Source organism: Ammospiza nelsoni, chromosome 11 (genome assembly GCF_027579445.1).
Source record: "Ammospiza nelsoni isolate bAmmNel1 chromosome 11, bAmmNel1.pri, whole genome shotgun sequence".
NCBI lineage: Eukaryota > Metazoa > Chordata > Aves > Passeriformes > Passerellidae > Ammospiza > Ammospiza nelsoni.
In genome coordinates, this window is record NC_080643.1 from 2,138,279 (window position 1) to 2,210,367 (window position 72,089).

Consider the following 72,089-nt stretch of genomic DNA (forward strand, 5'->3'; position numbering starts at 1 on the left):
CTTTCCCAGCGCGGGTGACTGTTTGTGATGACAATTTGGGGACGATCAGGGGGAATTTGGGTTTTTTTGCACCCTGAGGCTCCAGCTTGGGAGCAGATGGAGCCAAACCTCTCCTCGTGAGCACAACTTCCACCCCCAGGGTTCTGTAAAAACCTCACTCAGTGAAAACCACACATTCAGAGGAGGGGCTGGGTTGGGAAGGACCTTCAGGACCTCCAGGACCCTCCAGTGCCACCTTCCTTGTCCCAGACAATTCCCTGGCTGCTCCCAGCCCTGTCCCTTTGCCCTCAGGGGCTCTCCCAGCACCACCACCAGGATTTTGTGCCTCATCCTCCCCAGCATCTCTGGGATTTCCTCCCTGAGGGGCAAAACCTTCACCTCCCTTCCCACCCCTCCTTGACATCCTCACCCTGAGACAACTTTCCGTGCTTGGGGTGACCCAGATTTTATTGCCCAAGTTCAGCCATGGCACTGGCAAGCCTAAAGTCAATGATGTGGGCTCTGCTGGCACCCAAGTCCGCAAAAAAAAAAATCAAAATATTCAATTTCTCTGCTCAAATTGCTGCTGATGAGCTGCATATCTCTGGCAGTGATGGTGCTTTTTTGAGATAGCCACGTAATTATATCATAAATAAATCCTTCATTTTTCTGTATTCTCTTTCTTGACATTGACAAGAAATTATTAGAATAAGCTCTAATAAGATGATCTAAAATAACTGAAAAGGCTAAAAAAATAAATTCAAGGGCATTCTTGATATTGCTTGCTTTTATTAATATCTTGCTTTTTGGGGGATTACATTCACTGGAAAATGGTGATTTTTTTTTCCTCTGCTTTTTTGCCTAATTTCACTCTGTAAACTAATCCACAATTGAAAAAAAAAAAAAAAGGATTGACAAGAAAAGAGTAATTTCCAAAGGACAAAAGTAAGGTCACCTCTGATGGAGTGGATGGAGTGCTAAGGAAAGGGAAGAGCTTTAGAGAGGACACAGATGTGGCATGGGGTGGGAGGAGGAGGAGGAGAAAAGATGTTTATTCAGGCTTTCCTTCCCTGAGCACAGAAAGGGCAAGTGCAGGCAGCAAAATATAAGCTTATCCTGGGCATAATTTATCTTATTCCTGTATCCATGGAACTGGCCTTTATTTCAAAAGCAGCCTAATTACTGAAATTACTGCTGCTGGAGTCCTGCAGCACAGCAAAGGGAGCCATGCATCCCCAGTGTGGAGAAAGTTCCCCACATTTTCATATGAGTTTCAAATAACGATATTGATCAGGCAATTAGCAGATTAAAAACAGCAGCAAAGCCCATGGAAGGGAGCTGAGCCCCTGCCCAAAAGCAGCTGAAGCATATTTGTGTTTTCCTGGAGCTGGGAATGAAACCTGCTCACAGCTCCTGTTCCAGCAGCTTTATTTTTCAAATGGGGGAAAAAGGAAAATCCTTGAAAAGAGAAATGCTGCCCTGATGCTGCTCAAAAAGGCCGGAGGCACTTTCTACCCCATTTATTGCTCTGGATTTTCCTCAGCCCCATCTGTTTCTTTTCTGTGGAGCAATCAGGGAGAGAGGATGGCTGGGCTGGGGAGATCTGAGAGCAGGTGGGACTGGGAGATCTTCTGGGAGGCACAATGCCCTGGAAACCAGCACTGCTGCTTTGTTCACTGACTGCTAATGGAATTTGCCTGCTTTTATTTATTTCTTTATTTCAAAATAGCCAAGCTTTGGGGTCAGGCAAACAGTGTTTGTGGTTAAACACCCACCTCTGGATGCTGTCCCTCAGCTTTAGATCTTTTTTGGGGTGCCCAGAGCTGCTCCAGGCCTCGAGGTGAGTCGAGCACAGATCAGGACAACTCCTTATTTTATTATCTTTATTTATCTGTAACTGCCCTGCTGTGGCTTGTTCCCATCCATTGCAGAATCAGTGCCAGTGAGAGAGATGTGACAAGCACAGGACGCTGATGTCCCCACTTTAGCCACATTCTGGTTCAGATCTGTCTCTACACTCAAGAGTGGGGTTTTCAGTCCTGTTAAATTCTATTTCCCAAACAGTTTCTTTACCACATTTTTGAAGTGAAAACCAACTTAACAGTCCTCATCTTCTGTTCAGATTCTTACAAAATTGGCACCTTAATTACACTGACCTGATCAATTTACTCATGGAGCAGCTCTGGTGCTTTTGCCTTTCCTGGAGCTATTGGGCTGATGGTGTGGTATAAAAATTTAATGCTCTTGTTTCTTCGGTCTTAATTATGCCTAATGAGCTACTTGCTTTAATAAACAAGCAGATTCCAATATCCTGCCTATATTTTTCCCAGGAAGACAATATAAAGTTAGATGGAATTGTCTTTCTCAGTAATGGAAGGAATTTAGGAATAATCAGTAATGTGATCTATAAGTGTGCCTGTATGGGATGAGCTGGTTCCCTCCACGGGTACTGATGGAGAGGGTTGGTTTATTCATTTATTTATTAACAATTGTTTCTCCCTTAGGCAAAGCTGGTCCCAATTAAGAGCCATATTTTCAAATGATAAAAGTAAGTATTCTAATAAAGACACTAATTGGCAAGTATGTTCTTTAAAGAGAGTCATAAATTAGAATATCTCGTGGCAAGCGATGCCATTTCCATTAGCAGCTCTACAACTCAAGACACAATTTTCCTATTAACCAGGGCTGAGTTTTACAACGTGGAAAATGCTGAATGCAAACACCCTCCAGGACATCAGGGAAGCAGCTGATGAACTCACCATGGGTAGTTCAGAGGCAGCACCTCATTATTGCTCTCTCTGAATCCACAATTAAAAGCCAACAGATGAGCAAAGAAAACTCTCATAACCCAGGAAGTTATTGAGGGATCAGGCAAAAATCAAAAATCCAGAGTCGGGACTGGCAGGAAGGCTTACACAAAATGAATTTTAAAGAGAGTAAAGGATGAGACAAAAATGAGAAATTGGGGGGAAGAGGTTTTAGAGAGGGAGAGATATAACAGAGTAGAAAAATAAGCCTTCAGTCACACTCCTTCAGAAGCCAGAACAGACCCAGTGGGCTTTTTATGAGCAGATGTTGAAAAGCTCCTTTTAATTTTACATCACAAGAAACCCAGGGAACTGAAACCCCTGCAAAGAGAAAGGTGATCAGTGGCATTATTGCAGCCACTGGGGTTCCTCCAGAGCCTGAGGGCTGAGTCTGCAGGGCAGAGGGAGAGTTTGGGTCTGATCAGCATCACTGAGAGGGGTTTGGGAGCAGCCAAATCCGCTTTGAACGACGGGATTTGTTCCAGTTCACAATGCCATCACCCCCTGGCGTTTCCAGGCAGGGATCCATGGGCAGAGCCAAGCACCAGCTCTGCGGGACTGGGGCAGCTGCACAAACTGTGAGAAAACACCCAGAAAAGTGGGGATTTCCTTCATTCAGGAGCAAACCCCTGCTCTTGCTGCTCCACTTCAATATTCAAACGGCAAATAATAACTGAAATCCATTCCTCTTCATCCCTCACAGCTGCCTAAGGAAGGAGGAATTCCAGGGACACGTGCTTTGCACAGTGGGGTTTTTGCTAAGAAAACCCTTTATTTCAGTACCTCATATCCTGCCTGACAACTTTGTGCTTTCATTGCTCACTTAAGATACGAGACACACAAAGATGTAAATAAAATCAAATTTAAATAAAGGAGATGGGGGAATTTAGTGATGGGGGGAAAGGGAGAAGAGGATCTTCCCTTGACAAAGAGCTGCAATGCCTCTGTCACATTTGGTGTGAGGCATAAATGTCCCCTCTGAGTGTCCTGCACTGTGTCCCCTCCATCCCTCCATCCATCCATCCATCCATCCATCCATCCATCCATCCATCCATCCATCCATCCATCCATCATCCATCATCCATCCATCCATCATCCATCCATCATCCATCCATCCATCCATCCATCCATCCATCCATCCATCCATCCATCATCCATCCATCCATCCATCCATCCATCCATCCATCCATCCATCCATCATCCATCCATCATCCATCCATCCATCATCCATCCATCATCCATCCATCCATCCATCCATCCATCCATCCATCCATCCATCCATCATCCATCCATCCATCCATCCATCCATCCATCCATCCATCCATCATCCATCCATCATCCATCCATCCATCATCCATCCATCCATCCATCCATCCATCCATCCATCATCCATCCATCCATCCATCCATCCATCCATCCATCCATCCATCATCCAGCCATCATCCATCCATCATCCATCCATCCATCCATCCATCCATCCATCCATCCATCCATCCATCCATCCCTAAACCTTTTGTCCCAGGGCCTTTCTTGCCCAGCAGTGACTTAAGGAAAGCTGCAGGTAAGAAAAGAACAGAAAGGAATGAGCCACAAGGAGCTGCAAGCACCTTGATGTGCTTCTTTACTGGGGTACAGCTGCTTTAGGAAACACTCCAGCCTTTACAGCAAGCCCACTTCAGGCAAGATTTTATGGAGGCAAATAAAATAAGAATGGTTTCTATCCTGGATTTTGGTGGAGATGTCGTGGAGGAAGCAGATTTGCTCACCTGAGATAGAAATCTCCTGGTGTGCTGGGAGTGTGCCCAGGGCATGCAGGGGATGCCCTCATTGATGCCCCTTGGCACCCCAGGTGAGCTGGGCATCTCTGGGACGTGCAGCCGTCTGTGGAAACACCATTAAAGGCTGGCTTCAGCAACAGACACTTGGATAATCCATCAGACTGCTGGGATCTCTCTTTGGAATTCACAGCCTCACAAGGCAGGCAAAAATTAGCATTTATATACCAGAGGTCTTTGGAAATGAAAACACAACTCCGTGTTTATCTACTCAGCTGTCACATTTTCTACTCTCCCGCCTCATTTCCATATTGTCTAAGTATATATCCATATTAAAATATGTATTATTTAGCTTTATTTAATATTTCCCATTCACAAACCTCAAAGCTCTTCACAAGGCACCGTGAGTGACAAATTGCTTTGAATTTGTGGCCATATTTGATTCAAAAAATAACCCAGAAATGGAAGTTGCTGCATTTCCCTTGGCTTTCCCCATCCCTTGGCCGGCCCAGCTCTCCCCCTTGGTTCTCCGACCTTTGGGGTGTTTTGCCATTCACCTGGGGGATCCCAAAAATCTCCAAATTTTGGTTACCTGGCCTTCTCACAGTCCTTTTCCCCCCCAACACCACAGAAACACTTCCTATATCTCCATGTACATATATAGATGTATTTACAAGGAATAATCTGTAAAATGTTTGATAAATCTGGTGTTTAACGGCAGACTTGGTGGCTGCAGAGTTGCCAGCCCAGGGATCTCTCCCAGGCAGTGGAGCAGACAGTTCTATGTCATCCCTGACAGGGAGATTTTGCAGAATTTCTGTTCCACTTTGGTACAGATGAATGACCTGCAGTGCTACAGGATTTGTGATGTTCTGGCTTTAATTAACCTCCCTCACGAGCAAAGCTGAACAAGGAAGAGCACAGCCCTTTCCAGACAGGGATATTTTCACAGCCATTTAATGCACACTAATGCTCTCCATAATCTATAATTTTGTGGGTGACATGGGCACTATTCCTACAGCTGTTCTTCAGAGAAAGGATGTTTCTTGTCATTAAAGACTAATAAGTGACATTACATTTAAGTGCTTGCATTAGATCTGCTTCTTTGAATTTAATGATGGGGCAATGAGGCCTTTAATTAAACAGCCCAAAGTTTCTACTGGGAGAAACAAAAGCAAATTTATCCTCAGGTCTTCTTCCCAATGTGAAACCAAACCAGTGCCCATCTGGTGGGCAATCAATGCTTTTATCCCTAAAACCCGACCTCACACTTGGAAATGTTTCCCTTATTTCTGAAATCCCTGTAATGGGATGAAGAAACTCCTGCAGCTGGTGGATGAAAAGCTCTGATTTGTGTCTCCACAGAGCTCCTGGCAGGAATTTGTGGCACAAATTGAGGAGTTTGAAATAAACACACAAAGTTCTCTGCCATAGATCAGTGGCTTATGAGAAACAGTGTTCTGGTGTGTTTTATGGCATCCTATGAATATTTTTTATTTTAATTTCATGTGTTCAAACCCAGTAGGTACCATAGGAATTACCAGACTTGCAAAAGAGGCTAAAAATTGCCCAGGTCATCACTTTAAGGTAACCACAGCCATTGTTATTTGAAATGAAAATCAAGTTAATTGAACTCAACTGTCTTTTCTTAATAAAAATTTCCTGATTTAATACAAAATTAGCACAACTCTCTATACTCACCAACAAGAAAAATAGGACCAAATGGAAAATCTACTTTTTTAGATGACTTTAAATTTCAAACCCATTGCTCATGTCAGGTGTTATTCCTTAAAACAGCACTGCAGAATAATCCCAGATTGTCAATAATTCCTCTACACCTGTCCCTGAATAGTGCTTAGTCTGCCTCAGCGCCTGAAATTCTTGGAAAATTGTGAAGTTCTTGTTTTTGCAGCCTGAGGTTTATTTAATGGGATAACAAAGAAACAAAGCACCAGCACCAGCCAGAACCAAAGTGTATTATTGTGAAGCAAAGTGTTCACAGCTCCATCTGCTCCACCACTGAACATTAAATATTTTTCTAAAATTCAAAAGCAATTAGAAAAAAAATTATGAACTTAGATGGTGGCTAAGGCATAATTGCAGTTTTTAACATCATATTTTAAATGCATCCCTATTACTACAACAACACCCAGAGAGCTAAAAAAAGCAGGGGAATGGTAAAGACATGCTGAAAATCAGATCTAATTTGGGACAGAATTTATGCACAAACAGATCTGCATACAAGCTTATGGTTTCCACCCTGCAAATGTACAGAACCAGACTGAATTTTAATTTCTTGTGTGATGATTATTTTCATGCATCACCTTGTGGTAGTAATCTCCAGCAGAAATATATTTATTAGCCAAGTGGTTGTGGCCCATCCTGAATTAAATCCCAAGTATCCCAAAGCTCGAGGATGGGATTGCTCTGCCTGAAAAGTGATTTTCTGTAAAATCCAAGTGTGTCCTGACAGCTCTGGGGTGGTGGTGAGCATGGTGGCCTGTGCAGCTCAGCCACAAGCCCTGGCAGCCCTGAGAGGAGAAGGGGCCACAAATAAAGCCAAAATTCAAATGTCATCTATTGGGAGTAAATAGAATAAAAAATACCCGGAGGCTGGAGATGTTTGGTATTGGTTCTAAAGATGTGAATGTACAAAAGAAGGAATGACAAAATGTAATAAAGGAAGGAATGGCAGCAGTCCAACATTTGAAAGGGATCTCCAAGGGAGCTGGAGAACAGTCTTCCTCAAATCTGGAGTGATGGGATAAGGGGGAAGGGGTTCAAATTGGCAGAGAGTGGGTTCAGATGGGATTTTGGGCAGGAATTGTTCCCTGGCAGGGCAGGCAGTGCTCTGCACTGAAGTTTGATCCAGCTTTTGGCTTTAGGGGAATAAATAATGCCAGGGCATGCAGGCAGATGCCTGAGCCACAAAATCCATAAAACACATTTGGGGTGAAAGCAGATTGAAGGTGTGGAGCAGCAAAACATGCAGGATCCAATAGCCATAAAAGAGTCGACCTTCCTGTAACTCTGCCCACCTTCCCAGGCTGGATTTCTGCACTGGTGTCTAATTATGGCTCTGCATTCACCTCTCCACCCTTCCATCACCGAGGAGTCAATTGAGAGGCTGCCGTTAAACGCAAAGTCTGGCTCTCATCATCTGTACAGGTGCAGACACACATCTATCTCTCCCCAGCCTCATTCTCTGCCGCTTGTTTATCTCCTGTATCGCTTTCTTTCTGCTCTTGTTTCCCTGTTTCATTTAAAAAGTGAAATGCGTTATCCCGAGCCTTTGTCTGGGATCCGGATCAATGGAGCCCTGCTGCGCTGCAGCCTCTCCCACGCCAGCACCCAGAACACAAACAACAATCACCCTGATCCCATCTCCTCACCCCTGCCTCCACGAGAGGACACTTAGGAGGCAGCTGCACCGCAGCAATAAACATGAGGGATCAGATAGCAAACCTTCAAAGGTACATCAATAACAAATTTCAAATCACTGCTGCCCGAGCGGGCTAACAGCAACAGGAACTGCAGGGGAAGAGGGATGCTCTGAAAATATCCATCATCTTTTAGTGTCTGTGTAAATGTTTTGAAGATGGGCTGTAAAGCAGCATTAAGTTTACAATAAATTTCGAGGCTCCTAACCCATTACAAAGTGCCAAATGCCAGTGCTGATCCGCTGAGGCACGGGGCCGCAGGGTTTGGAAAGCTTTTAGGCTTCCTTCCCCGAGCACCAGCACTGCATCTCACTTTATTTCACTTTATCCCATGATTTTCACTGGCTGCCCAGTGACAGGCTGGGTTGGGAGGAGCAGGAAAGTCACAAAAACAAAACTGCAGGAGAAATGTCAGACGTGGAGTGGAGGGAGTGAAGCAATAAATATTTGTAGTTCCAAGCTCTATTAAAGAAAATGACTGAAAAATTATATTTTAAAATACTTTTGTGTGAATATCTCCTCATGGAGAGTGGGGGATAGGTGACAGAGTGGATAATTTGGCTTTCCTGAGTGATTTAGAAGTGAGGGAAATGCAGATATCCATCCCCTTGGAGAAGCTGAGCCCTCTCTTATGCTGTTCTCTTGGCAAGGTTCACAAGGCTGAGCTGAAGGAAGCCCAGAAAGATCAAGGAGCTCATCCAGGTAATTCTGTCTCAGGTTTTCCCATATGGAGGACAAGGTTTGGGGTATAAACTCCAGGATAAGCTTCAGACCAGCTTTATGCTCACCGCCCCTCGAGTCCCCAGGTGTTTTTCAAGGGAGAGAGCTCTGCACACTTCAGCTGCGTTTCCTTTGCTATTATTTATTAATGTTCCTTTAATGTCCCCCACCTTCTGGTGAGGAGCAATCCCTCTGTCTTTGGGAAGGATGAACTTGTTCCTTCTGCTGGAAATTCCCTGGAAATCCTCACTTTCAAAGCACATCCCTTCCCCACACAGCCTGGGAGAGCTCAGGGAGGAGCTGGGGGTAGAGATCATCTTTAGTGGGACTAATTGTGTCTTTTACTCTTCATTTTCATGCCATTTCTCAAGCCCTCAGCAGACACTGCCCTCTGTGTCTTTGCAAATGTGGGCAGGCATGCAGAGAGCTAATTAAAAGCAAACAGCTCTGTATTTAAGGAAGTTTAAGCTGAGGGGTGTTTAAATCAGGTTTCCCAACATTGTCCCTGTGAAGTTTTGCTGTTTAGAATGGAGTGGGACTGAATCCTGTAACTGTGGGATCATGGAATCAGAGGATGGTTTGGGCTGGAAGGAACCTTAAAAATCATCTCATTCCAACCTCGCTGGGGCTCCCAAACTGAGCCACCGGCTTCATGGGGAATTATATTTACAGTAAACCCAGGGAAAGTGATTCCAGGGCTTGTGTGGACACCAAACTCGTGAGTCACAGCTGGATAATTGACAATTCTGTGCATTTTGGCACCCAGTGACCCTCTGCTCTCCTTTGTGGCTTTGGCCTGCAGAGAGCAGATATCCCAGGTTCTGAGGTGAGCTTAGGAAATGCAAATGAGACATTTGCCCGTGAAAGGTTTGGCTGCCCTCTAAACCCTCATTGAAATCTCAGCTCGTTTAGAAAGTCCAAGTTCTCATTATCTTGGCCATGCAAGGAGGAGGAGTGGATGGAAGAGGGGCTGGGTTGGATTGCAGCAGGAATAGCTGATCTGGGGCACATGTGGGGCAGAAATCACTGAAAACCCCCAATTTCTCTTTCTGTGGCTGCTCTTGGCCAATGGAGGGGACTCAACCAGCCCTGTCCAGTTTGGTGCTAACCAAGAGGCAGAGATATTCCATGAGCTCTCTCCCTGAGAAATGAGCACCTTTACCAGTGAAAAATATTGGAAGAATTCATCTTTCCTGCACATCTTTTCCCCCTTTCTCAAAGCTTTCCTATAAATCTATAATTTTTTAGACTGGGCTTTTCTGGAGCAACATTTACATGCTTACCACGAAAATTGTGAATAACTGAGCCCAGCCAGAAGCTCTCCAGCCTTTCCTAAATCAACCTGGAATGAACCTGGCCAGGACATTGCAGGAAAATCTCCTATCCTGTTTTCAGACATCCGACCCCAAATCCATGAGCTGGGGTGCAGCTCCAGCCCCTCCAACCCTGCATCTCCTGCCCTTGGCACCTTCCAGGACAGCTTCCCACCAACCCCTCCCTGCTCCTTGTTTGGGAATTCAGGATCACAATCTCCACCTTGGTGTAAGCACTGCTGGCTCCTGCTGCCACCACCACCATCCAAAATTTCTTCTGCCCTCTCTGGTGGCTGCTTCCAGCCAGTGGAACAAATTCAGCTGTGCCTAAACTTCACTTTCTGTTCTTCCTACAATTATTCACTCCAGCATGGAGGGTTGGGAATTCCCATTTTTAGGGAATTCCACACATTTCCCATTCTCCCTGAAGGTGAAAGGGCCCAGCACTGGTCAGAGAACACCCTCAATATTTCAGACTGGACACAGCACCTTTCCAAAATCGACAGGAAAATTGCCAGAAGATTTACTGGAATTTAAACTATCCTCATAATGAAGTGCTTGATCCTAGAAGGTGTGGATTTCTCTTTTGTGTTCCAAAAAACTTTTTTGTTTGATTCGGGGAGCAAGTTTTGCACTTGGAGCTTGACTCAAAAGTCTGCTGAAATTAATAAGCAGCTTTCTGTTGACCTTAGCAAGCTTTGGATTAGGCTTTGTGTGAAAAGCAGTCCACTGACTTAACCAAGAAATATTTATGAAGCGAAAGCCAAAGGAAACTTACAAAAGAAAAATCTCCCATTTCATGTAGCGGCAGTTTTAGTGCCAAAAATATAATAAAAAATCCTGCAACATTTTTCTCTTTATCATCATCTTTACAGGCTTCATGAACCTCATCTAAAAGGTGCTCTAGGTAAAAAGTATTATCATTTTGATGAATGCCAGCCCTTTGACACGAGGAAGAAGCCTTTTATTCTCTGACAATGTCCCTGCCAAGCTAAGTAGAAGATGTAGGCAGAGAGCTGAGGGGAACCCTGGTGCTGATGAATCAGAGCTCCCTGCTGAGCAGCAGCCTGATGATCCCCACCATCCAAACTGTTTGGGACTTTTTTCCAGCAGGTTCAAGAATCAAGCTTGCCTTTTTTTCTGTCGGGTTCTGAAAGGCTCCAGGCTGAACCTGAAGGAATGGGATCTGTTTGCCACGTGTGGCTCTCCCTGCATCCCCAGCCCTTGGAGCACAAATGCCGCTGCTGCCTTGTCTCAGGATCCTGCAGCGGGCTCTCATCACCCCGAGCGCTGCGGGTGGGCATGAGGGAAGATGGAGCTCCTCAAGGCCTCCAAAAATCACTCAGAAAAGTCACTTTTGATTAAGCTCTCACGCTCACAGTGCTTCATGTTCCCCATGAACTGGAAACGCAGCAAGGATGATCCCTGCTTTAATTTTGGTTGACCTTTCTGCATTATCTGGACAATGGTGACATCCAGAGAAGTGACAATAGTGAGAAATATTAATCTATGTGTTAAAACAGCCACAAAAGCCACACACACCACTTAGGTTTGATTTTTCACTTTGATTTTTTTGGTTAGCTACTTTTTTTTTTTTGTTTGCATTCAGTTCCATCCCTATAGCAAATAAATTGTTCAGTTGTTTGTGACAGATTATTTGTAGCAATGTAGAGCCTGAGAGCTTTTACATCAAACTGGGGATTCGCTATGCCAGGCACTGAATAAACTAATTTTTCTATGAGGTAAACCTTAAATGTAGAGTCAAGTCAGAGAGAAAATCAGTTTCCATCCTATGTCTGCCTTGTCTTTACACAATATAAAATTCCAGAATGATTTGGGTTGGAAGAGACCTTAAAACTCATTCAATTCTACCCCTGCCACTATCCCTGGTTATTCCAGCCTGATTTTGGACACTTCCAGGGATCCAGGGGCAGCCACAGCTGCTCTGGGCACCCTCACAGGGAAGAATTTCTTTAAAATCTACTCTAAACCCACAGATTGTTACCAAATAACATAAATCCCAGTGTATTCTCGATTTTCCCCATGAGGAGTAGAAGCTGTCCCAGCCTGAGAAGTTTCCACTTTAAATAGGAATTAAAATATTTACACTATACACTCCAAATGTGCCAAACCCCTGTGAGATGGGAAGCAAAGATCCTAAACATTGAGTTTTCTAAAATATCAAACATCCCTGCAACTTAGAACAGGTTTCCTGTTAAAAATATGTGGAAAGTTAGTTTTCTGTGCAGTGATAATTGGCAATAACCAAACTTCTGGTCAACCAGAAGTAACAATGAAAAGAAAAGCCACAAAACCAGATCCCTGTGCTTGGTAATTGGCAAATTGATAATTGCCAATAACCAAACTTCTGGCTCAACCAGAAATTATTATAAAAAGTCACAAAACCAGATCCCTGTGCTTGGTAATTGGTGAATTGGTAATTAACAGTAACCAAACTTCTGATCAACCAGAAATCATTATGAAAAGTCACAAAAGCAGATCCCTGTGCTTGATAAATTGGTAATTGGTGAATTGATAATTGCCAATAACTAAACTTCCTGTCACCCAGAAATAATCATGAAAAGCCACAAAACCAGATCCCTGAGCTTGGCAACTGGTAAACTGTTAATTGGTAAATTGATAATTGCCAACAACCAAACTTCTAGTCACCCAGAAATAATCATGAAAAGCCACAAAACCAGACCCACCCTGTACTTGGTTGCACACCCTGGAGCCTGAGTGCCCCTTGGCAGAGCTGGCTGCTGTTCCCAGCACTGTGGATTCCCCCGGGCTGCCAGGCCCAGCGCGTATTACAGTTTGTTATTAAATATTTTGGCTGCTCTCTCCGTGTTCCCCGTTTCATCCCCAGCTCAGTAACATGTCACACACACTGTATTATTACTGACTTTAAAGCACACAACAAGATCAAGCCTTGAGAGGAGAGGAAAGTGGAAAATTGGCAGGAGAAATCACTTCTGCCTTCAGAGGCAGTGGCAGAAGCAGCTGCTGAGTGGATATTGTGCACGGAGAGGGAGGGAGAAGCAATTGGAAGAGAAACTAATACAGAGATCACACAAAATCTGCAGAATTTAAGGAGCAGGATACATCCAGTGGCCAGCTGCTGCTGAAAGCACAAAGTGGAGCAGACAAGGTGAGGGGAAAAAAGAGAGAGAGCTGAACACTCAATCACTTCGTGTGAGGGAAGCTTGCGATGCCAAAAGTGGGGATATTTGGGAAGCAGGAAATCGATTATGGAGAGATAAATGTGAAAAAGAGCTTTAAAAACGAAAAAGAGCTTTAAAAAGGCACTGTGGGTACAAACAGGAATCACTGATGTGGGGTTGTGGTACAAAAGAGAATTTGCTCCAAACTTCAAAGTCAAGGACAGAGACAAGGAAGGATGGGACCAATTGCAGCCATCAAGAAAAACTTGAATGAGTATTTTGAAGCAGAATGTTTAAGTTTGAGGGTTTTGGCTTAGAGAACACTTGGTGGTTGAAATTAAAAGAGTTACTGGATCTTCTGAGAGGTTTGGGTGCAGTCACTGTGCATCTCCCCTTCTCCTCATCACCATGGAGCACAAACAATTCCATCCATGACAAAAGAGAATTTTATAATGGATGATAAAATTCTCCAAGAATTTTGGATATTTTATCCCCAAGAATATCTCTACAAATATGTGCTCTGAAGGGGCCCATTCAACCTTTGCAGCCTCCCAGTGGGAATCCCAGAAATCCAGCCATGGGATGGGCCCCTAACCAAAGCAGGTGTCCTGAAGGGCTGCTCAGCATCCCCAAAATTGCCAAATGTGGGACTGATTGGAAACCTGTGTGTCAGCCTGAGGCAAAACATCAGGATATTGATGATATTGGGATATTCCACAGGGAAGCACAAGCACAACATAGGAGGATCAGTCCCGACCCAAAGCTGGTCATATTCCCACTAAAACAAATGGGAAAAGTGTGGGCAAAATATCTGCCCCACAAAATCAATGTTTGTCCACATTGCTCACACTAATTTCTTGCAAAAATGCTTTAAAGAGCTTATTTCTGCACCCTCCAAATCCTGAAAGTCTAATAAAAGACAGCAGTATTTAAATATTATATAAAAACCAAATACAATACGTCTTGCCATGATTAAGTTACAGGTGTAGCAAATAATAACCTTGCAAATGTAGCAGGGAGAAAAAGTCAGCCAAATATTGTAAAGTATTTTCTTCATGGTTTATAATAATCCTTCCAGAAGCTCAAAATGTTTGCTTACCAAATATTCATTAGCTAATATTTGTATAGTGCCTTGGAAATGAAAAGCACTAAATATGTGCTAATTATAATGATAATTACTTATTATTATCGAGCTCTGCCTTCTCTTTGTTCTGTGTGGCTGTGTCTAGGAGGAGGCACAGAGGTTGCTCCCACAGAAGCATCTTGGCCTCTTCCAGGATGGAATTCAAAGCATTTTTGTTCTGGGGAAAAAAGCAAGAAAAATAACCAGGACAGGCTTGCAGAGGGATGGGAAAGGGAGCAAAGATTTGGAGGGTCTCAGCTTCACTGGGGGTTTTTGCTATATTTATGTCTTCAAACCTTATACCATAAATATAAACATAAACATAAATATAAACATAAATATAAATATAAATATAAATATAAATATAAATATAAATATAAATGTAAATATAAATATAAATATAAATATAAATATAAATATAAATATAAAATGAATATATGAAATGTACAGTTATGTAACTATATATACTATAGACATAACCATATATATAACTATATATTATATACAGTTACAGGTCTATATATACACTATAGATATAGTATATCTATTTTATTTTATATGTTATAAATATAATATATAAAATAAAATAGATATACTATATCTATAAAATATAATAATATAACATATAGTATAATATATAATACTATATACAATTCTATATACAATACTATATACATTACTATATATGATATATGATATTATATTATATAAATTTCATAATATATAGTTTTATATCTATCTATATTATAATACTATATATACTATATATAGTATTATATAACTGTAGTTATAACTATAATTATATAATTTTTATATAACTATATATTTTTATGTGTTGTATATATTTATATAAAATATATACATATTAGATATATATATAAAAATAAATATATACACAAAAATACATATATATCTATATCTTAGCCTCTGCCTAAAAAACAGAAATTAGGATTAATGCCTGGCTTTCCCAGGGATAACTGATGGCCTTTTAAAGGCTGTTAAGGAGCCTGACCCCACCAGGAATTTGATAATCTGGGGTGTTTTATCCTGGCTTTCCAAGCAAAGCAGAATTTCCAAATGAGGCAGTGGGAATTGGCTTTGTGCCCTCTGTACTTGAAAGGTTTAAACACTCTATTTGCAAGACACTTGTTATTACTTTATTTGCTGTAGGTGGATGAATACTGAATGTTTTGCAGGAAAAAAGGTCCCTGCTGGTTGCTGGGTTTTGTCAGGTTGGGAGAGACGAAATTTCTATTTTCTGCTGTTCTTGGGAGACCTCACTGAGTGGAAAAAAATAAAGCTTTCACCCCTTACAAAGTGATTTCTCTTATTAATATTTCACAAGGCAGGTCAGAGGATTATGAACCTCCTCTCGCCGTGGTATTGAACAAATATTTTAAGAAGTGTGGTGGTTTTGCCAAACAGAACATCAACTGATGGATGGCTTAATCTGAGCCCAGCTGGGGCAAGGGAGGAAAGCAGAACCGCACTGGGGTGGGGGAATGATGAAACAGAGAGAAAATGGGTGGAGAAACCTGGAAAACCCAGAGGGAATCCTTGCTTTCAGATAAATACTGTGAAAAGGAAGGAGAAAACCTGTAAATATTAGCCCTGAAACCTGGAAATCTTTCTTGGCAGCGACTGAGGAGTCTTCTTCAGAATAAATGAGGCATTAAAGCATGTAGTGAATGGCAACTCTCCTGTTTGTTTTCTTAAGAACTCAGATGTTTCTCTTTTTTTATCATCTTTAGCTGCTGGATGTGACTAGGGGAGTCCAAATAAGCAAATCCAAGGGTTTCTGTCATTTCCAAGGCAATTTTTGTTGGCAAAGAAGGTGCCAACGTTCTGTCTGAGGCTTCACCCTGTACTTTTTGACCCATAAGTGACAATAATTAAAGGAAAAAGGTCTTGGGAGAAAAAGTCTTAAAGGAAGACTTAGCACAGGTGAGAGACATACAAGGCAGAAAAAGTAAAAACAAAAAATGAGTTTGGTTTTTATTTCCCTGTCTTGCAGTGCATAAAAGAGAAGCAGCAAGGACATACAGCAGGGATATTGCCAGAGGAATTGAATATAAATTAAAAAAAGGAAAGAAGCTTTGTTACTGGTGCAGCTTTACCTGGGGTGGGTTTTGAATTGGTCATCCCAGAATTTCTCGTGGATAATACAATGGCCTTTGAAAAAGAGCGGTTTTAGCAGAGAAATGATAAGTCAGAGATCCTGGCTACACAGGAAAGGCTAAGAAAATTAATTTCAACCTCGCTGCCAGCAAGAGAAAAGAAGAGTCCATAATAACTTAATTAAGTGGTTATAAATAAATGATGAGGAAAGTGTACACGATCAGTCATTTTGGTGCCAATGTTCTTATCACATTGGCACCAAAACTCCAGTGGGAAAAGTGCCTTCCATCCAGGCACCTGAAGCAGTGAAAGGAGAATATAAAAAATTCAGAGCAACTGAATTGAAAGCATCTGTCTCTCTGCATGGACCTTTTACAGTTGTCACAACTCCCTGCATCTCCTTCCAAAACTAAAATCCCTCTGTAGAAGAGCTTTTCCCTGATCCTTATGGTGAGGGCCAAATTTGTCTTGTGTGAAAATCAGAATTATGCAATCCAAGTGAAGTAAGAAGATTCAGAGATCTTTGAAAGGCAGGTTGAAATATTACTGATTTTTTTTCCCTTGAAATCCTGGGGTATTTTGGTGCAATGTCACACCTGAGCTAGGTGAGTAGACCATGAATTGTTATGTTTAGGGGGAAAAAGCCCTCATGAAACTTTATAGAAAGTTTTGCAGATAGGAATGACAGTCACAACTGATGCCTTAAGAGGCTCCCTGGAGCAGAGAATTGAGAGAGTTAAAGAATAAAGCAGGGATTTATTAAAAGGCCTTCACAGGATACACCTTGAGCAGTGAGAGCCTGATTGTGGCTCCGCCCAAGATGGACCTTGGGTCACAAGTCTTCATGATTTTATAATTTTTGTCTATTTCTACATTGGGGTTCATTGTCCAATCCCAGCTCCAGGCAATGCAGTCCCATCCTCCCAGTTTGCTCCCCTCAATTCACTGCTTTTTACACTTTTTGGGCTGAAGCTGCAGCGGCGTCCTTGGCTCTGGGCTGGGAAAGGATTGTTCTGTGGGACTGAGCTGTGGGGCGCTTTCTGTCCCTCTCCCACCCCAGTTTGGGGTCCCTTTATGTCCCTCTCACACCCCATTTGTGGGGCGCTTTCTGTCCCTCTCCCACCCCAATTTTGGGGCACTTTCTGTCCCTCTCCCACCCCAATTTTGGGGCACTTTCTGTCCCTCTCCCACCCCAGTTTTGGGTTGCCTTCTGTCCCTCTCAGAGCCCAGTTCTGAAGCACTTTCTGTCCCTCTCCCACTCAGTTTTGGAGCACTTTCTGTCCCTCTCCCACCCCAATTTTGGGGCACTTTCTGTCCCTCTCACAGCCCAAATTTGGGGCACTTTCTGTCCCTCTCACACCCCAGTTCTGAAGCACTTTCTGTCCCTCTCACAGCCCGTTTGTGGGACACTTTCTGTCCCTCTCACACCCCAATTTTGGGGCACTTTCTGTCCCTCTCACACCCCAGTTCAAAGGCTCACCTCTCAAACCAGGAGCCAGCCCCAAAGTGGAGCAGATTAGAGAGGGGGAGCTGTGCAGGAATGGTTCCATCTGTGCTCTAAATGGCAAGTTAAGGATTCCCAGCCACCAGTTCCACTCAAAAATCAATTATTGGAACTGCACTGCCTCCCCTGGCTGCTCTGAGCTGACCAGCCCAAGGATGCTGAGCCTTAGGATAAGGAATTACATTCTGGCTTTGGAAGAGATGAAATACCTCCTATGCAGCCACTTCTGTGCCTTTAAAAGTGTTAGTTAACAATTAAAAGAAGCCTGCGTCTCCTGGTTTTCTCTATTTCTACAGGATTAAAAAGGTAGCTTGGGGACTGCTGGAAAATTCCGCTCAGTCGGTCCTTGGCAAAAATAAGGAAAAAAAAAAAAAAAGAAATGCCATTAATTGATAAAATTTAATCTAAAATTCAAGCAGGAAGTTGATTTGTTCTCTAGATGAGGTCCTATTTCTGAAGCCTCCAGTAAAAATGGATAACTGCAGCTCAGCTCATCTTTATTTCATTGAGTTCTGCCTGGACTGTCTCACTGCACTTCTTTCAGTTGCATGGACTTGTCCTTCTCACTGCACAGCAGCACTCAACAAAATTTTGATTTTCTAAGGTAAATTGTGCTTTCCTGACCTGGCAGCTGACCTCCCTGAGCTCCCAGCCACGCCTCTAGAAACCATTTAGTGGTGGTTTCACCCTTAGGGGAAAAGTCAGCAGCAATGAGGTCACTTGTCTTTTGATTTGAGAATCAGAAAATCATAGACTGGTTTTAAATTTTAAAGGGGCACCTTTGTCACTGTCTCTCAGAGGACTTTTTGGATGTGGGTGTATTTGAGGTCACAGAAACCTGGGTTTTGCTGACTTCTGAGTTGCTATACCAGTGGTTATTTGGACTTCTTGTTGTGGTTCCCTCTATGGGAAACCCACATGTGCTACAGCTGAGTTTAGTTGGCCTTTTAAGAACATTTTTAAAAGTCCTATAAAAATTATTGGGAATCTGGTCCATCCATTCAAAAATGTGTTGTTTGGAGTGGGGAATTTTGCTGGGTTTTGGGGATTGCTTTTTGGGTTGGTTTTTCATTTCTTTTTACAATTTAAGAGTCAAAACCATTAATACAAGTCTGACCGTTTATGCAATGCCCTAAACTGAGCTGCCAGACCAGGACAGGATGGTTTCTAATGAAAAAGAAAAAGGCAGAGCTTACAGGACTCCACTGTTGCTCACCCAACCCATCCCTCTGTTTGGATCAATTGTTTTTCCCCTTGTGATTTCCCAACACGAGTTGAGAGCAAATCCATCGACTTCAGCACCCAGGGCTGCACTGGGGGAGGATCCCAGCAGCTGGGCCAGAATCCCATTTCCCACGGAGCTGTTCCTCTCCAAACCCCAGCCTGGCCTCCCCAGGAGCTGCCCAGCTCTCCCTCTCAGCTCTAAATCTCCTGCCAGGGCAGAGCACAACACCCAGGGCTGAGCTGGGATCAGGGGATTTTGTCCTGAACAGAACAAAACGTGTTGAGATGGCTTTTCCTTTTGGCTGCCCATTAATTTTGCTTTTGGAGAGGTGCTCTGTAAAGACTGGGAATGCAATTTAAGGCTCCTGAGACTCCTTTTGTGTGCTGTTGGAAAGGGAAAGAATTGACTTGTGCAAACAAAGAGGGAATGAGCTACGTGATGCTCCCCTCACACGCCTGCCCCTCTTTCCTGCTCTCCTTTCCTCCCTGTCATCTTTGTCTCAGTTTCACCTGTTTGGGTGCTCTCATGTTTAATCCCCAAAATGAAAAATAAATGGCAAAAGGGGGTCAGTTCCAGGGGGATTGGTGCTGCTGCCAGGGAGGTTCCCTCTTGTTCTTCCCAAGTGTTATTGACTGACTTAACCACAGCTCTGTTTGCACTGGAGTGCCAGGGGAGGTTTGCTATGACCCAGGTGCCCCTGGCTCCATCTTTGTGATGGGCAGCTCCTAAAAATATTCCATATATATATGGTTATATTGTTATTAATATATATATATATATATATATATATATATATATATATATATATATATATATATATAACAATAATATATATATTATATATATATTATTGGTTATAATATATATATATAATATTATATATAACCATAAAAATAACAACCATATAACCATATATATATGGAATGTTATAGAATGTTATTACATAATATTCCATATATATATGGTAATATGGTTATATATATTGGTTATATATATATAATATATGTAATATATATATATTATATTCCATATATTATATGGTTATTATATAAAAATTATATATGATCATATTATATTATAATATAATAATATATACTATATAATATATATTATATATATTAATATATATAACCATAATATAACAACAATCATATAACTATATATATATATGGAATGTTATATAATGTTATTATAAAATATTCCATATATATATGGTAATATTGTTATATATATTGGTTATATATATATGTAATGTATGTAATATATATATTATATATTATATATTATATATTATATATTATATATTATAATATATATAATATATAATATATAATATATAATATATATTGTATATACACCATATATATTATATGGTTATATATTATATGGTTATTATATAATATAAAATTATATATTATAATATTATATTATAATATTATATACTATATTATAATATATATAATATTATATATATTAATATATATAACCATAATAATAACAACAACAATCATATAACCATATATATATGGAATGTTATATAATGTTATTATATAATATTCCGTATATATATATGGTTATATGGTTATTATTATGATTCTATATATTAATATTTGGTTATTTCCTGCTTTTTCACTGGAAGGACTACACAGCAAGTTTGGACCTGAGAGAACAAGGAAAAGAAAAATAAAAGCTCGGATGTGTCAGGATTTCCTTCCATGGGATTCCATTGGCTGGCAAGCAGAGCTGGTATTATTCCTTCCCTGTGAGCCCTAAATACCACTGTAAATAGGAATATTTGTGAGGATTCTCAGTCAGCACAAAGGGAAAATGAATTAAAAATGGGCTGCTGCCAAGAAATCCAAATTGGAGCCCAACCCAGGGACTGCACACATGGACACAATTGGGATTCAGCTCACTAAAGCTCACAGATCTTGGATCGAAAATTCACTGATTATCACTTCGCCCTGTGCTCAACAAGATATCCAAAGTATTTTTTGAAAGGGAAGCTGAATCCTGAATTTGATATAAATATTAGAGCACAGATTATGTCTCTCTTTCAGAGATTTTTCACTGAGCCATTGCTGTAATTTCTGATCTGGTAATATATAAATAAAATACATAAACAAAACATATAAACAAAAATATAAATATACATATAGAAATAAAATATACAGAGACTTTGCAAAAATGCTAAGTTATTGAGCCCTATTTATTATTTCTGACAATGATAACATGAACTGAAATTATATATTTGTTCAGCAGATTGTGACATAAAGGAACAAATTATATGTAAGGACATATAATCACGTTTAGCCCTCGATAAACACAGATCTGACAATTTTCTTATCTATTTTCCCCCCTGAGGTTTAACAGGAAAATGAGGGTGGTTTTTGGATGCCTTGCCCTTATCTGAGATGTTGTGTCAGGTAGGGATGAAGACAAAAAATTATTTTCCACCACATTTCCACCCCTTTGGTGGCTGCACTTCAGGAATGGCCAAGATTGCAAAAAAAAAAAAAAATAAATAATAACTCACAATTCCGTGGCTCTCCTCCAATGCTCATTACAATTAGCACAAAGGAATTATTATCCCCATTTAATCCATGTGGGAACTCAGACCAAAAAGCTCAGATCTTTCTGTGTGAACTAATTAGTCTGAATGGATCATTACGTGCAGGGATTTATAGACATCCACATGCATCTATATAATTATTATAAATATTTTGGTTTCAATGTTTCATGTTGGTTTTGCACAGTGCTGAATCCAGTTTGCAGTGGTTTCCCTGGGAAACCCTGACTTTTTTATTTGGTTTTCCAGTTCAAAGACAACTAATCACAAACTGAAGAAATCCCTCCTCGACCTCAAGGCCCTCCAATATCATTTCCAAGATGATTTTTCCTTTCCACTTCCTCCACAGGTGAACTGGATGATCAGAGATGCCCCAAATCCTTAATTTCAGGATGCAGGTGTTTCTTTTTAGGAGCTCACTTATCAATATCAGCACTCTGAAGATGAAAGTGAGACATGTAATATTTTCCTTTTCTGTTTTTTATTTTTTGTCTCATTTCCCAAGAGTTCATCCCACTTGGGAGGTGCCTGATTCCCAATAATTCACAATACTTCACAATAATTCACAGCCCCCTGCCTGAAAGGGACGCACTCAGGTAGGAGGAAGAAAGGATTAAGAATAAAGAAGGTGTATAAAACCCATTTCCTTTTCTTTTAATTAATTGGCATAAAATTTATGTAGAGTTTAAAGACTGAAGCAATGTAATGTGCCAGAATTAATAGATGCAATCAGATAATTACTGCCTCTTAATGAATATTAGGATATCAAATATTCAGGCCTCGAAGTTCACTTTGTTTCTTTCATCCTCTTGTAATATTTTCATTTTGGCTGTGTGTAAAATCAGTGAAATGCAGCGAGGCAGATTTGTGATATCACCCTGAAATCTGAGCAAGCTTAGGGGAGAATTTGGGAGCTGCAGAAATTTGTTCTCCTGTCTGCAGAGATCCCAGCCCCACTTTTTATGGCAGAGCAAATGCTTGCCTGGGATGCTCAACCACCAAGATATTGCAAATCTAGGCCTTCAAATCACCTGGAAAAATTATATATATATATATATATATATATATATATATATATATATATATATATATACATGTGTGTATGTTTATATTTATATATTTATTTATAGATTTATATATCTCTATAAATATTTATTCATATATATTATATATTTTATATAGTGTATATGAATATATAAAAATGTATATAAATATATAAAAATATATTTATAAATACATAAAATATATAAAGATATATAATACATATATGAATATATTAGGCATATATGAACATTTAACTATATATTTTAAAAATATCTGTGTCTTGAGCCTGCTTTAGCCTCTGCCCCAGGGCACAGTACAATTTTTCTGGTAATTTGTCAAAATTCTTACTCTGTGCCTTATTAAGGCTCTAATTAATCCTCATTGCCAGTCCAAAAAAATCTTTACATAACTGGTTTTCAATTCTACATACAAAAGGCTTCGTAATGATTTTTTAGCTCAATATTGGATTTTCTTAAAATTAGGGAACTAAAAATTGTTTGCAGGAAAAATGTAACATTTATTCTCTGGGTGTAAGTGCACCATCATTTCCTCTACTATGAATTTGCATTAGTAATTAACAGTTTTATGTATTTAAACTGCTTAAACAGAGCAGATCTATGGTTACTGACTTCTGGGTAAGCAGCGTGGAGGTTTTATTAACTTATAATTATCAAATTTGTTTTACCCATTTTTTCAGTCGATTTACCACTGAAGAATTCATGAATAATGGAAGAAGAACAGGAATAATCTCAGGCTCTCCTTGAATTTCGTTCTTCACCTGGGTTTCAACCACTGGATTGCAGATTACAATGGGTGTAAATGGGAAGCAAAGTCACAGAGTCTCAGAGTATTCTGGGATAATTCTCCTTTTCCTACATAGCTTTTTTCCCTCCTCTTAGACTTAATAAAGAAAATAAAGAAGAGGAAAAGGAGTAAAACACAGCAGAAGCTGGGATGAGAGGAAGAAAGCCAGAATTTAGTCTTGTCCTGGCTAAAGTGAGGATGGCAATAAGAAAATATTGATGTCTCCATTTCTTGGCCTGTTACACTACAGAAGTCAGACTGGGAGGGCTGAATTATCCAGGGGGTCACATTCAGAGAATTCCTCCTCTGCCTCAAAGTCTAACACCAAATTTTAGCCACCACTCCTCCCTGCTGGATGAGCCTGGACAGTGGGATCCCAGTAAAAAATCAGAAATATAGGAATAACTACAACCATTCCTTGGTTACTTGGGATAAAAAATAACAGCCAAGGAATCACAGCATCAGTGCAAGGGATGGGATCTGAGGGGTGTCCAAAGCCACCTGCAGGGTTTTTCTAATCCCTATTTTCCTGTCACCTGGTTGACACCTGCAGGCCAAGTAAATGCAATTGGTAAATTTGATCCTGGAGAATTTGCCAGGAATCTCCATCACATGCAGAGAAATGAGGATTTCCAGCACACAGGACATTTACTGTGTGGCCTTTTGGACGTTTTTTGCCTGTAACCCCCACTGATGAGATCAAGATCACCACAAACCCTCTTTCCTTCAGCCCTTCTGAACACCTGAGCTTTTCTTCCAATGTGTTTGGAGACCATTTCAATCCCAAAAAGTGGCACCGGGGATAATCCAGTTAATCAGCAGGAGGGAAATGCTGAAGAGCTGGTCCTTGATTACCATCATTCACCACAATCCCTCATCCCCTCTTTGACAGACACCACGACATCCACATTTTACTGATTCCCCTCAAACCCCAAGGGAATGTGAGTGTTGGTGTTTGATGAATCCCTAATTGCCCGTGGGTGGGATTTGGCAAGAGTGGCAGCTCAGTTCTGGGACAGAAGAACAACTTTGTCATCCTGCCCTTTTTTAGGGTGTGAAACATTCAGAATTATGCTGATTCTTTCTGTAAATGATTACAACGATTGTCTCCCGTGACAGCAAGGCATGATTGATCTGGGAGAATGACTCTGTAGATGAAGAAAGGTGCAGAAGGGAAAAAAATTTGAAATTACCAATATTGTGTTCTGTGGGTGCTAAATAATTTGAGATAAACCCACCAGGCATTAAATCCATGGGGTAATTTTGGTTGATGGGGACCTTGAGGTCATCTGGTCCATCCCCAGAGAAGGTCCAGCTTGATTTGGGCTGAATTCTGATAATTTTCAGCTGCAGGATGTTCACATCCCCTCAAGGCAGCCTGTCCTGGTGCACAACACCTCATTGCAAAGGTAGTTTTCCCCCTAATATTTGACAAGCATTTCCCTGGGGCTGTTTTTGGCTTCCCTTTGGGTCTGTGCCCCCAGGAAAGAAACCTGCCCTGGTTCTCTCTGGTGTCACTCCGCAGGCAGCAGCTGCGGGGCCCAGCATCCCTTTTCTTCTGCAGAAAACTCAAATTGGGACGCCCAGGAGCTGCACCAAGGGCAGGTGCAAAAAATTCCCACTCTAAAATCACCACTGGCTGCTTCTGCAGAGCCTGAACCTGCCAGGTTTTCCTTTCAAAGGGATGGAAAAGAGGAACAGTCCGTGAAAAAGAGATTTTCCCAAATATTGAGTGTTTGGGAAAACAGAATTTTGTAAGGAAAAGAGGGGAAAACAGGAAAGAAATATAAGAAACACCCCTTTTATACTTCCAGAAACTTACAATTCTCACTGACATTTTTGATTGCTATCTCAACTTTTCTTATCTGAACTTTGTACCCTTGGAACATTCGATAAACCGAGTTTAGCAATTTCCCTTCAGCGAGAGGGAGGCTGTGTCATAACACAATGTTATATAACCATTAAAACCTTGGGAAAAAAAAATAAAAAATCCACGGGAGCTGGAAAGAGCCCAGCTTTCAGCTGCATCCTTGGAGCTTATCTGTAACAAACACAGAGCTGTAACAAAAATGAACTGGATGGGGATGCATGAGTAAGCTCTTCAGATGTAACAAACTGACTGGTGAAAAGAGGAAAATACAGTGGTGCTCAGGAAAAAGCAGGGCTTTCTTCCCCTCCTAACTTCAGTGCTTGGTGCAGGAGATGGAAAGCTACTGACACAAATGTATTCCCAGCATTGTAATTTAAATAACACATCTGCACTGCAAGGCTGTATCTCCATAGACATAACCAGCACCAGTGCTTTGCTGATATCAGTCACAAGCAATGAAAAGGACTGGGCTGAAAGCATCATTTATTTCCTTTAAAGCTGAACAATGAGGGGCTATTTATGCTGTAAGAACTACGGAAGAGATGTCTTGGGAGCAAATGTTGCCTGTGAGCAAAATTCCCATTGAAGCTGAGAGGGGATTGTTTGGATTGGAGGAACATTTGTGCTTTGGTGCTCCTGGCAGGGCTGGGCACTCCTGCCCTGAGCAAAGTGTGTCCTCCCTGCCCATCCTGCTCCCACAGCTCATCTCCTGTGCCAGCACATTAATTTGGTGACTTCTGCAGTTTTTGCAAATAGACATTGTGATTTTCCTATTTGCTGTTGTGATTTTCCTATTTTCCCGTCTCTTTCTGAACCTTTTCAGTCTTGTTTTGTTTCCCTTAATTGCATGGCACGCTGAGTTTGCAATTAACAGCCAGGAGTGCCCAGAGCATCTGACTGGGGAGCCTTACCAAACAAATAAATACAAAATTAAATGCAGAAACAATGACCTTTAGTAATTTTTTTTTTCAATTCTTTATGCATGTGGCTGTGGAGACAGAAGGATCAGAGCTATTTGCACACCTGAGTTTAATTTAAAAATGCTGCCACATTCCTTTGACACTCCTAAAGGATGGATACCAAAGAATCTGAGAGGGAAATGGGAAGAACAAGGCAGAATCTTAAACCTGATCTTCCCAGATGCATTTCTGCAGCAACAATTTGTTCTCAAAAGTTCTGTTTTCAGATGTAACCTTTGAACCATTTTTTTATGGACTTCAATCCTAAATCACTCTCAAGAATGCTTTTATCAGCTAATTTGGATTATAACAGCTCCTACTAGAGCAGAAGTGTTGCTATATTTGCTTTATTTTTTCCCTGATTGTTTTTATCCAGATTTCCCTCTGCTGCACTGAGCAGGCAGGAGAAAGAAAAGGACTCGCCGCCCCTGCTGGGATAACAAAATTATCCCCAGGGAGTTAAGGGTGGATGGCACAAGCAGAATGCGAGCTGCTTTTGAAACTTTTAGGCAAAAAAATTCTAAAAAAAATTTCTGAAAAAATTTCCCCCCCTTGCGTTGCATGTCCCATCCAACAGACAGCAGAGGGGTCCCAGAGTGAGGAGAGGTGGTTTTGTCTGAACAGCCTGTGTCAGGGCAGGGCTGAACAACCCAGAGCAAACGCAGCCCTGAGCAGGGCTGTGGGGAGGCTGGAGAGCTCCTGCTGGCCAAAAGGGACATGCAGAAGCAGAGGGAGCCTGCCCAGAGCACGCCAGGCTGGGCAGGGGGCTCAGGGAGCTCCTCATCCTCTTCTTCCTCAGGCTGAGCCCCTGGATCCCAGCCCTCCCTGCACGGGGAGGATGCTCAGGTGTGTCCCAGGCTCCCTATCCCTGGGTTTGTGAACAAAAATTGTTTTCTTTCCAGGACTTCCCTTTCTTGCAGAAGCGAAAATAAGGGAATAAATGCCTGTGAGGAGGAGCCTGAGGAACGGAAGGTTTTCTGAACCCTTGTGCTGGCGAGTGAAACCTGTGCCGACTCCTGGGGCATTTGCTTTCATTGTGGAGAAAAGGGCTGCCTGCAAACATTATTATTAAAAAAAAAAATAATATAGTTATGCAGGGCCAAAAGTGAAAAGCACAAGGTCATCAAAGAGGTTTAAGGAACAGAGAAGTCCAGCAAATGTCTGTCCTTCATTTCTTGTTGGGAAAAAAGAACCCAAAGAATTTCACCAAAATGTGAACACCTCAGATTCCAACGTGGCTCCAATACCAGAAAATAGCTGCAGTTTAAAATTCAATAATAATTTCAATTAATGAGTAGAAATCAAAGTGCCCTACATTTACAACATCAACGGGTCCTAAGCACCCTGTGATTGTCCTCCAAATAGTCCCTCTTTCCTTGGAGGCATCTCCCAATTCCTTCCTTCATCCCTCCACACTCCCACACACTACACTCTGTTTTCTTAGTGGAAAAACACTTCAGGAAAAGAGAAAGGGGTTAAATTATTCCAGTTCCTGCCCTCAGATATTGCCAGTGAGGAGCAGAGGCAGTGCCACTGCTTGGTGGCACCTGAGGTGGCACCAGGACATCAGCCTGGCCCTGGTGCCACAGGGACCATCACAGACTGAGGGGTCACCAGCCCTGAGGAGCTGCTGGGACAGGGGGGAGAAGGGAGACAAAACAAAGATCAGGAATGATGAGCAGAGCTGAGGGGAAATGTTGGGAGGGATGAAAATTTGACTAGAAAGTCTCACAAATATGTGTGTGCTTAGCAGAAAGATTTTTGAATATAGAGTCTGATGAAGGAATAGAGATGGAAGCAAGTTTTGGTATAGAGGAAAAGAATTGCTGAGCCAGTCTCACTGGATAACCAAGGAGGCAAAGGCTGTGTTGGTTAGAAGGGGTTTTATTGCTTAGAGCAAAGGATGAACCCACCCCAAACAAGAAGATGTTTGTACCAAGCAGAAAGAGAGCACAGGCAAACAAGGCAGCAAATGTGGCAAGTAGAAAAAAGGTCTCTGAATTTTCCACTGCAAGAAAACTGAAAACCAACTTCTAGCTCAAACTGCAATGTACTGACTTTTAGTGACTGGAGAACAGTAACATGAGTATGGTAATTACAGCAGTTATGATGGGCTATAGGTAATAGTTAAGGTATAGATTGATGCTAGTGTATGAAGATGCTCAGCAAAGTAAATAATGCATTGGAACCAAAAGAAAAGTATATAATGCATTTGTAACCAAAATAAAAGTATATAATGCATTGTAACCAAAACCAAAGGGTCTCCACCCACGACCCTGGTTTGCTGTGGCATTTTGGATACAATAAACTGCATTTTGGATGCAATAAACTGCATTTTGGAGAGCTGCATGGAGTCCCACATCTCTCATTTAGGCTCTTACAGGGAAAGGGGAAATGAAGCCCTGCAGCAGGGGAGGAAGGGACCGTGGATTTTCAGACTGAGTGTGGGGAAGGGGTTGGAGGTGTGCAGGAGCACGAGGTGGGGATGGAAACTGCAGGAGAGGAAGTCATTAAGCAGCCAGCTTCCTCCAGCATTTGTTTATCTATCTATATTACTGTTTGCCTTGTTTATTAGGATTATAAACTCAAGAGGCCAGGCCAGCTCTGGAGCGACTGCGCTGTATTTCTCCCAACACAAGCTCAGCTCCTGATTACAATGCTCCTCTGGGGTGCTACTCTAGGCAAATAATATAATAAATAATGGAAATGGACCCAGGAGGAAACTTAGATGTTAACTGTGTAGAAACAGGAAACCTGAGGCTTCATTGCTGTATAAATTTAATGTTGGGTTTAAAGCTCCTGCTGTTTGATGGGTGGGGTTTGAGGAACCTGAGCAGGAATTCACTTTGCAAAATGAAAGGCACTGAGATTCCATCCTGGCTGCTGCTGCATTAGCACCAGCTCTGTCTCTTCAAATGCTTCCTGCTGGTTCTCCTAGAGCACAGGAAGCAATGTTCTGGTGATTAAGCAGCAGTATCATTATAAAAGCCAAATGAATAATCATTGTGTTAATGAACTTTATCTTAGAAAAGATTAGGGTTTTTTTTTTAATGTTAAGCCTCTTTCCGTATGACAGAGGAAATGCACTCTCATTTCATTTAATCAACCCTGAGATGCTCATGATCTATACAATTTAATTTTCTGTCTGCACGTATCCTTCCACATCTGCATCTCCAGTTGCTTAAATGATGGCATCAAATCACATTAATACATGAGAGATGATGCAGTTCCCTGCGTGCACAGAGAGGTTTGGCTCTGGCTCCCAGCTTACTATTGCAGAATAATCCCCCCTGAAGGGATTTCCAGAGGTCAGAGATTCCCAGAGCGCTGCTTTGTGGAAAGCTGGCAAGCAATTATGTGAAAATCAACTCTATTTGGGGTATGAAACAATATAAAGAGAAAAACACTTTCTAAGGGAAAAGATGGAGAAAGCTAAAGGTTGGAACCACAAAAACACAGAGGGAAAATGATGTCTTGGTGAGATCCTGTCCTCACTATGAGAGTCACCATCAATTCTTTCCTTTACCTGGAGTAGAAGGGATTGCTGAGCCCATTCCCAGCACACCCTGTTCCACAAGGAGTTTTGGGGTGAGGAATTCAGCTCTTGGCTCTGTCTGTGCACATCTGGCGCCTTCTTTAAGGAGGAAAAGGAATTTGTGAGTGACAGAGGAGAGGTGCTGCAGCAGTAAGAAGGGATGGGTTGTGTTCAGAACCCACCAACCACAGTTTTCAGCTCATTTCTGTGGAATTCCTACTGAATCATGTCCTCTGCTCCTAGGAAAACCCTGATCCATGAGGGACCCAAGGAGAAAAGTCCTTCCCAGGTGGATGCTGTGGCTGGATGTGTGTGGTTGCCTGGGAAGCCAAGCCTGACCACACCTTATGAATCAAATAGAATAAAAAGTACCAGGAGAATCACAGGGTGTGGAAAGGAGAGGAAGAAAATACATTTTATAGATTTGCAGTGCCTGGGGTGATTTCCAAAAGTGAAAAGCGTAAGGTCATCAAAGCAGTCTAAAGAAAAGAGGAATCCACCAAATGTCTGTCCTTTGTTTCTTGTCAGGAAAAATGAACCCAAAACTTCACCAGAACACCAAAACCTCAGATTCTTTCAATACCAGAAAATAGCTGCAGCTGGAAATTCTATATTAATTTGAACTAATGGGTAGAAATCAAAGCAGCAGCCACAGCCACCAGAAAGCACCTTGTGCCAACTGGTGAGTGAATGAAATTCCTCGCTGGTCATAATGGTGCCTTCATTAGGTACACACAGGTTCAGGAGGTTCCTTAGGTGAAGGGGAGCGCTGGGGCCTCATTTTGGGCTCTCAGCAGGGTGAGTTCGTGGGGATGGCTCTGACAATGGGCAAGGAGCAGCAGGAGCACACAGAGTGTTCCCTGCCACCCCTCAGTGCCAAACCCATCCCGCTGCCTCTCGCCCTTGTGCCGCGAACGCAGCCAGAGCTGAGCGCTGAGCTGCCTTTAATTAGCAAATGTTGTTGGGTAATCAGCGCGTGCACAGCCTCCTGCTGCCACGGCACTGTCACCCCAGACCCCAAGGAGCACCAGGCTGGGCAGGGTCACCCTGCAGGGCCACGGTGGCTGCATGGCCCCGCCACCACGGATGCGCTCGGGAGAGGGAGAACATATGCTACAAAGAGACAGCCAGACACCAACACATGCTGAGGAGTCCAGAGGGAAACACTGGGATAATTAGAAGCTTTCTGTGGATTAATCAGCCTGCAGAAATGCTGGAGTGGTGTTAAACACCCAAACACCCACCCAGCTCCCGCTGAGCCCCACCGCGAGCCCTCGCAGCCCAAACCTCCCTTGGCAAAGCTCTGGTTGCCTTTTGGACCAGCAGAGGGGTGACCAAGGATGCTTTAGGAGGAGCCCAGATCCATTTGTCCGTGTCCACAGCACCAGGAGCTGCTCCACAGCGTTATTTTTGGCATGCCCTCCACAAAAAGAGGCGGCATATGGAGCTGCCGCCTTGGCACCGTGGCAAATATTGATCCCTGCTGTGACAAAATGTGACAAAGAGTTTGCAAATGACAGCACGGGCTGGCAGGAACCTTCCTTTGTGTTCTTGGGACAGGGAAGCATCACAATTGCAGCTGGAGAATTGGATTTTTTTCCTGTAGTTGTGGTAAAGCCATCAAGGAGACGATTATTAGGGAGAGTGAAGGTGTTCAAAATAGAGTGTGGCTTAAAGAATGCCACACTTTAGAACAAGAAAGTGAAACAAGTTGGTTTGAAAGGCTTAGATGATTTCTTTTGGAGCACTTCCAAAATGAAGGATGATGTGTGGAAGGAGACAGAAGAGTTTCACTCCTGTTTTCAAAGTGCTACGTTCGAACTTCTACACTGTGAACAATATTTGCTTCTTCAAATGCTTGTGGGGTTTTTAATAAAATACTGTCAGAAAAAGAATTTAAGGGAAAAATTTCTATTAAAGTTCAATCTGACACCCCCACTCCCCACACAGTTTCATTGTAGAAACTTGCTTTGAATTTTACTAAACTGATTTTTTTTCCTGCCAATTTTTACTTCATGCATGAATCTCCAAATTCATACCTTCCATTGTACTTGAGAAAAACGGACCCAGTGTCATCCTTTTAGGCAGAAACCCAAACTAAAATATGGATTTTATTTTTCCCCCACCCTCCTGTTTTTGTCTCCCTTTACTCCCTGCTTCTGTGCTGTTTGTAAATCATAAATCTTGAAATTATAAAGAATAAAATGTACTTAGAGAAAATGAATTGGGTTGAAAGGCACGAAAGTTGTTCTTTAAGCAGGGCTTACTCTGAGTTCTAGGAAAAGTTATGTGGAAGAATCTGACAAACAAACAAAAAAAGCTTTCTATGTAGGCAGATGAGGTGAGCCAAAGGTAACAAAGTCAAAATATAAATGTGAAGAAACAGAGAGGAAAAGCAGAGAGAAATCTGCCATTTTATTTTTAAACACTACATTGAAATAGAAGAGCAGAGTGGGAGAAGGTATTAACCCAGAAAAGAGAACAGATTGGGAGGAGACAAGGCAAGGGTAAATGCCATCTGTATTTGCGGTATTACCTACCCAAATAATAAAACTGGATGGAAGTTTTCAAGAGGAGAAAGAGATGTCTTTGACTTCTTAAAAATCTTTTCTAGGTCTACAGCAGGTGGTTTGAAGAAGAAAAGCTTTCTCTCCTAAAAAAACCCTCAAGCCAAACACAAAAACTAACTTGGACTTTGGCAACTTTTTAATTATTTATGTGTCAGAATTAACCGACAATTCCCAGTTCCTTTCTAACCACAGTAGCTGATTTTCCCCCTGTCTCTGTCCTTCAAGATCTACCCAAAGTTTCCTTCTGAGCATCTGATGCTGGTGTAATTTATGGGCTGTGTAACTCTCCTCTTCCCTGGCATTAATAAAGAAGGGCCACCACTTTTATTATTGCAGTTCATATAAATCAACATCATTGGAATTCAGGGAGGGGCGGAAAGGAGGAGCTCTCTTACACCTGGAGCAGGACTTCACAGCCGGGAGAGCAAAACCAGGGGGAGAACAATGGTCTGGAGATTTGTCACACTAAAACACACCCAACCACCTCAGCTCCCTGCATCCAGGCATCAAGGATTTGAAAGTAGGAAGGAATTGATCCCTGTGAGGGTGGGCAGCCCTGGCACAGCTGTGGCTGCCCCTGCATCCCTGGCAGTGCCCACAGGGTTGGACACTGGGGCTGGAGCACCTGGGACAGTGGGAGGGGTCCCTGCCATGGCAGGGGTGGGCACTGGGTGGGATTTAAGGTGTCTTCCAACCCAAAACATTCTGGGATTCTCCCCAGTGCCAGAAAGTCAGAATTTAGACCCCAGCCATGAAATTTTACCGTCAGTTTAGGGATTCTGGGAGGTTTTTATACACCAACAAAGTCTTTACATTCTTGTTAAAGATCCAGAAAGTTCCCTTGGGCTGTGCCAAGCTTTGACTTTCTAAGCTGCATTTTCAATTCAGAACCTGCCCTGTCCCATTCCATCACCACCACCCCAGCTGGGACAGGAACACTCTGGGATGAGCAGCTTTATTGGGACTGGGGGGCACAGGGGGGATTGGGGAGTGCTGCCCTCACACACTGACTCATTCCCACCTCATTATTCAGTGATTCCCTCCTCCTCCTCCCCTTTGACAGCTGCATTCCTGAATCACTCCACATAAAAGGCATATTTGGAAAAAGAAGTAATTATTATATTAAACTAATTTCAACAAGCATCAGTTAAAATGTGTGGAAGCTGCAGCCTCCGTTGTGTTGTTCTTCTCAATAACTTTTTGTCAGGGAGCAGAGATGAGAGAACAAATAAGCAAAACCAAAAGAAAAATCTAGATATGGAAAAAAATACCCCAAATTCATGCTACTAAGTTCAAACAAAGCTGATATTTCAGTCAGACAGAGCCAAAGAAATGTTTCACCCCACAGTTATAAAACATTTGAACCTCATCACTCTTCCCCAAATTTTCCTCTAAGAAGGTGATCTAAGAATCTTCTTAACAAACCAACAAAAATATTAATCTCTTACATTGTTTTCATCCTTTTTGTCAAAATCTAAGTTAATGCACTGCATCAGAGAAGAACAATCACCAGAAGGCAACAATGCCAAAGCTGCCATTTCCATTGCACAAGCACAGGGCTCAGAGATTTAGGGAACAAATAAAAGACTTAAAACTTGAAAAGCAAACCCCATCTCTCATATTGCTGCCCAGGGGTCTGTGTGCAGATCACAAACAGGACAGGACTGTGGGGACACCCCTTGAGCTGTTGGATTTTCCAGCATCAGCCTCATTCCATGGTTATGACAATGGGAAGATGCCACCAGCTCACAGCCCAGGCAGCAGACACAGAACTTAATGTTACAACTCACTTTAAAAGTTTTTTGACCAATCCTACAAAGCAAAAGCACATTGACAGTAGTTCTATCCAATCACTGTAAGCATATGAACCTTCAGTTAAAGCAATTCTTGCTTATTTGGAATACAATATTCACTTGTAAACCTTCAAACACAATGCACAGAGCTTCATTATTAAGCTTAGAACTTCCTAATATCTTTCTAGATAAACTTTTCTGTAGCTTAGGGAGTTATTCTGGACAAGCATTAATAAACAGACCATTGTTCAATTTGTTCTTACTTTCTAATTCTCATATAATTTTTCTGCTGACCAATCTCATGGCCACTGCTTAGCTCTAATCACAGTTCTGCTAAGTATGAGCCTTGCCTTTTGCAGCTTTCCCAAAACCCTCTGATTTTCAGGATTCCCACACTCTCCCACATAATAAAACATCCAGGGAAAATAATTTCTAAGGGGTTTCAGCTCAAAGTCTGCACTGGGTGTGTCCCCCTCCATCGGGACCTACCTGTCCACAGGTGGGTGGCCTGGGAGTCATCTACAGCCCAGCACCTGCAAAGAGAGGGTTTATTGGGACCAAGTTATAGATTCAGCCTGGAATTAGGGAGTGGGTTGGGTGGGAAAGGACCTTAAAGTTCATCTTTCCCCCCCTCCCACTGTCCCAGGTGCTCCCAGCCCTGTCCAGCCTGGCCTTGGGCACTGCCAGGGATCCAGGGGCAGCCACAGCTGCTCTGGGCACCCTGTGCCAGTGCTCAGGATGATTTCAAATAGGAGTTCACCCCATTACAGATAAATATTGTGTGTGAAAATCAAGTTCCCATTGCAATTTCAGGCAGAAAATCCCAATTCCTTTGCTGGGAAAAAGATCCATCATTTTCCCTGGACCCTTGCTCCGGATAAGCATCTCTGCTTTATTTCCTTGGATTGCTGAGCAACTGCATGAAAGAAATCAAGCCCTTCCACACAGCCTACAAGGTTATTTGCCTAAGGAGTGAAAAATAGAGGCAGGAAGGATTTTTATTTTTTTTTTTAGGAGTTTGTCTGATTTTATTCTCTCTAGCAGACTTCCTCTACTATTTTCAGGGCAGCTTAGTGTCAGATAAAGCATACCAAAACCATATTATTTAAAACCTGTCAAAGAGAACTCGGCTGTGTCTGTAGTGAGAATCTGGCACACTGCTGAATCCTAAAGTTTGCTGCTGCTTCTTGAAGGGAACACAATAGGCTGTGCTCAATGACACCAGACATCTTTCCCTTTTGTATGCTGAGAAAGGCTCGGCAGCAGATTAATAATTCAATGCTCATTAGAAAGTACAACCTGCAGTAAGCAATCAGATATAATTAGGCAAAAATATATACATGATTACAGAGTGAGCACGATGCACAACTCCATTGCAGGGGAAATAACATCACATTTTCAGTGGAAGGGTCAGGAATAAAAAAGGGTCTTGTAAAACACTCAGCTTGAATTGTGGTTTTTGTTTCCTTTACCATCAACTGTGTGTTAGAATAATTTTTCTCTAGGAGAATTCTGCAACTCCATCCGTGTTCAGACTCACTCCAGGTTTCTTTCCCTGCATTAAAACCATGGAAAGCTTGTTTCTCCTCTGGATCCTTATATCACATCTCTATACCTCGAGGCAAGTGTATGACCACATAATTGAGGCAGTAAATTGATGACAATTAGCACATTAGCAGTGAATAGCAGCAAGTGATAGTCTTAATTGACAATGCAGTGGTTAGTAATTGATGTTAATGACTCAGAAGAAGGGGAGAATAGTGACTAATAACTGTAATTTTTAGCTGTTTTCCCTGCTGGAGAAACATCGGGGCAGGTGGAGGTGTGGGCTGGTCAGGGAGCACACAGAATTGCCACCTCAGAAAGAACAGGCTGAGGTTTTAAACAAGCGGTTTGAGCATCCCTCAGGAGCAAACACAGCTTTGGGGGGCTCAGTAAAATGAGTTAGAGGTTGCTCCTGTGCTCACATACTTTAGGAAAACCGGGAATTCTTTCCACATCTCCCCAGTCCTGAATTCTCAGGTGCTCCTGGCAGAGCTGTGCCAGTTCTGTGCCAGGCTCTGAGGGCAGTCCCTACGGCAATTAGGGGCTGCTCTCCCTCTCCAAAGGGTATTCATGCACCAGGGAAAACCCAGGCTTTAAGAACAATGCCAGTTTAAATCTTGCCAAGCCCCGGGCTCTGCTGCCTGGCCAGATGGCAAATCCTGAGCATTATCTGGGGTGCTCCTCTCACTCTCCAGAAACAACTCCTGAGAATTAAGGCCTCGATGCCATTTGCCAGGCTGGATTTTCCCCCGGGGAAATGGCGGGATTAGGAGCTTTATTTCCCTGTTACACAGGAATTCTCCTGCTCGTAAAGATGCGTTCCCTGCGTAAACCACATATTGTATTGAAGGAGAGGAGAATTAATCATCCTCCTCAGAAAAACATATGGACAGGCATGTGGGCTGCAACAATTATCCAAAGATGCCCAACACGATGGCACTTGGAGAGCCCTAATTATTGCTTTGGTCTTGCCTTCAGCAGGTGATGTACAACCACAGCCATGGGATAATCCCTTCCCTCAAGCCTGCTGCCAAGAGCCAGCACTGGAGACTTTTCTGACACATGAAATAACTTCCTTACATCAAAGCCGAAAATGCTTAAGAATGAGCTTCTCATGAAGCTTTTTATTTTTAATATTGTAGCTCCTGCTCTGTATTTTATATCAATTTGGAGAGCGATTAGGAGCCCGGCCGTGGCTGGCTTCTGTCTGAGCGTTACACTCTTCAAGGAGATCATTTCCATCAGAGTTTGGATGATAAAGGACTCCCACAAATCTGAAAATGAACTCAGTTCTCTTTCAGTTCCTCCCTGAGTGCCCATTACTGCTCTCCAAAGCATGGAGAGAGCATCTCCACAGCCTGAGGAGCCTTCCCAAGGCCAGGCTGGCACACTGAGCCACAGGGACTCAAATCTGGGCATTCAAACTGATTTACACCAGCCAAGGCTTTATCCACGTCCTTGGGTTCTCCTCAAGGTGAGGGGTGACCCCAAAAACCCACAGAGGGTTTCCCCAGCACCGCAGCTTGGGGTGAACCCAGGACTTCCATGAGTGCTGTGCTGGTGGCATTTTCTCCCCACTGGCACAAAAAGGCAATTTTTAAACCACTTTTTGCTTCAGCAATAGGAGGAGAGATAGAAATATGATAAATATTCATATTTTGTAGTGGGTTTTTGTTGTCATCTTATCACAGGGGTCCCATACTGTTGTCTCCTTATCAGAAGTTCCATACCTGCTTGGTGTTTCTCATGGCCAGCTCCTCAGAGCACTGACTCTTTCTCCTTCACAAAGTGCCCAACTGACTCCAGCTCCCTTCTCCACTCTTTTATAGCATTCTTCTTCTCATTGGGTACAGCTGTGGCTGTTAAAATCAGGCCTGCTCCTAATCTTTGCTAATTGGCCCAGCTGCAACTCCTTAGGGGTGAGATTACTTTCTACATTGTTTTTATTTTATCTTCTATCCCCCTACAAATTTTTACTCCTTTCTGCAGAGGGGATGGTCCCTGGGGAATGCTGTGTGTCTGTGGTTGGACAAGGGTCTGGTGGAGCAGCTTTTTCTGCTTCTGCTTAGACTGGAAGGCAGATGAATAATCTATTGAGAAAGAAGAGAACAAGAACAGCCAAGGGGCCACTCTGAGCCACTGAGGCATCCAGAAAAGCCAAACTGTGGAAACTATTCAGGTGCACTGGAAGTGAAACCGTTTTTTCCTGGTCACTGGCAGTTTCTGTAGGTAACTTGTGACCATGCAGACCCGCAGATTGCTGCATAAATAAAAGAAAATCTTTCATTCTTAAAGGGTGTAAAAGAAGCTGAAGTTTTGTGAAGTCTCTTAACCACCAAAAGGCCCAGGACTGTTTGCATGCAGCTGCTGCTTCCAGTGGCACAAACATCTGAAAGAACATTCCTGACAATGCTCTGCTCTCATCCTCTTTTGTTGCTTTTCCAGCTTCGCTGCCTGAAGATCATGACAACGTTTGCCTCCAATAAATGCATGCATTAATGATTTATTTAGCAAGGAGAGTCCCTCATTAGGCAGCATTCAAACACATCCTGATGACGGTGACCTCTGCTTGTGGCACTTGTTTCCCAGGGCTGCTACACGGTTCCCTTGTACCTCCAGAGCATATCAATGTGATATCCAACTCATCTCTGGAAAATCCCACACTGCCGGGTGAGGGGGGCTGAAAACACCAGTGAATAAAGCCAAACCAGCTCCTCTGAGGGAGTGGAAGGCTCCAAAGCGAGTGCTGGAATTCTCATTGATGCTGAAGTGAATTCTGAGGGTGCTCAGAGCTTTTCTCCCACTCAATCAGTGCTCGAGTGTAGGAAGAGCTGCACAAGGATTCCTCCAACAGGAATCCCAGGGATGTCCCAAAAAGAGAGGCACCAGGAGAGCAGGAGGGGTTTGTGCCACACAGCTGCAGGAAAAAGAGCCTCTCTTGTCTGGTCACTGCTTGAACACAGGGACACCCCAGTGCCTCAAGCCCACCCAGTCACAGAGGGGCTGGAGCCTCTCAGAGGGGTGTCATGTCAGGCTTTAAGAAAAATGATCAGAGAAATGTGGAATCTTCAGCTGCTTCTCTGATTTGATTGTGAAATTTCACTGTGGAGCAAAGAACAGACTTTGTCCCAGCTGTTTTTTCCAGCCACCAGGAATTTTCTCAGCCTGCCTAAGGCACACCTGTGAGAGAAAGGAAGAAAATGCAGTCCCGGTTTCAAACACTTTGCAGGCTGAAGCACAGAGCCTCACCAGCAGGGACTGCTCCATGTCCATGCCCAGCTGGCTCAGGGGGTGGCTGATCCCTGGAGTGTCACAGCACCCCAAAACTGGAGCATCCTGCCGGGATCAGCCCTCTCTTTGTGCAGCACCATTCCTGCAGGCCCCGAGCCACGAGCTCCAGCCAGGAGCTGCTCCAGGACGTCCCTCAGGTGCAATTCTTGTGCAAAGCTCTTGCTCAGGAGCTCTGTTTTCAGTCAGGGTCATTTTCTGTGGGTCCATCAGCCCCAAATGGCTCTGTGCCCCAATGTCCTGTAAATCTGCAGGTGATGTCAGGCAGCTCCCCCCAAACCCAGACCTTTCCTGTGCCTTTTGCAGCCAGGAATTGCTCTCCTCGGTGCCCATGACAAATTTTTATTGGTGTCCATGGAAGCCCAGGAGCTGCAGCAAGTCTGGCTGCTGCTGCTGATTAAAAGGAAAAGAATGAAGGGAGGAAAGAGAGAAAAACCTTAAAAGTTCAGTATCATGTTAAATATAATTTTTACACTGATTTTATTGGCTATATATTAAAAATGCACATGACATAACCAAAATATGGCTCAGTGACACCTCAGTGTCCAAATCTGCCTGTTGCACTTGATTGGAATGATTCACCCACTCTGGTCACAAACCCATTGTGAGCAACTTGCTGAAAGTTAAATAAATACCAGCAACGTGGATTTGCATTTAACCAGAATTTACGAGCTTTTATAAATCTATTTTGTGCAAAACAAATTTTTATAATGATGGCTGAGTAAGAAGCAGCACCACACAAGACTTAATTCAAATGCCTTTCTTGCTCTATTCTCTTGTTTTAATTTTCTAGCTCCACTGAATAACTCGAAATCTTCGCAGCTGTAGCAAAGTGCCTCATATATAATGTATAGATCACATCCTCTTGCCATTTTTCACAGGTGCCTGGCTATTATACGGTTCAGAACTCATTCATAGTGCCTATTAGAGGTCTTTATATGTAACTGACTTCCTTTCTTGAATATTTATAGCTTTTATGAGACATTTATGGCTAGACCCAACAAGAGTTTCTGAGGAAATACTGGGAAATGGTTGTGTAGAACATCATTAATATACTGTTCTTTGATGGTAATGGCCACAAATGTCATCTAATTGCTACATTCCTGCTTTGTCTGAGCGTGGTATTGATGGGGAGACTGCTCCAGAGAGCCTCTCCAGCCTAAAAAATCTTCTGGGAAGCCATTTGGCTCCCAAGGAATGCACCACAATCAGGATGGAAATGAAATTCCAGGCAGGAGATCTGCCTTCCAGCAGGGAAAGGGGATGGCAGGGAGGATGGAGAGGGACTTTGCACGAAGGTGAGGAGTGATGGAACATGGGGCGATGGCTGTAGGATGGAAAAGGGGAGATTTAGATGGGATATTGGGCAGGAATTGTTCCCTGGGAGGGTGGAGGTGCCCAGAGCAGCTGTGGCTGCCCCTGCATCCCTGGCAGTGCCCAAGGCCAGGCTGGACACTGGGGCTGGAGCAGCCTGGGACAGTGGGAGGTGTCCCTGCCATGGATGGGGCTGGAAATAAATGATCTTTAGGGATCCTTCCAACCCAAACCACTCTGATTCTGTGATTCCCTGATTCTTCCCACAGCCATTTATACCCAGCCTGAAATCCCCAGACAAACCCAGTGACCAAATCTGCCTTTGTTAATTTTACCATTAAATTCTGAAGATTGTTAAATTAAAGCCAAATAATAACCCTGGGAAGAATCCCTTCTCTACCTCTACTGTGTAAAACCTTGGGGAGCCAGTATAAATAAATAAATACAGATATAAACTGGCACAGGTGCCCAGAGCAGCTGTGGCTGCCCCTGGATCCCTGGCAGTGCCCAAGGCCGGGCTGGACACTGGGGCTGGAGCACCTGGGACAGTGGGAGGTGTCCCTACATGGATGGGGTGGGATGGGATTTAAGGTCCCTCCAACCCAACCCATTCCCTGTTTCCACCTCGTGCTGCAAAGCCTTGAAGGAGACACAAACCCAGAAGGGTTTGTGGGGCTGGTGAGGCTGGGGTGGCTCTGCTGTGCCAAGGACAGAGCTGAGATCACAAACACTCACGGTCTGAGATCGGAGCTCCGGGCTGGTGCTGAGGCTGGAATATTGGATAATGTTTGTCAGCAAATTCAGAGAGGCAGCGCTCCTTATCAGAGACAGCTCCAGGGTGCACCACAGCATCTGCTCCCCTAATAAAGCCGTGCTCATCAGTGTCTCCAGCCAGCTCAGAGCAGAACGGCACATCCTGCTCTCCCACCCTTATTAACCACTTCGGTTAGAGAGGATTGGAAATTTGGATAAAAACTATAATGTAATTAATATTTGTATCAAGGCACAGAGCTTTATTTTTCCATACAGAAGTTCTGCAGGAACCACATTATTTAATCCCAAAATTGCCCAAATAAATGGATTCTGAGATAAATTCAGGTGTGCGCTAAGACCTTTGACAAATAAAGCAAATTTAAAGAGTTTCTGTGTGTGCAGAATAAAGTATGTACACTTTTTGCTTGCTGGCTTTAAATGACAAACATCTTTCTATATTTTCCAGATAAACTATTAATAAATAAGGTGTGAAATTTAGTCTAACTGCTGATATTGAGGGTGAGCATTGTTGCTTCTTTCAAGTTCATGAGATAATTTGCAAGACATGAGAATTCAAAGCGGTATTTGGCAGTTTTTAGAGGCAAAAGTGAAAGGACTTTTGCATACTCTTCCCTTTATCAGTGTCTTCCCTGCCACTCCTGTCTCTGGGATAAGACCTCTCAGGAGCAGCTCCTGGCATCTGGAACAGCTTTTCTGCAACTTCCATGCTTCACCAGTTCCATCTATTTTTATATCTCATCTCTTCTCCCCTGACTATCTCCTTTAATTTCTCTCCATCTGCTTTTTATATTAACTTTGTAGCTCCGTGTAACATTTGCGACGCCGTTTGCATGCAAAGCACCAGAGCAGTGCTGGGGCTGGGGGTTACCCCCGTGCCATGGCCCTGCTGCTCCTGCTCTGCCAGAGGTGGGAGCAGCTCCTGGGCACTGGGCAGGGCAGAGAACTTCAGCATTCTCATGTTTCAGCACCAACAATCAGGATGGAGAGTAACACAGAGACCAAGAGAGTGGGGCTGGCAGACAAAAAAGTGAAATTTTTATAAGCCAAGCGATGGGGGAGAAACGTGGAAAAACCCCTCTTTTATTTGTCCAGAAAATCTGGAACTCAGCTGACTTTCCAGCTGATGGAGAGTGCTCCAATATCCAATTTTTACCTTTAATTTTGTCCACAGTCCTGTAGATTTTCACAGTCCATAATAAACCTCTCCCTATGGAGGAAATCTTCCCCTCTGTCAATTCCTCATCGATGGACAATGTTTACAGCAGGTTCCTGGAGGTCATTCCCAATCTCCAATATTGAGAGGCATTTCAGACCCTTAAAAACCAAGCTGAGTGACTCAGCTGGTGGCTTTAACTTCCCAGTCAGCTGCAACAATACCCCAGCCCGCAAAACAGGAGATTTAGAATTAATTTGGATTAAATGCTGGGGACAGAATGAATGTTTTAAGGTGCTTTGGAAGCCCTGCAGTGTTTCAGCTGCACATAAACCTGCACTTTTTGGTGTCTGCTCCTCTAAACAACCCTTTGGTACAGCTAACAAATCTTGTTGGCTGTGTAAGCTGTGCTTCACCCACCCTGACCCTCACACCAGCTCCCAGCACAGTGTAAAACACACCAGTGTATTTCCCTGTGCATTGTGCAAAGTCGATTTTTCTTTTTGATGTCACTGAAGTTCATTTTATCTTGTGCCAGTATATTAAAAATCTATTAATGTTTCACACATAAAACGAACACAAATCGAGCTCCTGGAAGATTTATGCTGCAACCTGCGAGGGCCCCGAAGTAACTCCAGTGTTATTATGCCCCTGCCTGTGCCAAATTGAACTCCTAACACTGCTGACAAATGCTCCAAAATTCACATGGATTTCTCCCTGACCGCTCTCCCAGTCCCCACTGCAAGTCAAGCCAGTGAATTACACTTCCCAGAGCCGCTTCCAGCCCTGCCAAGCCACCCCCTCCCCTGCAGAAAGAGAATTTCAGCAGGAAATACAGGTGTGTGCACTGAAATGGATGTGAGTTATCCTTAAAAATCAAGTAACATCAGCCTCTCCCTTATTATTCACTGTCTGCCGCTGGAATACCAACACAGAGCCTAAATACCAATTCTTTGCTCAGGCACTCAGGGCTCTTCCCATGATTTCTTCCTCTGTGTGCTCGTGGCTTTAAAACTTATTTATGCCTCTACTTTTCAAAAGGCTGTGGATTACAGTTATTTTCTTTGCTTGCCCTTTTTTTGGCAGTCCTTCAAGATGTCCAGCTTAGCCTGTTGTGACATGGTTTATGAACTTAAGCCAGTGCTACGAGCAAGCTGCAGGAGCTGAAATCAGGGGCTGATTTCAGGCAGCTGAGGGGGTTTCAGAGCTCGTGGTTTGAACACAGCAGAAAACCAGGCTTGGAGAGATTTGGGAAATCCATGGAATCCTCCCCATCCCCAGGGAGGAGCAGCTCTCCTTGGACCAGGCTGGACAGGGTCTGAAATTCTTCTCTAATCTGTTCTTCTCTGCTGTTATGGAGAGTCCACAGATTCCCTTTGCACCATTTTTTTCCCAGCAATCATCTTTCCAAAATATAGAGATATTTTTCCCTTAAAAACATAAATATCTCTCATTGCAGTAGGGTTCGTGGCTGCTTTGTCCAGCCCACAGCAGGCAGGGAAAGCAGCCTAACTTCTTCCCAAAAATTACCTTTTAGCCTTTTGAAACTCATCCTGACAAAACAGCTCCTGGTTCGTTGCATCTCTCCTCTTTTGAGGAAGAGGAAAAGGAAGATGGAAAACTTTTGGTGGTTGGCACATGGGCACCATCCTCCCCTTCCTGCAGGAAGGACCCAGACCTGCTCAGTAAAGGCCACAAATTGATCCTTTCCTTCCAAAATCTGCTCCAGCTGCCTTTCCCTAATGAGTACAGGATATTCCTTTATCCTATAATGCTTGGATAGAAGAAAGGAGATAGAAAAATACATTTACTTTGTAAAGGAGCTAGAAAAATACATGTCTTCCATAAAAGAAATACCTTTGATGTGTCTTTCCTTCCCTCCCCCTTTGTTGCTGTTGTTCACATTGATTAAATCTTCATTTAGCTTCATTTTCCTCAGGTTTCGTCTCGCATGCTCACTACACCTGGTTTCATAATCTGTTGTCATGGAAATCAGACAGATGTCAAAAACATGCCTTTGTCACTTAATTGTGTAATCCACACAAGAGAAAGGAGAATGGAGAGGAGTTTTGCAGGTTAAAGCAAAACAAGAAGACAATAGTGAGCTAAACCCTCCCCAAATTCCCTTTTACACAGATCACTGTTCCCACTGCAGCCCCTGGGGATGGAAAACTCGCTGAGATTGTTTCACTTGTGTCCGTCATTTTGGGACCAAAGGCTCCTGCCCCTGTCCTTGGCAGGATTTGGTGGCAGGATTTGGTGGCCGTGCAGGGAGCATCCCTGGCTGAGCTGGGTTTGAGGTGCTTGGGGAGCTCCAGCCCTGGCAGCAGCATCAGGGGCTTCACACGGGTCAATCCCCCACCGACAGCACAAAGAACAGCCCCAAAACTCAATCCCTAATTGTAAGAGCTGAAATGAGGGATGTGGGACTCCAGGGGCTCTCAAAAATGCAGATTGTTGTATCCAAAATGCAGTTTATTGTACACAAAATGCAGTTTATTCCATCCAAGATGTCACAGCAGTCCAGGGTTGTGGGTGACAGAGCCTGTGCTTACAGCTGTCAGCTCCAGCTGCAGGCAGGCCTGGACACCCTTTGGTTTAGGTTACATTGCATTATATACTTTGGTTTTGGTTACAATGCATTCTATACTTTTCTTTTGGTTACAAATGCATTGTATACTTTTCTTTTGGTTACAAATGCATTATATACCTTTCTATTGGTTACAATGCATTATATACTTTGGTTTTGGTTACAATGCATTCTATACTTTGGTTTTTGTTACAATGCATTATATATTTTGGTTTTGGTTACATTGCATTCTATACTTTTCTTTGCTGAGCATCTTCATACAGCAGAACCAATCTATACCTTAACTATTACCTATAGCCCATCATAACTGCTGTAATTACCATACTCATGTTACTGTTCTCCAGTCACTAAAAGTCAGTACATTGCAGTTTGAGCTAGAAGTTGGTTTTCAGTTTTCTTGCAGTGGAAAATTCAGAGACCTTTTTTCTACTTGCCACATTTGCTGCCTTGTTTGCCTGTGCTCTCTTTCTGCTTGGTACAAACATCTTCTTGTTTGGGGTGGGTTCATCCTTTGCTCTAAGCCATAAAACCCCTTCTAACCAACACAGCCTTTGCCTCCTTGGTTATCCAGCAAGACTGGCTCAGCAATTCTTTTCTTCTATATCAAAACTTGCTTCCATCTATATTCCTTCATCAGACTCCACATTTTTGAATTTTCTGCCAAGCATCCATATCAAAATTATTGGATTTTGTGCTTTTGTGCTCACCATGTTTTTTTATGCTCACCAGCTCCGTTGAGGACGTCACCTTCCATGTGTGTTCACACAGCAGTTCTCCACTCACCTGCTTCTATTCCCTTCTGTTTTTTATCAAGTTCCTACTAAGTACAGAATAGATTTTTTTATGCTTGTTACAAGAGTAGCCCATGATATCTGCTTATACATCTACTTTAAAATGTCAGCCAGACAAATGAACCTTGCTAAAATAATGCTGGATCTACAGAAATTCCCTGCACACAGGAAATTTGCAGTGATTCCTTGCAGCTGGATCCTGCTTTGCAAATTAAACAGAGAAAGCCTTGTTGGAAACACAGAGATTTTTTTTTTTTTTTTAAGGTATAAAAATACATCTGAGTGTGTGTTAATTCAGGTAAAGCAATGAAATGCAGGACTGAAACGAGGATGGAAGGGATGAGCCTGAAGCGCCGATTTGAGGCTGAATTTGCTGAGTGTGGCTGTGGAGGAACAACCTTGAATTGCAAATTGAGCACATCTGCCCAGGCTCACACAAACCTCAGTGCCCACCACTTCCCACAGCCCCTCTCCAGGTGAGAGCAGCATTTCCCAGAGCTCAGGAGCTGCAAAACCTGCACAGAGCCCCATTCCTGCATGGGATGTGCTCAGGGCTGCCCCAAAAGCTCCCAAAGTGCCCCGAGCACCTCTCAGCATCCAGCAGGCTCTGAATATTTCATCCAGCACAATGAATTGTGGCTTTTCAGGATTAATTCACATTGCTGCAGCCACGCTGGCGTTGGGGAAGGGTGAAATTAACGTGTTATTTATGCTGAAATGACGTTGGGGCGCGAGCAGTGTTCCTGGAAGGCTGGAGAACGGAATAATTTTGAATAAATTATTGATGGTTTTAAAAGCCTTGCTTATTGATTACAGGTTATGCTCTTAGATTAAAAGAGTCCAGCTAAGTCCTGTCAGAGTCTTTCAAAGCCAGAGTTCATCAGAGTAAACAAGTGCCACTGTGCTGTAACCCACAGCAGCCAAAGAGGAGGAAAAGTTAAAAAATTGCTTTATGGAGTAAACCCCTTCTGCTTATCATGACTTTTTCCTTCTAAAAATGACTCTAGAAGCAAATTAATTCAGTATTCTAGGAAATGAAATAAAACCCCAAGAGGAGCAGTGAGTTCTCCATGACTGCACGTGGTTTTAGTGCTCTGCTCTGGCTGAGGAGGTGCTGATGGGCCAAAGGTTGGACTCGATGGTTTTGGGGGAGTTTTTCCACCTTGAGGACTCTGGGATTCCATTCTGTGGCTGGGTCAGTGCTGGTGTTGGGTGATCTCTCCCTCAGAAAACCACATTGGCTGCTCCAGCTGTGTGTGAGGAGCAGAGTGACCGTGACTTATTTAAAATACCAAGTTAAATTTATGTTGCTGCTGTTTATTGTCTATCTACTGTCCAGCAATAACTCAGCTCCTGGATTTTCCCCCAAATCTCACCCCCAGGTTCTCTGAAATCCTCTTTGTTGTCCCAAACCCAATGGCAGCATCACCGTGGGCTATTCCCAATTTCCTTCTGAATAACTAAGGGATCCCATTTCTGTGTTTGGTTTTTTTTTCGGTTCCTTCACACAGCATGCTGTGGCCATGTGCATCTAACCCTAGAGGTCTTCAGCAAATTCCTGTAATTACTTCTCCCCATCTCTTCTTCATTTATTCCAACTGAAATTATCTCTGAACATTAGTTCCATTTGCTAAATCTCTTCTTGCTTTATTAACTTTAATCAAACTGATATATTCAGCTAAATGAAAGGTGGTCTGGATGCCCATACCTGGCTCAGCCCTCCTCCCAGGGGGAAACACCCTCTTGAAAGAGTGACACAAGTTAATTTTGCAATTATCAGAATGGAATTTGGCTGTTGTAATTTGGGTTATTGAGCAGTTGTCACTGGTGCCATTTAAAAGCTGCCTCGCTGCTGCAAAAGAGATCTGAAAAAAAAAAAAATCCTGTGTGCAGTCACTTGAATTTCAAAGTGAGTTCTGTGTGCCATGGAGATGCGTCTCCACCACTGTTTGCTTTTCATGGGGCTTGGAGGGAAGGGAAATTCAGCTGGGCAAAGTGCACTCCCTGCTCATGGAGGGATGTGATTAAAGGAAGGGAAAGAGAAAGGGTTTGGCTTTCATTCGTATTTATTTTTAGAATTGGTGAGCTGCACAGATTCTGTGGCATTGGGGAAACACAAAAGGCTGGTTAAACACTTTATCACTCAGATTGCTGCTAAGGAAAAAACTCCCAGAATGAAAGAAAAACCCGAAAAACCCACATGAGAAGGATGACAGCTTTAAAAATCCTCATTAAAATCAACCCAAGCAGACCTCTCCAACCATTTTGAGTTCAATTAGTGTGCTTTGCTGTGTCAAACCCACATCCACTGCCCAGTCCTGTTCCCATGGCAGGCACAGAAATCTTGGCCCTTGTCTGAGCAGAAGCGAGCAGGAGTTCAAGAGTCAAGCCAGAAGAACAGATAAAAGCTCAGCCTCCAGCTCCTGTTCTCAGTGTGTTTAAAGTAAGATGATAACTGGAAAAGTTGATTTTTATATATACACATAGCAATATTTAAAATACCAAGTTAAATTTATGTTGCTGCTGTTTATTGTCTATCTGAATTCCTACATGGAAAGATGAAGGGAAGGAATGTCCTTCTTTGTGCCATCATAACTAACAGAAGCTTTAGTTTTTGGGGTGTTTTTGGCAATATTAAAACATTGCTAAAGTGCAGAGATTGAAAATATATATGTATATATACATATATACATATATACATGTATATCTATATATTTAGATTTAGATTTTAAATTCTATTTATATTTATATCTATACTTATAGATTAATATATTTGTATATATTTATATTTGTACTTTTAATCTCAATATATTTTTATATTTTTTAGTTTATATACTCATATTTATATTTATTTACATACATAAATTATATCTACATTTACATTTTATAAACATATTCATATTTAAAATGTTTATATTTGTATTTACACTTGCATGTATATTTACAATTATATTTATATTTATCTATACTTACATCTATACCTATATATTTTTATAATGTATATTTATTTATATAGCTATATCTATATTTATATGTAATTGTATGTTTATATTTACTTTGAGATATTTCCCAGGTACTTTGTCACAATGAACTGAATTCCTCCTGAAGCTCACCTCTGCTGTGTGTCAGATTTTGGGGCTGAATAATGAATTGATTGGGACAAATACCCTGAGTCAGGTGGAAAGAGTCACCCTGGCATGGGCAGGATGAGAAGCCTGGCACGACACACAATTAATTAATTAATTAATTAATGAACTTTCTGTGCCAACAAAGAGCAGAGGAAAGCGCAGAGCAGACATTTCACGTGTGATTTCTGACTCTGCCTCAGCTGCTGCTCAGCTCTGGGTTCTGAGCTCTCTCTGAAAGGTGCATGGGGCTGGTTCTGCTTTTTAATTGGGACCAAAAACCATCAAGCTCACGCAGCAGCACCTAAACCCCAGCTGGGACAGAAATGGTGTGGAAATCACTGACCTGGCAGCTCCTGGTCCAGCAGCAGCAAATCCATCCTTGGCCAGTTGATGGAATCGTTCTTCCTGCACTCAGAGGATTCCCTGGTTCTGGGGCGCAGCAGGGACATTGAGCGGTGGGTTTGGGAAATGCTGCAGTCCCTGGCTCAGTCCCAGGGGAATTTGTAACCCCACAATTAAACGGGGCCAGAAGCAGCCGTGGAGTGCCAGGGCAGGATCCCAGCTGCAGAATTTGATCCCTGATGTGTTCACAGATGTGGGGTCCAGCTTTTCAATGGCACAGAGAAATTCCCTCCCAGTCCAGGAGTGGATTCAGGCAATGTGAGCTCAGGATCCATCCCACTTTTGTCCCTGCTCTCATTGTGAATTCCTACATTCCCTGTAGGATTTACCTCCCCTCCTTCCTCCTATCTGGACCAGAAAGTTTTAGAAGGACTAAGAAAAAAAGAACCTTCAATTCTTTTGCACAAGAATCTGAGCTTATCAACAAATAAGGAAAAGCAACAGGAAAAAAGAATAGCAAGGGGGAAATAATAAAAATAAAATTATGTTTCCAAGCCTTTGGAGCCTTCAGCTCTTTTTATTTTTTTCCAGCCACATTTCTAATCCTCCCACCACCTCCCAAAGAGAGCTTTGCTAACCTGTACAAGTTTGATAGCTGGCCTCCTTTGTCCTGAATTTATCGTTGTAGAAGTCCCATTGCAGGTTTGAAAATTAATAACAGCACAATCCCTGTACATCACCTGAGCGAATTTGACGTATTTTCATGCTGTTTGTCTTCAAATATCTGGACTGGTACTTTCCACTCTCCCTCAAGAGAAGATTTAAATCTCTCAGTCACATACTGGGAAGCAAGTTATCATTTTTAAGGCTTTGTTGTAAGGCTCAGACCCTTGCTGGTCTAATTACACGTTAGGTAAAGACACAGGAGATGTTTATCTCTTACATCAGTTGTCTTGTAAAATCACAAATCTAAAACAACCCTGTGGAAGCTGATAAGCCAAAGGGAAAAAGAAATGCCCTGATAGCACAGACAAATAGGACAGACCCACATTAACGTGTGGGTTTGGAAGGGATTGCTGCAAATCCTTTCCAAACAAGGATTTCTGAGAACAAGGAGCCACTTTCAGATTTCTCTGCACTTGTTCCCTTTAAATTGAGTCACACTCACAGTGCTTATAATGGATGGATCATTCCTGAAGTTTCTTAAATGTGACAAAAATATAAATCACCTGGAATCCACACTTCAGGCACTGCATTATTTAATATGTGTTAGCTGATCCTTTTACCCTCTGTAAGCCATCTAAATGAAAGGTTGAAAATATCAAGGTCTGCTAATTAACATCTTAATGTGATTGATGTCTTATTTTGATTACTTCAATTTTACAGCATTTAATTTGAGCCTGTGCACAGGTCTCTCATGTCAGCAGCTGTATTGTTTGTACAAAGAGTGAAGCCCCTTTTTTACAGCAATTTTTAGCAAAGGAAGTTTCTCTAACCCAGTAAAAAACACCCAGTTTTCTGCCACTGATGCTTAGAGCATTTTTATTTCAAGATGACTTTAAAATAAGAAATCCTAATGAATGGAGGAGCCAGGGTCTTCACAGATGTCATTCATCTTCCTAAGAAACAATCTTAACAACCAGAGTAGAATTGCCACAAGGAAAAATTAAAAAAAAAAATTCAAAATGTGAAGAAAATAAGAAAAATAAAAATATTCAAATATGTAGTGTTCCTAATGAAGAAAATTGCAGAGGTGCACATTAATATTTAAAAAACCTCTCTCTGTGTAAAGAATATGTGTTTTCTTGATAGTGGAACTGGGTTGTGTTAAATCATGCAATTTTAGCATTTAGGAGTCCATGAATTTTAAGATTTAGGAGATGGGCAGAGCAGACTCCTCATGGCCATTCACACAGAGCAGCAGGGCAGGGGTGGGGAATTTTTGGCCAGGACATGAGGAACCTTGTAAAGGTCTCCTGAAAATACAGCTTGGAACTGAAGTAAATTAAGGGTATCCTGAGTGAGTGCCTTTGATGGGTTGTGTGTCAGGAAAAGGCTTAAAATCAAATCAAATAACATCAATTCTGGCCAGGGACAGGGCTCAGGTTCTGATCTCTAAAGATTTTGTGGAAAATTTTTCCAGGTATTGGGCAGTGTTAAGGCATTATCTCTTTTCAGGGCTGTATTTGTATCAGGATCAGAAGGAAGATAAAGGAAGCATCCTGAGCTAAAAACAGTGAAGAGAAAAAAAAAAAAATCAGAGTTTTAGTGAAAAAAATGCAAACCTCAATTAATTTCCATATTTTTTAGTAAAGAGTTTTTCCTTAAGGCAAGGCCCACAAATATCTGTAAATCTTAAATTGTATCTTGGCTCAAAATATGTTTTGTAAGTCAAACTCTACAAATGAGCACTTAAAATGTGGCTCCATCTTTAGGAATTTCTTTCTTACTTTACAATTAAACATTTCTAAAGCGCTGGGCTCCACTCTGCACTTCCAAACAATGCACAGCAAAGGCAGGGAGGGGGATAAATCACATTTTTACCTGCAAGAAGCATCTGATGAGCAGTAAAGTTGTCAAAGTAAAGCGGCATTACACATGGTGTAGACCTGTAGTAGGAGAAAAGTTGGAAAATTCCTCAAAACTGGAGATTTTTGTCACTGCCTTCATGGCATTGCTCTGAAACCCCCCAGGGACACTGGGGACATTTGGGGACAGTGCTGTCCGTGCCCTGGGGCATCCCAAGCTCTGGCAGCTCGGGGGAAATCCAGCACTGCAGCTTTTCCCTCTGCCTGGGTTTCTTCTTTAATCCCACAAAACCTTGGCAATAAAGGGAAACCTCATTACCCTTAAAAATCTTGACAAGAAACCACCCTCAGCCAGGCCCACTTTCCATAGGATCATCAAATATCCTGAGCTGGAAGGGACCCATGGGGATCCCCAAAGTTCAGCTCCTGGACTTCCTCTCTGGTGAAAGGTTGGCCAACACAATTGACACCTTCAGAGCTTCTGCCACGTGCCCAGGCTGCGCCAAAAATTCCATGGAAAATGTTGGGAATACCAAAATTCCACAGGGGGTGTTGAGAATACCGAAATTCCCCATGCCCAGGTTGTGCGAAAAATCCCATGGAAAATGTTGGGAATATCCAAAATCCCCATGCTCAGGCTGTGCCAAAAATTCCACAGATGGTTTTGGGAATGCCAAAATTCCACATGCCCAGGCTGTGCCAAAAATTCCACAGGGGGTTGGGAATACCAAATTTCCCTCTGTCCAGGCTGTGCCAAAAATTCCACACATGGTTTTGGAAACACCAAAATTCCCCATGCTGTGCCAAAATTTCCACGGGGAGTTGGGAACACCCAAATTCCCCATGCCCATGCTCTGCCAAAAATTCCAGAGGTGGGTTGGGAAGACCAAAATTCCACATGCCCAGGCTGTGCCAAAAGTTCCATGAGACTTTTGGGAGTGCATTTTGGGAGTTCCACAAAACCCTGGAACAACAAATTCCACATGCCCAATCTGTGCCAAAAATTCTAGAGGTGGTGTTTGGAAGACCAAAATTCCCTATGCCCAGGCTGTGCCAAAAATTCCACGGGGGCTGTTGGGAAGGTCTGGGCTGTCCTTGGGCTGGGTGTGGACACCAGTGCCACCAGCAGCAGGTCCCGGCTGGGTGACAGGACCTGTGGAGCTGCTAAAGCCAGAAATTCCAGCTTCCTTTGATGGGAATGTGTGAACACTGAGAGCTGACAGAATCCCTGTGTCCGGACGCAACGCATCCAAAACCACACGCCAGCAACGGGATTAAGGAGGAATAATGAATGCAGCAGCATAACTGGGGCACAGCTAACTCCAGAGCAGCAGAGCAGCACAAATGCAGTGCAGAGAGGTGAGGGCAGCAGCTGCTTTGGTGATGCTGCAGGTTTGCAGGGGCAGGTGGAGCAGTTTGTCACCCCGGAGCGGGCGCAGAGCGCGCATTTCCAATAAACGGAGACCTTCTGCTGCAGCTTATGTTGTTTTCTTCCTGCTGCTGCTCTGGGATTTATCTGGAGTTCACAGGCTGGGTAAAGTGGCCACTAATCTTCCAGCAGCACACTGAGAGTGTTTTCAGCAGTGCAGCTGCTGAAGTTGTTCCCAACCAGGCACAGGAGCCAACCAGGAGGATTTGGGGGGATTTTTCTGGTCCAACAGGTGAAAGAAGATTTCTTCCCACCTGAAAATCTTGGGGAACAACTCTTGGCTTTGCTTCAAGTGTTTCTCCTCACAGGAATTGAGCACAAACTCGAGTTTCCAGTTTGCTCCTGCTGATGCTCCCACGCTGTCAGGAGAGGGATTTGTGTGTGAATGGAATTGCTGTGAAGAAACCACACACCTGGGAAAATAAACATATAGAATAAAAATGTAAGAGAAAGGCAGCAAACAGAGGGAGAAAAGCTCTCTCAGAACCCCCTGGGGAGGGCAGGATTAACTGAGTGCTTTGCTGTCTGTTGGGGTGCTTTATTTAGAGCTGCTGGGATCTCCAGCTTGGTTTGGGGGTTGCACTCCAGAAAAACAGAGAAAACGCTCCAGACCAGGCATCCCCTGTGAGGTGCTGCTGCTCAGCTCACCTGTACCCTTCCCTGTGCTTCCAGTCAGGATCTGCCTGCTGGCTGGGTCTAGAAAGAAGATTTTTGGTCAAATATGCATTTTCCTGTAGCTGGGCGCTTTTTGCACAGCTCCCATCATCGGGAATTCTTCATCTGCCACTGCCCCTGGGAAAGAAAAGCAATAATTAGTGACTGAACCACGTGGGGGGTTAATGGGCCATTAATTCCCATCAGGGGATTATTAATAAATTATTAATGAATAATTTGGGGGTTTTGCCCCAAATCTGTGAGAGGAATTTTCAGATATGGAGCTGCTGAGCTGTTCCTGAAGGGTCACAGAGCCCTGGAACCATCAAGGGTGGAAAAGAGCTCTGAGATTGAGCCCAGCCTGTAATGTTCATCCCTATTCCCTATCCCAGTGCCAAATCCACCCCCTTTGGACACTTCCATGGATGGGGATCCCCTGTGGCAGTGCCTGACCCTCTTCTCCATGAGGAAATTTTCCCCAATAGTTACAAAACTGTGACGGTGTTCACAGAGGTGTTATGTTGAAGGAAGAGACGAGGATCTGACTCCATGTTACAGAAGGCTGATTTATTATTTTATGATATATATTACATTAAAACTATACTAAAAGAATAGAAGAAAAGGTTTCATCTCAGAAGGCTGGCTAAGCTAAGAATAGAAAGAGCAAGAATGATCACAAAGGCAGCTGTTCTAGACTCTCTGGCCATTAATTAGAAACAACCACACGAGACCAATCCCAGATGCACCTGTTGCATCCCACAGCAGCAGATAACCATTGTTTGCATTTTGTTCCTGAGGCCTCCCAGCTTCTCAGGAGGAAAAAATCCTAAGGAAAGGATTTTTCATAAAAGATGTGTGTGACAAAGAACCCCAAATCACAGCCACAGCCCAGCACAGAGAAACCCAGGAGGTGTCAGGGGAGTGAGGGGCAGAGGAAAGTTTATTTTCAACTTCTGGTTATAAACCTAAAGACAAGGTGTGTGCAGCCACCCAGGGTCCTCCACGTGGTGCCAAGAGCAGCAGAAATCAGATGTGCTGGAAGAATTCTCCTTTCTTCATCTCAGCTTCCCACAGCCCAGCATTCACCGCAGGCCAGCCTGTATTTAGCAACAGAAAATTAGACATAACATAATTAACCCAGAATATTCTTTATTTTTCTATTGCAAATGGAAATAACAGCAAATTATGGTAAATAATTATGGGCTGCTTACAGAATTTCTGTAGATAAGAAAATGGAGGTTTTCTTTTGATAAGATTTTAGAACTGTACAGATTTTATAGCTGGAGAGGTAAATTACTTCTCCCGTGGTTTCAACATAATGGGCTGTGCAGATAAAGGATTTTTGTGGGAATGTGAATGCTTCCAGATGTTTCACGTATTTTCCTCATTGATTAAAACATAATCTTCCCATGATTGTGCACAGAGAGTTCATGCAAGTTATGCATAAAAGGCACTAATTCACAGTGGCAGGGATTTGGAAGAAGAAAATGTGGAATTTTATACCAGTTTTAAATGCAAATGGTTATTTGATTGACTCTATCTAGGCAGAAATGCTGCTAGGTGTGAAACTTTATGGTATTTCTGATATTGTACCTGGAGAATTCAAACCTATAAAACTAATAAGCTGATTGGAATTGTGCCAGTTCCAAAGGATGCACTCCAAAGTGGGGCTGGGGGTACTTGATGCCCAATTTTCAGATTATAAAGTTTACTGAATGATTTGCCAGGATTTCAAGGTTTACTAAAGGATTGTTAAGATATTTTTGGGGGAAATAATAAAGAAATTCAATCTAAACCCATGTGCCAAGGAATTTGGTCTGACTCACAGACCAAATGTGTTTGGTCTGTGAGTGTGCTAATAAATTAACTTTTATGACACACAGTTTCTTTAGTCCACGGATATTTGAGTTGAGGGATTGAAAAAAAGCAAAGGACCACCCTTCCATTAAACTGGCGATTTACCAGCTCAAAGAAAGCACTGCAATGTGGTCTGAAAGTTCATAATAAACTTTGCAAGTGGCTTGAAACAAGATGTGAATTAGCTTGTGACAGAAAAGCAGCCTTTATTAACCTTTACATGAAATATTCCAGTTTTAACTGAAGGGGATGTTGTGGGGAGCAGGGGGAACTGGGGCTCTGGGCTGGTCCCAGGATTTATGGTGCCCAAATCCAATCTTACAAGCCAATTTTCCTTCTGAGGGGTTTGGTTGGGCTCTGACCCCACTCCCACCCACACCCTCACGTGGCACCACAAATTCCAGCAGTGTTCACATGTGCCAGTAGAATATTCATAGAGAGGTTTTACTTCTAAATCAGTTTTTAGAAGGATTTGAGAGAATCCTGGCAATTATTTGCAATTATAAGGGTTAAGGCTTGGACTTACCAATCCAATCGTTTTCCAACCTTAACAATTTTATGATTTTATATCCACCAGAATGTTTTAACAACTCCTTGTGACTATCTCTGCTGATGTGAGGACAACACAGTGATATTTGTGCTTTAAAATGACCAAAACTCTGAATTTTGGGGGTTCACTGAGCACAACCAGAGCTGCAAGCAGAACAAGAAGAAATGCTGGGGTTTGACTCACTGATCTCCTGGTGGGCTCCAGCCACGAGCCAAGGGGATACTGGCAAACAAAAATCATTTACTGAGCACAAAACAAAGCCAAAATCTTTATAAGAACATCCACACACTCCCCTAAACCTGCAGGGTCTGGGAAACCACAAAATGATTGTGAGTGCAGAGCTGCAGGTTAATAGCTGGAAACCAAATGCATCAGGAAGTGCAGGAGGAAGATGATGATAAAAACCATCTTTGTTCCTTTGGAAACTGCAATGCTTCAGATAAAAGGGGAGCACGTCTCACACTGGAGATGACTCTAACTTCCAAATCAAACATGAAGTGAATGTTGAAGAGATCAGCAGGGAGAGCAGTTTTGATTTTCTTCCTGAGTTCAATACCTGAACTTTTAGAAATAATTTGTTTCTTTTGTTTGTGTTGATGGCTCCCTAGTAAAATAACACCTCAGGTTTTCCGGGCTTTTTATAGTCTGTATAATTTTTTTTTCTTATTTTCTCTTGTGGGGTTGGATTTTTTTTTCCCCTTAAGGCAATGCTCTCTATTTCAACATTATTGACATAAAGCAGAGTTTATCTGACATAAACCTGCACAAGAATTCCAGAATTAGTCCTGGGGTGTCCTTCAGCCTCACCCCCAGGTGAAGAAGGAGCAAGGCAGGACAGCAGTGATGTCCCAGGTGTGTCACCAAGGGACACAGGCAGGGACAGCCCAGCCCCTGCTTGTCCTGCCTGGCTTTGACACCTCCCTGCCATGGTCGGTGCTCCTCTTTTACCCTCCCAACCACCCCATCCAGGTTTTATCAGCTTCTCCTTACACAAATAAACCCCCACAAATAACCCCCACAGCAACATCCACACAGGAATCTCCTTTCCCTCATTCTGCTTCACAGGCAAAATATGATTTGTGGTGTTGATGCGAAATGTGCATCAATCATGTCCAAAATATTGCAGAGGAATAGGGAACAAGCTCCTGAATTCTTTGTCTTGATCATGGATAACTTTATGTAGCAGAAACAAAACATCCTTCATGTCACTCATCCAGACCTTACAAAAGCCAGGAAAATATTTAAACTCAACTGTCTTCAGCATTTTCCTCTTGAAATCACCTTTAAGGGGAAAATCTATCAGTACCTTCAGCTGAAACAGAATTCTGTGGTATCAATGAAATAATTTAGAGGATGTGTCTGTGATTTCTCTGATTTATTGTTTTTCCTCCTGTGGTGGCACTGGGACATTATTCCTGTGGAAATAGGATTGAAGAAGACACTTTTTGTTTGTCCATAGAGCAGGCTGTTTCTCTCTCTTCATTATTAGCTGGCTAATAATTGTTGTCTCTCAATCTGAACAAAACGCTCTCTCATAAATGGTGTAAAAAACTGGGGCTAGCACAGAGTGAAGTGAGGGTTGTTTGCTCAGGTTAGGAGATTTTACAGCTCCTTTTCCTGAACTTCGGGGAAGGTGGAGAACAGCCCTCCTTCAAGCTTGGCTGGATTTGGAATTATCTATTGTCATGCTTCCTGTGGCTCAGCATCCTCACAGGCCGTTCTTGTGACATCTTCATTTTAGGGAGGATTATGGAGGCTGCTTCATGCAAATGCTGCAGATTCTAATTGCCTTTGGTGCAGCAGCCCTCAGCCAGCAATTCCCCTCTCAAAGCTGCCAAACACTCCTGGAAAAATGGGCAGGGGCGAGGGAGCAGGGAGGGAATGCTGGAGCATCTCTGGTGGATGGGAGAGCAAAGCTTAATCTCTGGAAAAATATAATAATTTTTATTATTATAATACTTATAATGTTATAAAATATGATATCATAATATAATAAATATATGTGACATAATATTATATAATAATATAGGAATTTATTTACATTATTATATAATAATTATATTATATTATATATTATATAATGTTATATATTATATTATATTATATTATATTATATTATATTATATTATATTATATTATATTATATTATATTATATTTTAATTATATTATACCATAATAAAAACTATTTATATTGTAGTTATGTATATTATAATACAATAATTTTATTATATAATAATTATATTAAATTATTCTATAATAATTTCTACAATGATATTTAATTATAATTATAATTATAATTTATAATATAAATATAATAATATTATAAATTACAATATAAATTGTAATACCCAGAAAAATTATCAGCAGGAGCAAACCAGGAGGTGTTGGCCAGAGCTGAGGTGGTGCAGGCAGAAGCACCTCAGACATGAGGAGGGCAGCAATTCTGTAATTTAAGGGATTTATAACTTAAAAATTCTTTTGGAGTAAAATAACCAAGTTCAGGGAGTGTCTTGGCTGAGATGAACTTTCTTTCCTTCCCAGATGCCTCATTTCTGATGGAATCAAGGTGAAATTGTAGAAGGTGAAATTTTAGCTTGTGACCCTTGGAAAGCCCAGCTGTTTGCAAGGTCCCGATTTAATTTCCAATTGTTGACCATCAAATTAAAGTGGGATTAGATGGGCTCTGACTGGGATGAAATGGTTTTCCTTGCAATCCCTTCTCGTATTTCCTTCACTCAAAGCTTGGCTGCACTGGCCATGCACACATTCTGTCTCTCGATCTCCATGCCCTGGCTTTTAGAGCTGACTTTATCTATTTTTCATATTCATTTCTCGGTAACACTGGTGAGTCCATTAGGGTATCTAATTCTCCTTAGCCAGGAAAAACAAGCTGTGCTCCCATTTCCATCCCACCCACACTGACAGCATCACTCAGCTCACACCAGCCCCACAGCTTGACCTGGAGAAGTTTGATTTGATTACAGTAAAAGCAGTTGTGGAGGACCAGAGCAGCATTCCAATGCTGGAAAAGCAGCACGACCTCGTTTTGGAGCTGGCAAAAGCAAAGCAAACATGAGATTTCTCTAATGAGAATATCAGATAATGTCTTATTAAAAGACATGTGGCCATCAGCCTGCCCATAACTTAATTTAGTTCTGTCTGATGACTATTTAAGATTCATTTATTGCTTCTGTCAATTTTTTTTGTGAAGGAAAATGCTTCAAGATAGAGATGTGCTGTCAGATTGGGCTGTTGAGGCAATGCATGAAAATGGAATGTTGGAAGAATCTGGACTGTAAGACTCACTTGAAGGTACTTGGCCACTGCCAGGAAAACAAAAATTAATTTATCAGGAGGACGAAAATTAATTAATCACAAAAATGAATTAATTAAGGGCACAGCAAGCCCAGGGATGGTGACCTGCAGCATCTCCAGCAGCTCTGGCTGTGTCACAGCACTGCAGCACCTGCAGGGTGGCTCCTTACCCTGGTGCCTCTCCCTGGAGAAGAAGAAGGTGTCAGTGACCCCTGGGGGTGGCAGCAGGGCAGGATAATGGGATAATGTCCTTTCTCCAGGGATAGCCTCAAACAGGGCTCTGCCATGCCCCTTCCCCCAGGAGCTGCTCCCAGACCTTGCCAAACCACATCAATCAGCAAACATGCACAGCTCAGCATTTCTCAGCCTCCCTCCACCATCCCCAGGAATGTCTCCAGACAGACAGAATTCCTCCTTCTCCTCAGCAGCAGCTCCTCCAAAGCCTCACTTTCCAGCAGCATCTCCTAAGACAGAGCTAAAAAATCATTTTCCCAGAGTCAGATTCCTGATCAGCCGTGGCTGCTGCGATAAGGGACATCCACGCAGTTGTTATCATATAGATTTTTGCTAATATTGTGCATATTTTTAGCTTGTGACCTATATTTCCCCAACATATGCAATGTGACACATGCCATCAGAAATTAGCCATGTCCTCATGAACAGATGAAGAAGGTGACACACACCATTAACACGTGTCACAAACCATCACACTCCTCCTCCATTAAAGCTGCAAAAATGAGGACACCCAGCCCCTACAAACTCCACGTTTTTAGCTGGCACACCTTTAATTTTGCCTTCTGAGGGCTCCTGGCTAATTCCTGTGTCATTATTCCATGTTCCTGCTCTGCTGCCATAGCTGGGAGTCTTCCCTGTAATCCATGGTCAGAGAAGTGGCAGCAGAGGAGCACATTCCTCGCAGCACTTGGCACATGCCGCTGGGATTTATGGAGATTAAAATGCAAAAATGAGTTGATAATGTGATGCAAAGGATCTTCCAGCCTTAAATCAGAAGCAGAAAATGTAGCAGTCTTGTTTTCCCTTTCACTAAGTCTTTCGAGAAGCCTCGAACTTTGCTTTTCTTCCCCAGCAAAGCAGGTGATCTGTTTCTCACTTTTCTCCCTTCTCACTACAAAGTAATTAATTAAAATTAAATTCCTGGAAGTGTTAAAGGGGTTGAGGCAACAACATGTGTTAATATCTCCGGTGCTATCAGAGTCATCTCCACTTTAAAGAGGCTCTTTGTTAGCAGGAAAAAGTGGATAAAAAAGCACTTTCAAGCCAAAACAGCTCGTTTGGAAGGGCTTTGTTATCTGGGTGTTAGAGAAACCACCTTAATGATCACTCAGACAGGGTTTATCAAGGAATAATGGTGTGTATACAGCTGGATATTGTTATTAGGGGAATAATAATGCTTTGAGGGTCACATGAGGGGAGTCCTGAGCCTGCACAGCCAGGCAGGGGACTCGGGGACACAGTCACAGGACAAGCCTAATGCTGAGAATGTGTTTTGACACCCTTGTTCTGCCCTATCCCTATCCCATTGTTCACCTTCAAAAATCCATTTTTGGACTTGGAGCTGAAGTCAGTTTTGCTCTTTCCAAATTTCAGGGAGGGACATGGGAGGTTGCAAAGCTCCTTGAGGTGGCTTTGGGTTTGGGAATGCTGTGACAATCGGGGCCATCCTGGCAGGGCAGTTCCTGTTGATGCCTCAAGTTTTAGCTTGCATGTTTTCCAGACTCTGTACTGCTTTCTGTGACTCTGAACTCCATATAAAGCGTCAGCAGTTCTCTCACAGCTCAGTCCCACAGAGCAATCCTTGTCCAGCCCAGAACCAAGGACACCAGGGCTGCAGCTTCAGCCCAAAAAGTGCAAACAGCAGGGAATGGAGGGGAGCAACCTGGGAGGGTGGGACTGCATCACCTGGAGCTGGGATTGGACAATTCACCAATTGGAAATGGACCAAATGGTTAATTGGACAATTAACCAAGATGGAAATTTATCAAAACCTATCAAAGTGTGAGAGAAGTTGTGACTTGGGGTCCCTCTTGGGTGTAGCCACGGCCGGGCTCTCGCACTGCCCAAGGTGAGTCCTTTGCAGGCCTTTTATAAATCCCTGCTTTATTCTTGAACTCTGCCCATTCTCTGCTCCAGGCAGCCTCTCCAGGCGCTCCTGGCATGCTCTGGGGTCCCCTGGGATGCAGAGGCAGGGGTCACAGCCAGGCTCTCTGTGCACGAGGTGGCAGAACCGATGAGCATCTGTCGTGTCGAGCTACCAGCCCTGGGGGAGAGGAATCTTAAAAGCTTTGTCACCGCCAATTTTCTTCCAGCCCTGCCCGTTGGAGAGGCGGGGGTGTCTCCAGAGCCGTCCTGCACAACTCCCCATGCCCAGATCTCATGCTCTATTTACCCCTGGCGACTGCCAGGCTTTGATTCATTAGCACAGACAAACTGATTTCCTTTGCAGCCCGACCTGAGGACCCACATTTGCTGCACACACACACAGGGCTAAAAACACATCCTTGAAAACCCTGCCATGAAAAATGCTCGCTGGAAAAGTCTTTTTCTCTCCTGGCACACTGATCTTTTGGAGGCATAAAATCAGCAGGATGGCTTCTGTTACAGTGTTGGAAACAAAAAGGTTTAATAAAAGGCAAAATAACAAGCAGAGAAAACCCGAGCCACATGCAGGAGGTCCTTGCTCCTGGTAAAACACCTCACAAAAGCCATTAGTTTCTTTGTTCTCTTATTTTTGTAGTGAATTTCTTAGGTGGGACTTTTTGGCTTTTGTCCAATTGGCCATCCTTAAGTTTGAGGTGAAGTCCCCAAGATGTTTGGGGTGAAGTCCCCAAGGTCCTATGAGGTGGCTTTTTACCCAATTGAGGAGAGAAACTTCTGGGTTTCTTTCCTTTTTGAAGGGACAAAGGAGAGTTTTGTCACTCCTCAACAAGGGGCACATTCCTATAATCTTTCTCCCAGTGTTTTTTGTTCCCTGGTTGGCATCCCCAGCCTGTGCTGTGCCACAGAGAGTGGAGAAAGGGCAGGACGTGCCTGTCAGCGTGGCAGGCTGGAAAAGCTGTGATTAAAAATAATGCTGCTCATTAGTCATTACAAATCAAGCTGAGAACAATGCTCTCTCTCTGGCCAATTTGTAAACAAACATCCTGCTCAACCTGGGCTCTCTTTGAGGGAGAGAGCAGGAGAGCAGCTCATAAATAAATAACTCCCTAATTCTGCAGGAGACACGGGCTCAGGGCAGCTTACTGGGTGAATAAATATTCCATAATTTCATTTTCTACAAAATTGCCTCCTACAAATTTGGGTTTCAGATATCCCTAATGCCAATAATGATGCATAAATATTTGATGCAGGCGAGTGCAGTGCATGTGCATGGCTGGGTGTGATCTATGCCTGTTCTCATGTTGACAGAGAATTATCATTAAAAATAACAAATTATTACCCTGAGAATACTGTCAGGACCATCACATGAATGAAAAAAACCCTTCAACCTCAAGACAGATGAACATTCCTCTTCCATTTGTGAGTTCCCAAAGTGAAAAAGTGTCACTGTTAGAAAAAGAGGCATTTCCAGCATAATTCCTGCATATTTTCTCCTCCACAAACATCACTTCAGTTCTCCTGGGCACCTGCAGGTTTAGGAAAGGCTTTGAATCAGTCACAGATGTCCCTCACATGTGAATTAACATTCCCAGCCACGGAGCAGGCTGAGCTCAGCCACCAGCAGTGTGTGTGAGAACAGAACATTTCCTCAGACTTCCAGCAGAGTTCAAACGAGTGCCTGGTGGCACAGCACCAGGACACTGCCCTGAGTTCCTGGAAACAGCTGATGCCAGGGGACAGAGAGCACAGGTCCCATTTGGGGCTGTGTTCATGGTGCTGCATGAATCCAGTGCCAGGCAGGCAGGGCTGGGTCCCCATGTCCCCTTTGGGTGTTGGATAAAGCTCTCTTCTGACCCAGAGATGGGGCAACTGAGAGGTGCATTAAAAACTCTTATTCCATTTTCAGTCTCATGTGAAGGGTGAGACAATACAGATGTTATAGTTCACACCATCACAATCAGAAGACAACTATTTCCTAATTACAACACACTATAAATGTTTCTTGTCCTACAGCTTTAACCACATCATGCTGTAAATACCTTAAAGCCAATCATCTAAAATCACCCTTCATGGGTCCTACTACAATGCATCTTTCACAGTTCTATTCCTCCAAAGTACCCAGAGTTATTTGCAAGGCCATTCTCTGAAACTTATTTCCAGTTCTGTCTCTTTCTCAGTAACGTCCATCCTATCCCGTGGCATTTCTAAGCCAGCATTTTTTGTCTCAAGGTTTGCATGCAGATTCTCACTCTGTGAGCCTTCTGCCAGGCTTTCAGAATTCTCTCCAAACCCATTTCCCGCACCTGGGTGCTGCCAGGGATCCTGACCCCCCATTTCCAGCTGGAGAAAGGGCTCTGGGTCTGGATCAGAGCACAGGATCTGCCAAGTGCTGATCTCCCCTTGCCCTGGTGCTGCAATAGGACATGAAATGAAAGCCATGCAGAAGCTGGGATGTCTAAGGTAAAAAGAGCATAGTTTCTTTTTGACTCTAATATTTATAGATTTTCAAAAGTGACCATGGATTGGAAGATGAAATTTCTAATTTTTAGCTACACTGGTCAGACCAGCCGTTCATCAAATTTCTCTTCCTCCAGAGAGGAATGTAAAACAATCATTATTTACATGAAAAGTGAGTGAGAAACTCCATTACAAAACTGTAAACATCAGAAGGCTTAGAAGGGCTCAGAAGAACAGGGCAGCATCCTGTCCTCTCCGTGGCACAGACCTGACCAACACCTGGCAAAATGCACTGCCAGGGCCTCCAGCTGACAGGAGAACGCGCTCCCAAGGGAATATCCCTAATTTCTGCTGGGATTAGAGGCAGGAGAGTTCACACTCCAGGAATTATCCCATTTCAGCCCCACTGTCAGAGCCCTGACTGAATGCTCAGGGTGGATTTAGTGACAGAGATCCCTCTGAAAAAGTGGGCACAGCTCCAGCCTGAGCACTAAGAGGAGGTTAATTCCCTTTCTTGTTTCCTGATCTTTTAGGAGCAATCAGTGCTCTGTGATCTGTAAATTATAAGTGCTGTGTGATAAATGTGGAAGGGACCTTAAAGGCCATCAAATTCCAACTTCCAGGAGACTTTTCAAACTCTTTACAAACAAAAATTCACTCATTTTCTACCAAATTCAGTTCTTTAAATCCTCTGCAAATCTGAAGTAACTGTAATTACAGAACTGAGAATTTACCCAGCTCCTTGAAAACATCTCTTGGGCTGATTAGGAATGTTTCTGCCATTTTCATTATTTGCATAACACAAATGGTTAATGTAATCTGCAAAAAGAAATATGAAAATTTCTTTTTATTTTATTTTATTTTTATTTTATTTCTTTTTTATAACCTTTTTATTAAATAAATACAAGCCATAATACAGTTTCAGAAAATTAAGGCTGCAATAGCGAGTACGAAATCAAGATAATCTGAAATTCAACTTTTATCCTTCAAAGTAATCATAATTCTTCCAGTTTCACAAATTTGGAAGTTTTGTATTCAACCATTTAGATAATTAATAAAAACATTGAATAGTATTCCTACAACATCCCACTTGATGCATCCTTTTTCTCTTTATCAGGAAACATGGATTCTTTGTTTGCCGGATGAGTTTTGCAGCCAATTCTTGCTTCACCAGATAATTCTTTCTAAAAACTTAATAAATACCAAATTACCAAATTATAGAAAAGAAAGGGGAAAATTGTAGCAAATAGAAGTCTGCAATATTGTTCCTTGTCCTGATTCCTCAAAGGGCCATTCCTTTGCTGAATTACAGTTCCAAAATGATTGCTTGGGTGCTTAAAGTCCATACTAAAATAATTTTAGAGATTAACCAGCATTAAGACTTGAGTATTTTGTGACTATTGCTTAAAATCCACAGCAAAACACTCAGTGAAAATATTATAAATAGTAAGGGCTGTAAACCAGTGATTTCAGTAATGATAAGTGATGTTAATTACAGCAGCAAATCTTTCTTCATCAGCTGTATTCTGCTGGTGTTGAAGTGAGAAATGTTTTATTTTGAGGCTAAAACTCCATTGCTTCCCTAAATGGCAGTGGCTGGGAGATGAGCTGGGGGTGCTGATAAGCTCCTCATTAAAGCAAATGTATTGATAATAGTATTGTCTGTAAAGACAGCCTAATGTATAGACAGCTGGATGATATATAATTTAAACACTTCTCACTTTACAAACCTGACAACTGAACAAATATAATTGATTCGTGCACTGCAATATTCATTCCATTAGTCAGGATATACATCCAAAATTGAAGGTGCCAATCAAATGAAATGAATGCATGTTTTCATAGAGCACCACCATGCCTTTTATTAAACCCAGGGAAAAAAAAATAAAAAATCAATCACTATTTTTGGCTTCAGACTCGACGAGAGTGTGACTCCTGCAAGTTAGGTGGCAATAAATATACATGTTTGTTTTACTTGTGCTAGAAAATTACTCTGGCTACCTTTGATCTCTTTAATGTGTAAGAAAATAAGCTATTTATGCTAGCAGGGTCTATAAACACTTTAAACAAATAGATTCCCTGACGTATAGGTACAGGAGATAGTACTGATTCTCACTTACACCAATTTTATGCTCCATTGGTTTTGCTGAGAGTTACTCTTGATTTACACCAGTGCAGAAGAGGCTGGAGCAGCCCCATATTTTAGCTGCTGTCTCTCACACGCTGATGTGCAGCTCCCAGATTGCTGGGATGAATAATGCCGAGCCAAACATTGCAGGTTCTGTCTGCATTTTTGTAGTAATTTACTCCTGAACCTTGGGAATAAAAACAGAAATCTGTCATAAACAAAGCACTCATTTCCTTCGTCTGGAGCTGTGTCTGTGCCCGGCTCTGCTCGCTGTGTAAAACATGCTCTGAGGCGTTTTCCCCTTCAAAAGGATGCACAGACTGTGCTGGAATCAGCTCAGGGCTCCCAAAGGCTGCTCTGGGGGGAAGATGTGGTGGGGCAGCCCCAGGCAGGGCTTGGCCATGCTGTGTCCCACCCTGGGCCAAGGGCAAGGAGGAAGGGAAGGAGGGACCTTCACCCTGGAGCCAAGGTCTGGGGTTTGGGAGGATCCTGCTGGGGTTGGTCTCATCTCACCTGGGTACACAGAACCACCTTTTCCACACTAAGGCAGTGTTGGGGAAAGTGAGCAGGTTGTGGAGTGATGTTTCTTCTTTGGAAAAGCTTGGGAGGTGGAAAAGCCTGCCTGTGCTGTGTCTGAGGGCACTTGGTGTGTCCAGCTGGAGAAAAGGAGATTGGAGGGGAGATTCACTGCGGTTCCAGCTTCTCCTGAGGGCAAGGGCAGGCACTGGCACTGATTTCTGCCCTGTGGTGACCAGGGACAGGACAGAGGGAGCAGCTGGAGCTGTGCCAGGGCAGGTTTGGTTGGATTTTAGGGAAAGGTTCATCCTCAGAGGGTGCTGGCACTGCCCAGGCTCCCCAGGAAATGGGCACAGCCCCGAGGCTGCCAGAGCATTGGACAGCACTTTGGGGACAGGGTGGGATTGTTGGGGTGTCTGTGCAGGGCCAGGAGCTGGGATGATCCCTGTGGGTCCCTCTCAACTCAGGATATTCTGTTGATTCTGTGATTTAACCATAAAATCTATGCAATGATACAGAATCACAGAAGTTACAGAATCTTTAGGTTTATGTGAAATGCTGTCTTTGAAAAGAAAGGCAAAAACCCCTTCTTTATCACAATAAATGAACAAAGCTCTTGATATGGGTAGGGCAGCTGGGAGGGGAAGGAGATGCTGCACAACCCCACACCCTAAATTCTGCATGAGAGCAAAAGGAGATGCTGCACAACCCCACACCTTAAATTCTCCCTGAGATCTTTTCTTGCTGCTCCGTTTTTCAAAGCCAAAGGATTGTCCCTTTTATGTCCCTCCTGCTGCTGGCCATCTCAGAGAGGAGCAAACAGCTCAGAGGACACAGCAGGCAGCATTTCCCTCCCAGCTCCCATCCATCAGCCCCCAGTAATTTGGGAGATGCTGGATTAGGGTTTTCTTTGCATGTGCTCACCCCAATCCCTCATCCTGAGCTGCTGAGCCCCGGGGTGAGCAGGGCCAGGGCCTGGGCCGGCTCATGGCACCGTGATTTGTGCGGGCACAGGGAGGGGACACGAGGGGATAATGGTGGCATTTATCAGGTGTTCAGGGGGGAAGAGCCCCAGAGAGACTCCTGATAAATGCTCAGGGTGCTGAGGGGCACAAAAATTCTGAATGGGTTATTTTAGAGAGCAGCGAGGAGTTCTAGAGCTGAGGATGATGCCCTGAGCAGGCTGGCCTAGAGCAGAGGCTGGGCAGAGTCACAGAATAAAGCAGGGATTTATTCAAAGCATCTCCTCCATGGATCCACCTTGGGCAGCACCAGAGCCCAGCCAGGGCTGCACCCAAGATGAACCAAAATAGACACAAAATGAGCCCAAAATGGACCAAAATGATCACAAAATGAGCCCAAGATGGACCCAAAATTGCCACAAGATGAACCAAAATGGCCCCAAAATGCACGGCCGGGCACGGGCTCTGTCCCTGGGATCAGTTCTGCTCCATTTGCCCCTTGCAGTTCATTGTCCCATTCCAGCTTTAGCCCTGCAGTCCCACCCTGCTTGTTTTTCTCTCTGCAGCCCATGGGGTTTGTGCTCCTGGGCTGAGATTTGGGTCATTTGTCCTTGGTGCCCAGCTGGAGCAGGAATTGTGTCCCTGCTCTGTGCACAGAGCTCACCATGCCCTGATATGGAGCTCAGAACTGCACAGTAAAGCAGCACAGAATGTGAAAATATAAAATCTAAACCTGAGATATCAGCACAGAATCTGAAAAATACAAAAGCTGAAACCTGAGGCATCAAGGCAAACCCAGAGTGCTGAGTGAGGCCCTGCTGGTTCCCTGCATCCCTGCCTTGCCATCCAGCAGCTGCTGGCTCCAGCCAGCCCCAGAACCCATCCCAGGCCCTGCAAACCCCACCCTGCTTCTGTCACACCTGCACCAGCCTCCTCCCTCCTGCCAGCACACCCTGAGCCCTTCCCAGGGGTTTTTCCCTCTGTCTCCTCCATCCATGCTTTCCTCCCCTCTGCGTCCTGCATCCAGGAGGGCACCATATCCAGCAGCTCTGCCCTGCCTCCACACAGAGGCATCTTTTTTTTTCCTATAAAATCCAGAATCTGCAGCACTTCCACAGTAAACTGTGAACAAGGCAGCCAGCTCAGCCATCCCTCACAGCTCCATATGGCTGAGGTAAAAAATAGCTCCTGAAAATGACATTATAATGAACAGAATTGGGTGTCTTCACCATTATAAATAATTAAACCTTTGTGTATATACATTGCTATAAATATATGTGTATGTCCCCTGCAATTTTTTTTTTTTTGGTTTATATATAAAAGCACCTATAGAAAACAGGAAAAAATGCAATCCACAATGGAGGATCTTACCAATTTTATCAATCTAAAATGGCATTTCTAATTAGAAACCTGGTCTTGTTGGGGTGTAAATAAGGAGGAACAGACTTAAGGCACTGGCAGACTTAAAAGACAAATTCTTCGTCACTCTGCCACAGAAATATCTGGGAGAAAGATTAAGGATGAACAAAAGGAAAATTAAAAAAAGATATTTTAACAGGGAAACATATTAAGCAATACAACATTTCCATTCTCAAGCTGTGATCTCTCTACCAGTGGAATTTTCTAAGGACAGGAATTGTGGTTAATCCTATCTCTGGGGTATGAAATAAATGGCTTTTTGAGACCCCTCTGCCTGCTTTTCCTGCAGTTGCAGTGATCTTGATGAAGTATCTCAGCCATAATTCCGTGACTCTTTTGGGGGAACCCTTTTCCCTTCTTTTTTCAGGGCACTCCATCCCCAGCAGGGATGATAAACCTGTTGACATCTCAGTACATAAAGAATTGCTGGGAGATAGTTTTGGGTGTTTTTTTTTCCTTATCCATCTGTATCTCAATTGCTGGGTTTTCATCTCCAAAACGTCAGTTTGGACTGAAATGGCTTAAGTGATAAAAATAGCTAATATGTTCTTTTCTTTATGTCTCCATTTTTCAGTATTTCTGAGAACAAACAGGAAAACTCTTTGAGAAGTTGCCTGGGTGAGATCAGGAAAAGTTTTGGCCACACAGAACTCCTGGGATGTTTTGTTGTGGATTGGGAGGAAAGGAGCTCAGGTCTGGAACAGATTTCTAAAAATAATCCTACATTTTGGGGGGAAAAATCCCTACAAAAGAGAACAGGAGAGATGAGCTCATCCCAGCTGAGCCTGGCTTTTATTTCCATCTGTAGAAAGGGAACAGTTTTCCTCTTGGCACCTTTTCCATGGTACAGGGGTGTAAAAATGAGTTAGGAACCACACTGAAAGCTGGATGTCTCCCTGCCTTGTGCACAGCAGGAAAGCAGGGGGGTGGCAGAGGGCCACAGGAAGGGTTCATGCACAATTAATGCATTTTCAGGCTCATTTACCCGGGGAATGTGCACAGGCAGGGAAGCAGTGAATCCAGAGGCCCAAGAGGGATCAAAAGTCATGAAATGCAAACCAAATAAGCAGAAATGCTGTAGAATCTCAAAAATGTGGAGTGGATCCTAAAGATATCCCCTGCCATGGCAGGGACACCTTCCATTGTCCCAGAGTGGGCCAAGCCCCAGTGTCCAGCCTTGGGCACTGCCAGGGATCCAGGGAAAGCTGCTCTGGTAATTCCATCCTCCCAAGGAACAATTCCTTCCTAACACCCCACCTAAATCTCCCCTCTTTCTGTAGGAATCCACAAAATCAGAGGGTTTTGGGAAAGCTGCAAAAGGCAGGGCTCCGATACAGCAGAACTGTGATTAGAGCTAAGCAGCAGCCATGAGATTGGTCAGCAGAAAAATTATTTAAACTGTAGAAAAGCAAGGACAAATAGAACAATGGTCTTGTGTATTAATGCTTGTCTAGAATAACTCTCTAAGCTACAGAAAAGTTTATCTAGCAAGACATTAGGAAGTTTGAAGCTTAATAATGGAGCTCTGTGCGTTGTGTTTTAAGGCTCACAAGCAGGTATTGTATTTGAAATAATCAAGCATTGTTTAACCAAAGGTACCTGTGCTAATAGTGGTTGGATGGAACTGCTGTCAATATAGAATAGATACTACACAGATATAAATACTGTCAATGTGCTTTTCTTTGTGTGATTGGGCAAAAAACTTACAAAGTGAGTTGTGACATTGAGTTCTGTGTCTGCTGCCTGGGCTGTGAGCTGCTGGCAGCTTCCCATTGCCATCACCATGGAATGAGGCTGATGCTGGAAAATCCAACAGCTCAAGGCAATTCCAGCAGTCCTGTCCTGTTTGGGATTTGTGCACAGACCCTGGATGGCGACACTTTCAGACTAATATTTAATTGAAAACATTCTTACATCAACCTCTCCTAACACAGGCCTCCCCAAATCCCCCTTTTCTCCTGCTGAAAGGCACGAAATGAGCAGCCAGGTTTATCCCTCAGCAGCAGTGTTTAGTGCAGGATTTTTCCAGCTTTACCTCTGGAATAAACAGGTTGCTAGCACTGAAATATCTGTCCTCTCTTTGTGAGCTAAACACTCCATGTAGCTTTTTATTTTAGTCTTTATCACAGGGATGCATTTCTTCCTATCAAACTCGTGCTGAAAGCTCAGCAGGAAGCCTTATTGCCAACAATGCTATCTGGGCTAATAGCATATTTCATAACTGCTCATAAGGAGAAATGTGTTTTTCCACAGGGAAGAAAAAGTAGAATATTTGGAAATATCTGGGAAACTTCTAAAACTCAGCTACCACGGGGACAGAGCTGGTTACAGACAGACAAGTGGTGAATTCACAATTTGCACACAAGTAAAAGGTGCATCAATATTTACACCACAAAGAGAACCCAAAAGATCAGGAGCTTGGAGGGGAATGGGCTCATCAGTGACGGGGTTTGTTTGCACTCTTGTAATGGTTTCATGGAGCCTCTGTGATAATTTCTTAAAAGGATGGTGTGAAGAGGATGTGTGTGGCATTGCAGGCCAAGGAAAACTCATTTGTTTTAGTTTATGCAACCCAACATTGTGGAATTCCTGTCACGGCCTTGACCTCCCCTTCATCTGAGCAGGGCCTGGCATGGAGTGATCTGATGGGGAGGGCTGGAAAACCAGAGAAAATCACTTTGCTTTATCCGTGCTGGATTTGGTGTTCAGACAGGAGCCCCTCTGCTCTGGGGCCAGGATGGGAGAGCTGGGAATGTTCATCTGGAGAGGAGCAGCTCCAGGAGAGCTCAGAGCCCTTGCAGGGCCTGAAGGGGCTCCAGGAGAGCTGCAGAGGGACTGGGGACAAGGGATGGAGGGACAGCACACAGGGAATGGCTCCCTCTGGGAAAGAGTAGGTTTGTATGGGATATTGGGAAGGA

The 72,089-nt window shown here is 42.9% G+C and overlaps 1 long non-coding RNA gene across 1 annotated transcript; it reads right to left on the reverse strand.

Annotated features, from left to right (window-relative positions):
- Positions 1–31,354: 31,354 nt before the first annotated feature.
- On the reverse strand, positions 31,355–37,646 carry LOC132077973 (uncharacterized). Its single transcript, XR_009419214.1, has 3 exons — positions 37,588–37,646; positions 34,802–34,845; positions 31,355–31,549 (listed from the first exon to the last, which is right to left on the reverse strand). It is a non-coding gene; the product is annotated as an uncharacterized LOC132077973 (long non-coding RNA).
- Between the last annotated feature and the right edge of the window lie 34,443 nt (positions 37,647–72,089).